The sequence below is a fragment of a genome, unplaced genomic scaffold (genome assembly GCF_019419815.1).
Source record: "Pyrus x bretschneideri cultivar Hongxiangsu unplaced genomic scaffold, Pyrus_bretschneideri_v1 Contig38, whole genome shotgun sequence".
NCBI lineage: Eukaryota > Viridiplantae > Streptophyta > Magnoliopsida > Rosales > Rosaceae > Pyrus > Pyrus x bretschneideri.
The window spans coordinates 2829395-2901483 of record NW_025999701.1 but is presented as its reverse complement, the minus strand read 5'-3'; the positions used below and the strand labels follow the sequence as shown (position 1 = coordinate 2901483).

Sequence of the window (72089 nt, the reverse complement as noted above, 5' to 3'; positions counted from 1 at the left end):
ATTTTCGTGTGTGTATATATATATATATATATCAACTTTATAGTTTCCATAAATGTTTTTGAATTGATTTATGTATATCATGTCATGATTAAATAACGTTATAAGGAATGATGTATTGTGGTGAAATGCTAAAATAATCCTACGGGATGCGAAGGTAAGTTTAAAGTCAGGTAAGTTTATTATGTTGACTAGAATTATTGAATTGTTATGGCATGCTTATATTTATGTAATCTACTCATCATTGTTGCTCCCTGGTGTTAGTGCTCGCCCCGGGCCAGGGCTAGTCTTTCACGTGTATGTTCACCTTCGCACTGCACCCTCACCTTGGATCCAAGTAGATGCCAATCCTGTTGTACAGGTTGCATTAGGCAACTCCGACCCATAGGTGACCGTAATTAGCGCCAGTCTTCATGTGATTGTAGCACTAGAGCGTATATTATGATTACAACCAGTCATGTCGTACATGTCGCATTAGGCGACTTCGACTCATGTGCTAGCATAGATTAATGAGAATTAGTTCAGTCGTACAGATCGCATTAGGCGACTCCAACTTGTGTGTTAGTATAGATTAATCGAACCCCTGATTATACTTATATTACTGTTGAGATATTATGATGTGGCATACTTCTAGATTTACTGTTGATTTGCATTTGATTTCATACATATACGTAGTATGATTTTCTGGAAACTATACATGTTTTACGGCGAAGGGTTAGTTTGTTTTGAAAATAAATGGTTTTTATAAACTTTTGTTTTTGTCACTCACCCTTCTGAATTACTCGGTGGTGTACAAGGATTAGGCGACAATTCTAACATATCGTTGTTTAAGTGTAGGAACTTATCCTGTTGTGTCTTAAGTACTTAAACTAGTTTCGATTGCATCCTTTTGTCATCTATGCTCTGAATATTTGTATTTTATGGGTTCCACCCACTACTGCGCACTCACTTTATTAGTTTAAATAAGTTCTAGTTTCACTTTTAATTTGTTCACATTTTTACATCACTTACACTTTTGGTTACGTCACATTCGGGTGACGGCCAGCATGTCTCGACTCCGGTCGGGGTGTGTCAATTGACATATTAAAAATAAAATTACATATGAATAGTAGTGATCAAATTACCTAATATAGATAATATATTTAAAATGTACACATAAATTAACAAAGTACAATAATAAAATCCTAATACAAGTCTATTGTGGTGGTAGTGGCGGGGGTTATGGTTCGATAGCCTAATCCTCAACTTTAGCCATCACTTTATTAGTTTCAACTGCATCCTTTTATCATCTATGCTCTGAATATTTGTATTTTATGGGTTCTACCCACTACTGCACACTCACTTTCTTAGTTTAAATAAGTTCTAGTTTCGCTTTTAATTTGTTCACATTTTTACATCACTTACACTTTTGGTTACGTCACCTTCGGGTGATGGTCAGCATGCCATGACTCCGGTCGGGGTGTGTCAATTGACATATTCAAAATAAAATTACATATGAAAAGTAGTGATCAAATTACCCAATATAGATAATATATTCAAAATGTACACATAAATGAACAAAGTACAATAATAAAATCCTAATACAAGTCTATTATGGTGGTAGTGGCGGGGATATGGTTCAATAGCATCTTAATTCTCAACTTTAGCCGTCAAAATCTCGACGATTCCCTACAAAAAAAAAAAAAAAAAAAAAAAAAAAACAAACAAACATGGTCAAATAACCAAAAAATAACATAAAATAAAACCAAAAAATTGGCATAATCTCCCCTAAAATTGGTATATCCCAAACTCCACCCCTCACCCTATACTCGACCCCAAACCCCGCACCAAACTCAAAATTAACTCCAAAAACACATATTAATGGAAAAAAATTTGGTGAGAATATACCTTTTGGCAAGATTGAGAGTAAGTGAGAATGAGAGGGAGGAGTGAGTGTGAAAGAATTAGAGGAGATAGTGAGAGAGAGATGAGAGAGTGAGTGAGAGTGAGAGTGAGAGATAGTGAAGAGAGAGAGAGAGAGAGAGAGAAGAGAGATTAAGTGATTGTGAGAGAGAGAGGGTTGGATTTGGGGAGAGGGAAAGAGAAAGGAGAGGTAAGACATTAAGAAAATTGTGGAGGAGTTATTTTAGTTTTAAAAACCATATCACTTTGCACAATGAAATATTGGTCGCACAAAGTCTTAAAATTTTTCTTTTTTTTTTTAAATTCCCACATCCCATGTTTTGCTACCGCCCAAATTTAAGGATTTTGCGCAACGAAATATTGGTTCACCGTGCAAAATTTATAAAAAAGAAAATAATTTTATTTTACAATTTAAAATATAAATAAATAAGGTTTAGGCAACCAAATGTGTATTCGTCGCGCAAAGAAAATAATAAAAAAAATAAAGAAATAATTTAGTTTAACAATATCTCTACTAATTAATAAAACACTCATTGTCAACCAAAACTCTATAAAATTACCAGTTTAACCCTCTAAATTAAAACAGAACATGAATAAGAAATATCGAGCAGAAATGTAATTTCACACAACTAAATTGTGCTGTTTTTTTTTCAAAGCCTTACCTACATGTAATCCTATATTATCTCTAATTTAAAATAATAATTTTAAAAAAAAAAATTTCCACTCCCACATTCTCTATCACTCTGTTCCTCTCTCCTTCTATTTCAAAAACAAAAATAAAAAATGTGCTCACACACTTTGTGTGTGCCCATATGTTATTAAAATATAAAAATAAGTAAATAAGGTTTAGGCAACAAAATATTAATATTCGTTGCGCAAAAGTTTTTAAAAAATAATAACAACTTATGAAAATAACTATATTTTAAAATTTATAATATAAAATTAAATAAAAACGAAAAAAAAATTGGTTTAGGCGACGAAATATTTGGATTACGTCACGCAAAGATTTAAAAAATACTTTTTTATTTTATTAATTTTTGTAAAGACTTTGCGCTACGATGTGTGTTTCGTCATGCAAGGGTTTTTTTTTTACTAGTGAATACAATAAAAAAAAGACTATATTCATATATTATGTGGTAATTCAATAAAGACCATATTTTCATTAATTATGTGGTAATTCAACACTAATACTCAATTTCTTCCTCTCTGCTTTCATATATTCATACAACTCTTTTATCTGCAAGTTATTCTATATAATTTCATATTAAAATACATTATTCACTTAGCAATCCAAAAAACAATACATATGATCTCCTTTTTATTGTCTGTTATCCTAGGATATCCCTTGATAATGATTCTTGTATAATTTTCACATGTATTTGTGGTAAATAAACACAAGCCAACCATTATTTATGGTTATATTTTTATATTTAGCAAACAGACCTTGTCACGATATATTATAAGGAGCACAAATGAAAACAAATTATTTAGAACGTTACCTATGGCAAAGTTCACAATGTACACAATTACACAGATTGGATATATGTGTGTGTATATATGGCAGGGGAGTCGAGTTACTCAAAAGCACCACAATTTTTTATTACTAAATTTCAAGTCTGCAACCAGAAAATAAAGCGAAAAGAATAAAAAGAATGGCAATAATGGTGCTCATCGTGAAGTTCATTTTTAAACTGAAAATCACTGCTTGTCGTTCGTCAATGTCATTGACGACTGCAAGCAAAATGAAGTTCAGTAATTATATGTTAAAAATAAACTTCATGAAGAGCATTTTTATTGGCCATTTTGTGATTTTAAGTTATATTTATCTTTTCACTTTGTTTTCAGGTTGCAAAATTGAAGTTTAGTAATAAGAGGTTCTGGTACTTCTGAGTAATAAGGTCGACATTTGAGGAATTTGGTATAAAGCTAGTTGTTGAGGTTTACTAAGCTGACCTCGTGGTTGGAGTAAACAATGATATTATTGGTAAAACAATCACTAAGAAATTTCCTGAGGGTCCACACGAATTCCCTCGGTGGAAATAGCAAGCCCGAGGAAACTGATTCGGTTTACCCCACCGATACCTGCTAACTTTGCCTACAACTGGTGCTTCCTTAATTTTCTCTAACACAAATTTCGAATGTTTTGGGCGATCTCCCAACAAGTATGCCTTTGCTCACCTTTCCTAAGGAATACATGATGCAGAGTATCAATCCATTGTTGAAAGTTGTCCATTAATCAATTACGTCTAACTTAAGGCACAATCCCAACACGAATTTCTTATGTTTCAAATAGGATGTAACTATTCAGGCAGAATGAGGATTGCATAATTGTGTCAGAGGACATCAATTAACAGAAGTCGTGACGTCCAAATGATATCAAGGCCGACACATTACTAGAATAAAAGAAGATCCTAAGTATGCTCTGAACAAACCATGCTCTAATAACAAATAGACACGCCCCGACCCCGATCTCACCATATACCGAGATAGGCATGTGCTGGCCATCACCCGAGGGTGACGAAACCATTTTAAAACGCATGCAAATTAAAATATGTGATTAGAAAGAAATATACTGAGGTAGAATCGTGTTTAGAGCGTACAACTAATCAAGAATAATGTGAAAGAGTTATATAAAAAGGTACGAATAGAGGAATAGGTCCTACACAATGAAGGATCGAAGATACCTAAGCGGAAGTGCCTTAACGCCAGGATTGTATGCCTCGATTCTAACTCTTGAGAGACCGCAAAACAAAGGGTGAATGGACAAAAGTTTATAATATTGATAATAATAATAATAAGAAAACCATTTTATTTCTGAACATACTAACCCCCTGTTTTGAAAACACATATATAGTACTACATAGTAGGTTTTCTAAAAACTTTAGCATTCCATGAAAAACGTTAGTAAAACCAGTACATATAAACCAGTGATTAGAAATGGTAATATAGCCGCCCAAAGGCAAATTTGTAAAACCTCCGTAAATCTCATATATGACGTACTCAACTGTAGTCGCTCGAAGCCAGTACCTGTCCATCACCCGAAGGTGAAGCTGTACGACATTGGGTTACACCAGTGAAGAAACATGGTAGGCTTCATCACCCAAAGGTGAAGCTGTATGACTCTAGGTTACGCCAGAGAAGAAACATATAACATCACACACCAACATTAACCATGGCTAGTGAAGCTGTTCAACATTGGTTTTGCCAGTGAAGTTGGGGGTATGGCATAAATATCCTCAACTATGTCTTATGGCCATAGATGTCTACATACCCGTGTTGCGTAGATGTGTTGTATGACAACCCACTAAATAAACATCGAAAACATATCTCAAAATCTCATATCTAATCACCGAAGCTCAAAAGCTCAAAGCATAATCTCATAAATCCGTAATAAAACATATTCGCAAATTTGTAGAATTTCATATACAAAAATCCAATAATTCATAACCTTTCGTAAAACGTAAATTCGATAAATCATATATAATGCATAAAATGTTAAATCATGAAATCATGAAATCATGTTTTTCATGAATGCAAGCCTAGTATTTTATAAAAACATGCAAGTTAAGAAAGGGTTCACTTACAGTATTCCAATGTCGGGGAATTGCTTAAATTAGGGACGCACCTAAGCACAAACAGAGGCCATTTAAGAAAACTCTACTAAAACAATAGAATTTGGGAAAGCAAACAGCGGATTCAGATTTGGCACGTCAAAAAACCTAAGTAGAGACCTCGGGTTCCCCCACTCGCCGTCGCCACGGGATAGTAGCCTGGAAGGCCACGCGCCACCGTATGTGCCGCCACATGTTGAGATGAGTCATCAAAAAAGTGGTCGCTCCACCATGGAAGGTGGCGGAGCACAGTACCTCCGGCTCTATATGCCGGCCATGGCAGCGCCCATGCGCTGACCTGAAATCTAGAAATCAGGTTCGGGTCAGGTCGGATCTTAGGTTTTGGGTTGTTGGGTTGGGTTTGGGCTAAGGTTAATAGGCCTAAGGTTTGGGTCGGGTTAGTGGATTGGGCTTTGGGTTTGCTAGTCGAGTCGACCCGATTTTAGGTTGTGGGTCAGTCGGTTTCCACAAAGTAGAAAATCGGAGCTTCCCAAGCTTCAATCATCCCCAAAACTTAACCAAAACTACTCATTCAAAATACCAAATTGAAACCCAAAGAACAAGGAGTCGGAATATACCTTTGGTTTGCTCGACCATGGTCGAAGTCATCGAAAATTGGTAAAGTTTCCCTTGAGGGTTTCCTGCATCCAAAACTATACCACGCAGGTAAAAACTATCCTAATCATGCCCTAAGACATAATCTAGGAAGTTTGGGATGGTTTTAGAAGCTCACCAACGTCGAAGACGACAAGGATTCACCGGAGAAACTGTGAACAGTGGCAATGCCACTATGTAGTGAGAAAGAAAGAGAAGGAGGAGCCTCAGCCGATCTGGGGTCATGATGAGGAGGTCTAGATGGTGGTGAGGTCATCGAAGTGTAAGCTACGGTAGTGGGGAAGAAGGTTTTGTCGATGTTTATTTGTGTGTATGCTCGGAGAGTGGGAAAGAGGTGAAAGAAAGAGAGTTAAGGAAAGAGAAAGGGAAAAGGAGAAAGAGTTCTAGAGAGAGAGATAATCTGGGAGGGAGGACACGGGACAGAATGAGAAGTGGGGTGTGGGCCCCACGACTCACAAAACAACACACACACAAAAATATCTTTCGAGATGTAAAATTATTATAATGCCCATACATTTCGAATTCCGTAAAATCTTCATTTTAGCTCCAAATTCAATTTTGCTTACGTCCATGATTTCGTATCGATGAGTACTACAAGGATGCACCAAGGCCAAGGAAGTAAAACTTACGTGACACGGTAAGACAGTCAACAAAAGTCAAACTTTTTGCCTCAAATGGCATTTTTGTAAATTCACGCTTTAAATTATAAAAACCATAATATTTAGGGACGGTTCATTACAAATGCACTTCTGGGATATAACTACAGGGAGAAAAACCTTGAGTCAATTCGCCATTACCTTAGATAATATTCTAAAGAACAAGTTACAGAGGCTGATTGGCCTTATCTAACTCATATGCTTAGGGCGTTTTGATTTGGGGATAAGTGTTACATGGGTGAAATTGACTTGTCTCAACAACCTACCCGAAGCAAAAAAATTCCTAATTGCATTTGTGACATCCAACCCCACAATATGCCAATACCGTTGGTAGAAAAATGGATTCATTCTGTCAAGCCTCGGTGCTTTCTCTGGTTGCATCTGGAAAACTGTTTTCCTCACTTCTTCTTCAGATATATTCATATCCATACATATGTTCATTTCCGTGGTTATCTTGACTCTATGGCCCCGATAATCTCAGAGTCCTCTAAATTCCCTATAGAAGCAAAGATGTTTTGGAACTAGTTGATCACCACCTTTTTTGTCCCTGCCTCATTACAAACTCAATCCCCGTTTGTGTTTTTGATCTTCCTGATTGAGTTTTTTGCATTTCTGTTTTTTGCCCTTTGATCGAAGAACCGCGTATTGCGGTCTCCAACCTTGATCGATAGGGCCCATGACCTTTGTCTCTAATACTTTTCCTCATGCCCAAGTAATTAGTTCATTCTCTGTAATAAAGATTCACATTCGACGATCGCCCATTCCATCAGTGGCTGGGCCAAGATGAAACCCAATTTTCTTCTAATCATGGTGATTTCATCTTGTCATCCCCTAAATACATTTTTTTGCCATTTAATTAGAGCCACCCTTGTAGCTTTATCTTGTTTCCCACTTGGTACATTGGCACCCTTAGCACCTGTAAGTTCCATGCCTCATGAATGATTTCCTCACATTCCTCGTGATATGCCCAGAAGTTTTCAAAACAGAAGCTTCTATGGCGTTGTTTTTTGTGGGTAGTGGTACCATCAATCTCTATTAATAAGGGGACATGATCTAACTTACTTGGATCAAGGTGAGTCACCCTTGCCTTGTTGAACATGTCCTTCTAATTCATCGTTGCCAGTGCCCGATCTAGGGGATTCTTGATACCCCATGCCCGAGTAGTGATCCAAGTATATGGTGTACCATTAAAACCTAGATCATTGAGGTGACAATTGCTGATTGATCTTCTAAATTCAAGGATTTGATTTACTGGTCATCCTGGTCCCCCTTCTTTTCCGTGAATACCAATAACTCGTTAAAGTCCCTCGCCCTCTCCCACGATTAGTCAAGGAAGAGAGCATGTTGTCAATAGTTACACATGATGTCCCAGGATTGAGTTTGTTCTACCATAGCCAGGTGTCCATAAAACTTCGTAAACCTCCAGCAACTTGTATCCCCAATGCCCCCAACTTCTATATCAATATAACATTCCAAGCTTGATAGAATCCACAAATTGACTTCATCAGCCCATAAGATTCTCCGAGGCTTCTTGCATTCTTCATAGTGCAGAAATTTCTTGGTATCTCATGTGCTTGAATCCAGAAAACTGCCATATCTGCTTCAATATCGTCAAGTGAATGGTAGGTCAGCCATAGTTTTACGGAGAAGGTATAGTCCTTGATGAACCAAGGGTTTCCTTCCAGTATCCATCTAGCCATAGCCTCTTCTCCTACAGTGATGGCATAAACATTCAATTTCGCCCTTTGGACCCTAACTACTCCCATATTGTTCCATGTTGATATAATGATCTCATTTACCATTGTTTGTGAGGGTTCATTATCTGTAATCAAGCTTCCCACCAGATGAATGTTGTTTTCAAAATCATTCCTCCAAATTTAGACTGTTCTCAAAAGTTATGTTAAGGCAGTCCATAACCTCCTCTTCGATTTCCATTCTGCAAAACCAGCTTAAAAAAATGATAGCACAAACACCAAAAAATGTGTAGGTGACTATGGAACTCACGGATGTATATACTTCGGAGCTAGTAAACAAACTCACAACTTTTCATGCTAGAGCAATGGACTACATTAGAATAGTTAAGAGCAGGGATGTTGGTATTCTAAGAACATGGAAGAGCAGTTGAGCCCTGGCCTTCATAACTTTTTTTAATGTTGTTATTATGGTGTGATTATGTAATTCATTGTAGAGCGGTTACGAAACTACAATCCCAACGGCCGTATACTTATTTTCTCTTTTAAATTTGTGTATTCTTAATTGCACAAACTCATTTTCCATATATTTTTATTGCATGGTAAATTCATATCGTGCGAAACCTATATTTATCCAAGAGATATCTAGTTTTTCCATAATAAATGGTCCATTTATTAATAGACAAACAGCTGGGGTTGAACTTGCGGGTGGTTGATTCACAACCCACTGCCTTAATCCACTTAGTTATATATGCCCCTAACCCCACACAGCCAGTTCAATATCCGATGTGAGGAAAAGAATCCTAGGTCAAGGCAGTACCACAATACGGGCCATATTCTCAGTGCTTAGTGTGAAATAACTTACTTAAGAGATCGCAGGATACCGGCAAAGGAAGAAGGTGGATATTAGTTTTAGTTTGATTCGGAAAAAAAGATGGATAATCTCAATAGTCAAGGTTGGTTTGAAAGAAAAAAAAATAAAGGTGCGCAACGAAAGCGCTTGGTAACAAATAAGAACAGTCCATGTTGAGCAGTTTTCAATAGTGTGACATGTATCATATGTTCGGATGTCCTTTTAGAAGTCTTTTAGGTGTCTAAATATACTTCTTACAATGATTGAAAGAAAAAAGTTAGAGGTGTTTCAGAAGAAAGTTGAGGTTCTACCATAAAATAAAGGGTAAATTACAATTTACCCCCTCAAGTTTGTGCCTAATTGCAACCTTATACAACATCTTTAAAACGTTTCAATTACATACATTTACTTATTATTTATTTCAGTTTTATACAACCGTTAGTTTTTCAATCAGTTTTTCCGTTATATGCCTAGTTGACACTCCACTTCAGCCCCAGCTAGACTGCCATGTGGTATTAAAAAATCTAACGGACTGCCACGTTGAATTTAATAATAATAAAACTATATTAAATGGAGCATCTGAATGATCTTTCTCCCCTTTCGACCCCTAAGGTCTCCAATGGCGAGCAGGATAGCCACAACAAGGGCAACTTCGACCGTGTCCACGAGACCAAGTCCCTGATTTGCGCCCTCAACCTCCTCTGGAACCTTTCCGTCCTTCCCGACTTATTCATCGTCGTTTCCAACATCTACGATGCCGCCTCGAAGCCTCTTTCACCGATGACGATGGTTTGGTACAATTTCCTCCAACTCCCTTTTGGCTTTTCAAAGTTTTGGGTTTAGGATCAGTTTTGATTCATGGGTTCTTGTCAATTTGGCGTCTTAGGTTATTCTTTCCCTCTGAAGGTAAAAGCCATTCCCCTGTTTTTCTCAAATCTCTAATCCAATTCCTCTATTCTACTACTCATTTTTATGAAATTGCTTTTGCAAAATGCAAAGGCATTGACTATGTCGTTGCAAATAATGAGGTTCCAGAGATTACGCAAGATTTACTCAAATCCTAGTTGTCTCCTCTTAGCTTACATGGGTTTTTGTTGAAATTTGCAGGTGCGCTAGAGCTTGGGTCCCCTAAAATATGGCCACAACTCCTTTCTGTGACCAATCCCTTCAAAAATGTGAAATTTCCCATTCGACTTTTGTGGGGGAAAAGGAAGAAGAAAGCGAAATTTTCCATCTGAATTCAAAATTTCTTCAGCATCTCCTTCTACTTTGGGGATTATGTCATCGTTGATTGCGATATGGCGGCAGCAATTGGGCAATGATTTGAGTGAAGAAAGAAAAGAACGGGAACACCTAACTGGAATTTGGCAAAGCAGGCTCAGTGGTATTGAAATTTGCAGAGCTAGATGGTTGGAGAAGACGACCGAGTGAGTGGAGGTAGAGGGTGAGGGAGAGTGATGTGGGTTTTAGTTTAGTTTTGATTTGTTTTAATTTAATTTTGTTTTTAAATTGATTTTAAATATTTAATTATTATTATTTTCTGAGTCATCAAAACATGTGGGGCCTTAGATATGCTACGTCATGACTTGACGGTGGGTTTAACAACTTATGTAATGGATGTATGATATTGCAATAAATCATAAGTAAATGTATAAAATTGAAATGTTTTGAAGATGTTGTATGCAGTTGTAATTGCATCCAAACTTGAGGATGCAAATTGTAATTTATCCTAAAATAAATTAGTAATATGAGGAATAGCTTGACTTACTTATAAGCTCATGCAAGATCCTTTATCTCATCAATGTGGAATTCATTCTCAATAATTTCTAAGTTACAAAACAATTAGATTAGATTGTGGTGCTTTTCCAGGAAAGTAGTTACAAGTCATTTTCTTCAATTTTTAATAAAAGTTTCACCATTCTTTAACAAAAATGCTTCGTTTGAAAGTACTATTGTTAAAATCACTTATGAGTATAGTTTTCATAAAAAACAAACATTATAGACAAACTTAAAATGTCTTTGTGAGTCTTCTCGGCCTCTAAAAGGGATGGATAACCGTGACTTGCCACCAGTTGTTCCCCTTTTTAAAAAGAAAAAAATATATGTATAGTAAAGACATGTCTATATATGGTGTAAGATTCTATATTAATAAAAGAGATTAATCACTTATATAAGTACAGAGGAAACAAAGTCTCATCTCATTGAGGGAAATCTACTATCGGAAAATCGTATTTTGTGTAGCAAGTCCATGTCTTATCATCAATATGTATATAGTAAAGACGTGTCTATATATGGTGTAAGATTCTATATTAATAAAAGAGATTAATCTACTTATATAAGTACAAAGGAAACAAAGTCTCATCTCATTGAGGGAAATCTACTATCGGAAAACCGTATTTTGTGTAGCAAGTCCATGTCTTATCATCAATATGTATATGCTTCCAATAAAATAAAATATAAAAAAAAAAACAAAAATCATCAATATGTATATTATTATTTGTACAGCAATGAGTGGTGTAAACCCAATGCACCCAGATAATGACTCAGCAGATTTTCTAATTCCCCGAACGGGACCATGATCGATGCGTCCTCTGCAATTTCCATCCCAAATGTAAGTATTATCCTATCCCACACCAAGAGCAAATAATTCAAAGCTTTTCGACTTTGAGATGGTTATCCAAAAATTTCAAAATGTGGTAGTAACATTCCGTATTCTTCATATTGATAAAATTGTACCTACAAAACAAATTAAACACATTTGGTTAAAGATAAAGCTACTTGCTCGCTCAAAGATGGGGATTTGATGAATGAACCTCCAATGCCTAAGTCAATTTATCAAAAAGTGAGAGATATTTAGGGTCGAGTTGTATAGAGTTAACTTCAACTTATTTGAGAAGTATGTAAAATGAGGTAGTTATAGCGAGCCCGAGCCGATCACATGAGTAGGGATTCACATGCCATGTGTCAGCATCTAATTGACCAGAGTTTATCATCCATTGGAGGCAGTAGAAAAGTATCTTTAGATGTTTGAATATTTTAAAGATGCTTGGGGATATTATTAAATAATAACAATATCTAAGAATTATTTTTGAATGTGAAATAAAAGAATATGTCTTCAATGAGAAAAGTTTTAAGGTAAGAATTAGTTATTAATTTTATTTTTAATTTCTTTACCTTATCTCCTTGTCATGTGCATCGGAGCTTGAAGAAATTGTAGTCAACAACTTAGGTCTTCTTGATGGTTTAACAATGTGGGGAACGGATGTGGGCCTCGCCAATTTAATGAGGGCATTTTTGTCAATTGTGAATAAACATTCATGTGTCAACTCCAAAATTTTATGAATTATTTTTTGCTCCAAAAATATGAAGAGGGTGTTATCTTCATACGTGATGCAAGCATCCAGACGCACACTAGTTGTGTGATTCTTTTGTTTTCAGAAATTTGGAATTTTCAAAATCTCTATAAGCATTCTAATTTTCATCCAATCACTTTGAAAAGGGAGTGGTTTTCACATGCCCCATTTAGCCTCTTATATATCCCTATTTAATCTGAACCGTTGATTCCGTTTGATTTATTCAATCGGATAACCATAAATAAAAAAGAACGTGTGAAAAGCTAAAAAGATGTGAAAATCATTTTCCTTCGAAAATTCTCAGACAAAAACTTTAATGACACAATCAGAAATTCCGATCCACCTTGCATTCTAAGCACATCCAAGATGAGGCTTCATTTGGAACACTCAATCTTGATCTGCCAAGAGGTTTTCACATATTAAAGAGTAATGAGCCGATTTGATAATTGAAATATTATCCGGCTGAAAATTAAATATGTTTACTATAATGAGTTTAAGGGCTTATTTAAATAAAATAATAAAATATATATATATATATATAATTTAGGAACTAAATAATAATGAGTTTAAGGACTTATTTTCAAAAAAAAATATAATTTAAGAACTTAATTTTCACGGGCAGGATTTGCATATTAAAAAGTTGACTTGTTTCCCAAGGTTTACACTACAAGGCTTTTGATCACGTTCATTGACTGCAAACTTCTGAATAGGCAGATGGAATCCACTATTCAGCTCCAAAAGGATGGTTTTACAAAAGATAACACCTGTCTTTTTATTCAGCGAAACATGCGGCAGAGATCGACGAAACGATTGACCTTACCACCGTATTTACACTGCATGCCTACTCTGCCTAAGATAAGTACACCATCAACACTTCCATTGATATTCCGATAAGACTGCCTAACTTTGTCTAAGACTAACACGAACAGTTACTTGTGCTGGTGCTTTCCCGTAACAGTTACAGGTGCATTGAGTTCTCACCGGAGGGCATTCACATGGGCCAACAACGATGCTACATCCCTCTTCTCCGATGGATACTTGACGGGCTTTGAGGAGTGTTTGGGGAAGAAGAGTATTGTTGGGAAGCTCCCCAACTTCAGTTCTCGCTGTGCATATTCCTTGTGTTCCCCGTCAGAGTAAGCCAACTTTTGGCTTAACCCATGGCAACAAATTACGAATAGTATTCACCCACCAGAAACGGCACCATGGTGCATAAAGAACAAGCCGCCAAGGTTCACTTCGGTTTTCCAATCTAGCCAGGTTCTCTATCCCAGTCCTGCTCAAGGAAACCAAGTTCTTGCTGTTAAAGATGTCTGGGATATTGGCACTCCCATTTGTTGTCGACATCCCATTTCCATAGCCGTTGAGGTGCAGCGCCGCTTTTTGTTCGATATTTCCATTATGGAAGCCACATTCCTTTGCCTTAGCATCCTCCTACCACCATCTTCCCTCCCTTTCATGCTGCCCTGGCAGCACCGGCCTTGTGCATGACTCACGCCCGATTGAAATGTAACCTTGCGAGTGCAAAGGATTGACAGGAACATCCATGACTTGGAGGAAGTTCCATATGTCATGGCCTTCCACATTGGCAACAGGATTCCATTTTACCAAGCTTCCAATTCCACCATCAATTCCTTCAAAGGATGGGTCCACCTGGACGACCGGGATTTCAGCTCTTGTGCCACGAGACTGGTCTTTTCTCTGCCCAGTGATCCAGGCACGGAGACCTTTAAGGGCTCGCCTTAAAGGCCTAACCTTCCTTACCCTGCAGCACTCCTGATGGCCGTCTTCAGAGAATGAGAACAGTCCTTTGGCTCGCACTAGTGCTTGAACTTCAACAGCATCAGGGAACATGTATTCAATGTGAATGCCATAGTGCTTCTCAACAGTGTCGAAAAACTGCTATGTCTCAGGTTAAGCCTCCCAGCTTCCAGGCTGAATACCCTGAAGGGCCGACCTGTTATTGTGGCATACTCGACCAAGGCGAAATTCTCAGCTCCACTGCACAAATGAACATTAACTACATTTAAGTTTTCATTGTAAATGATTATAAACCCCGGTAAAAGTAAAACTGTCTAAATTGAAACATTTTACTTGAGAGAATAGGTTCGATAAACACTATGTAGAAGAGACTGAATAGTATTACAAATAACAAGCCCATCTAGCTCAGTTGGTGGGTTCGAGCCCATTGTGGACACATTTCAGTTTTTAGTAATTTAATTTATTTACCAAATCAAGAAATTAGCACTACAAAAGGTGAAATTACCTGTAAGCGATGGCAATGTCATTCCCAAATTTGTCAAGAGCCTTCTCCATGATTTGAAGTGGGGAAGCAGTTTCCAACTCTTTTGCCAGTTTTTCGTAATCCTCTCCTACTATGTTGTTGCCAACCTCTACAATAACCCCAACAATTCCTTCACGTCGATGAATAAACGAAAAGATTAATTTCAAGCTTCTCACATTAATTTCAAGATTAATTTCAATACCTGGAGATGCCACTTTTGCAGCAAGGGGAACAACTGATTTGCTCCTTTCCGATTCTGCGGAAAGGGGTTTTGCCAATGATGGTCTCCGGCAAGCGGCCCTAGCCGTCGATTGAAACGAGAATTGATCTGACGGATTCAAAGAAGATGTCCATTGAGCTAATGTGTTTGAAATAACAAATCAAAAATTGCATTAAATCCCATTCAAATTCAATTAAACAAATTAAAGAACAAGGCAGAAAACTACACAAAACCCACAAATTTTAAACTCAATTTCTCAGAATTCAATCCCAAAGAATCAAAACTTAAATAAAAAATTAAGCAAATTAATCATTTGGGTATTCACATTTCACATTGCATGATCATGAGCACCAATTCCATTCAAATTTCATAACCAACAAGTGAAGTCGATGAGATCAGAGTCAGCTCAGACAGGCAAATGATAACGAACCCCGTACATTTCAACAACAATGATAAATAAATACAAAAAGTTTGCAAAAAAAAAAAATTAAAAGAGGGGGAGAGTGTTACGAGATTAACTTTGGGTTTGTGGGAAGAGAGCGAAGAGCGAAGAGCGAAGCAAAGATTGGGTGGAAGGAGGCGGAGCTAAGAAAGCCATGAGAGAAATCTGAATGCTTAGAGAGAGAGAGAGAGAGAGAGAGAGAGAGAGAGAGAGCGAGCCTGTGTAATGTGTTAGCGTGGAGAGCACAGGGGAAAAGCGTTAAAATGCGGTAACGGAAGCAGTTGACGAATGTCACGATTCATTGAACCTGGACGCAATCTCGTTCCTGAAGTCTCCACTACTTTATTTTCAGAGGGACGCGATTTCGTTCATGAAGCCTTTACTATTTTATTTTTAAAACGTAACGCTAAAAGGGTTAAAATTTTAAATTAAATTTTATAGATTAAATAATGTGGTTATTGATGATTATTTAATTATTGATTAATGTGTTTATTTTATATTTATGACATATCATTTAGTTTAAAATTTTAGTGTCCACAATATTACCCTATTTCAAACAACAACAAAGTTTTAGCTGTATGAATCCTAGAACGTCACGGTGCTCGACTTTGTGTCACGTCTTCCGTTAGACCTAAGTACTCCAAGTCTTTTTATAGAGTCTATTTCCAAATCTTTTTAGGTCTTCCTTTATCCATTTTGCCCTAAATTTTTGTCTCGTAATATCATCTTCTAACATGAGCGTTTACAATAATGATAAAACTAAATTAAACTTGTTATTATGACGGGCCAAGCCCAAACCAAACAAAGGTTATACTACAAAGTCCATGGGACTACCATTAGCAAGGCCCAAAAACATTAGAAGTCATTAGCCGATAAAGTATTCTTTTATATAAAAATTTAGAAGTGTGTATAAAGTAAAAAAAAATGTCTAGATAGCATATTATAAAATTTAAATTACATATTAATAAAATTTTAGTTGTCAACCAAAAAAACGAATAAAATTATTATACCTTTTTATATATAAAAAAAATAAATTAGGAAAGTCAAAATATGGGCATTAAAGTAATTTTCCACAAACAAGTTTTTGTTTTTTTGTTTTTCAACCTCACAACCATGTCACTTTATTAATACCGTAAATTCATTATCTCTCACATTTACATCCTAAATCTACTTTTCTTTTCCACATTTTCAAACTTCTCCGATGATGCACTAATTTATTTGACATAATTTAACATTGATAAATTAAAATTCCTTTTAAAATTTTAGATCACACAGTGTGTACTGAATCTAGTATTCAATTATGATGAATACTATGACTAGGCAACGGCTGACAATGGGGTAGGTCGGGAACCATCAACCTTCATTGAAATGCTTTTTCTTGTTAGAATAATTAAAAAAATTACTTTAATTACATGATATTGTATTTAAACAAAATGAAACACATCATATAATAATATAAGCAACATTAAATACTACAAAAATGACTCTTTAAGTTTGAACAAAGAAAAAGAAAATCTCTAGATCATAAAAAATCATATATGTTTGATATAATATAACCATTACAGTACGGTTTCGAGATGGAGGGTTCTCTTACCATATCCGTCACATTTGATTTAAAAAGTGCAAATTCCCGAGGTTATTCACACCTATAGGTATTTTTGCCATCCCTAATCGAGGACATACTTTGGAGGTGTATTCAATTCTTATGTTGAGGTATTTTAATGCATTTATAAATTTATGAATTTTGATGGAGTTTAATTGACTTCTAGAGATTCTATGTAAAGTTTTGAGTGAATTCCATCATTTTCTTTTCTCAAAAAAAAAATAATAATAATAATCCCTCATATTCTGAGGGAGAGCGGTAAGATTTGAGAATGCTTAAAATACATTATAAAATCTCTCCAACTCCCTCGAATTCTCCAACTTTTTAAAATCCTTTAAAAATAATTTCTAATTGAATGCACCTAGAATGTTATAAACTCATTTAAAATCCTGATTGAATACACCCAGATTGTCGATGCAAATTTCCACCATCTTCAATTTTGACGAAAAATGCACCTATAAAACAATCAACACCCTTGATCAAAGACCAAAAGCCTCACAAGCCCACAATGAGTGTGGGTGTTGGGGGGGGGTTTAGTCATTGGATCTCCGATTCCTAAGTTAGTCTCTCTGAAAAGAATGAGTGTTTAAGGTTTTCTATATGTAGAAAAGCTTACGAATTTTGGTGGAGAAATAGTATATTTATAGAGAGGCTGGCCCTATAGTTGCATTTTTGTGAGAATATTCCCAAGATATTGTGTAAATAATATCTTGGGATAATGGTGAAAATATAACAGATTGAATGTGATTGGGATTATTTACTTGAAATAGTTTGTCTTCAATTAGGAATGTATTAAAGATAGGATTAGGTAATTAATCATATCTTTAATGCCTTTAACTTTCCTTACCACGAGCAGGGGAGCTTTGAGCAGTCGTAGTTAGCTGCTAGAACTTACAAGGACATTGAGATGCACGTGGGGACGCTTGAGAGCCTTGCCCATTTAATGAAGGCAATCTTGTCTTTCTTGAGTAAAAGGTCCGCGTGTTGCCTTATGAATTTTTGGGATTTTTTTTTGGCTCTATAAATGCCCTCACACCTACTAGGCTGTTGGCAAAAAAGAGACGTCACAGTATGCTCTCTTTGCTACTACCACATTTGTGCTGCTTGCTAAGAAGGGGGAACTGCTTGAGTTTGATTTCTCAACTACCATAGATGAAGCAGTCGAGGATGGAGCTGCTGAAGATGAAGTGTTGGATGAACAAACTGTTCAGTGCAAAGTGGCTAATGAAGGCATGATGGTTACTGGAGAGCCCAAGGTCATCCAAACTGCTAAATGAGTAGTCATGCTTTGTTTTTCTTGTTTCGGATTTTGGCAACCTTTGTGCAAGTTTATCAATTTGCTAGAAATTTAATAAACTGCTTTCTTCGCTTTACTTTATCTTTGTTTTTCTTGAAACTTTGCTTGCTTGAAGCGTTTTGTGAAGCTTTTATCCATAAAACTGTTGGTTGGGTATACTGCTTAGACAAAAGCAGATGATCCCACGGAGTCACTATGGTCTTGAGTTCTGGCTTCTTGGGGCATTAAGCTATTGCGTTCGCCATAAGCTACTGAACCATAACCATTTTCTGCTTAGTTGGTCTTTGAGAATTCGATCATTTGAGCTACATGGCCTACATAACATGATAAATATAGGTGGGATATGAAAATCATTAACTAATCACATAAAAAAATGATTAGTGTGAAAATTCATGGGCAGTTTTCCTCATTCCGCTAAAAAGTAAACCCAAATGGGTGTCGGAGAATTAGTATACCCTTTCGCACTGGAGAGCATACCTAGATGGATGTCGGGGAATTAGTTTACCCTCTTGCATTAGAGAGCTTACCAAGATGGGTGTTGAGGAATAAATATACCTTCTCACACTAGAGAGCAAACCCAAATGAGTGTCAGAGAATTAGTTTACCTTCTTGCACTGGAGCGTACCCAGATGGATATCAAGGAATTTGTTTACCTTCTTGTATTGGAGAGTAGACCCAGATGGGTGTCGAGTAATTAGTTTACCCTCTCGCACTTGAGAGTTTACCCAAATGGTGTCGATGAATTAGTTTACCCTTTTGCACTAGAGAGCTTACCCAGATGGGTGTCAGGGAATTAGTTTACTTTCTTGCACTTGAAAACTTACCCATATGGGTGTCGGAGAATTCATTTACCATCTCGCACTGAAGAGCTTACCTAAATAAGTGTCAGGGGATTGGTTTACCCTCTCGCACTAAAGAGCATGGAACAGCATACCCAGATGGGTGTCGGGGGATCAATTTACCCTCTCATATTAGAGAGCATGAAAGTCATTGTTGTGAGTACAGTTGAGGAAATATGGATTGCTGGACAACTGAATCAATCATTAATTGTGAGGTCTTATTCGACTAACCATTAGTGGAACCTGCATAAGGGTGTAAGTAGGGAACGTCGTGCACTACTCCCAAACTTGATCCAAGTGTTATGCCATCCTTGAATGTTTTGCCTTGTGTTCCCTAGATGTTTGATTGGTGATTAGCTAAGAATATGAATGGATTGCAAGCTTCTTCACCCCCTAAGTTTTTCGCTAGCAGAGGGCTGCTAATAAAACCTTGTATTTTGCTCTGTTGCTAGATGCTTTGAAGTTAGTAATGTTGTTGGCCTAATCAGCGCAGCTGGGAGCCAGAGAGCATGAATCGGCGCTGCAGAGAGTCGCAGGACAAGTTTGGCATGAATAGGAATCGTTGTGCATGATAGGCGCAGCTGGAGCTACATAGCTAAGGCTAACTTGATCAATTGGTAGTATTGGGTCGTTGAAGGGCTGAGTTGCACATAGCGGGAGGCAATGCTCAACTGTTAGCGATGGGTTGCTCCGTGTATGGAACCGTCTAGGTAATGAGAACAATGCATGCTTCTGATCCCTGGTAGTTGGAGGAACTCTCCTGCAGGTTGGGCTACTGCACCCTTTTAGTGCTCATTTGCCCCCAACGTGCCTTCGGGCTAAGTTGCTGCGTTCGTTGAAATATCCGTTAATTTCTATGCCTTTATTGTCACGCGTTTGGATTGGGTGACTAAAGGTACAATTTGAGCTTCTGGGTTGCAATAATTAGTGCCAAAATCAAAGTTTTAATTTTTGGGTATCTCGTTTCCTCATCGATGAGAGCTTTTGAAATGTGGAATACAAATAATTGGGTCCCTAACTCATCTCGTATAAGGGTAGGGCTCACTACTAGTTAAGATACCACAAAATAGATGTATAAGTCTTCCATTGCTTCCAAGTTGGATAGTAAAAGAGACCGTGTCAAGTACTTCTTCAAGTCCTGTAATGTTTTCTCACACTTCGTCATTACATTTGTTTTGTCGTGCCTTCCTGATTGCCTTGAAAAAGAGCTTGCATCGGTAGGTAAATCGCGAGAAAAAACGGTTAAGTGTTGATGTTCGCCTAATCAGACCTTGTATCTCCTTTAGAGTACTAGGGAACTTCATATCTAGAATCGTGCGGATCTTCTTTGGATGTGCGTTTAGCGGGGTTGAGCTTCGTCGATGGTTTCAATGCGCTGGATAATACGGAGCTACTCTGCTATAAGCCTTTGTACTTCCTCCTAGATTTCCCTCTGCTAAGGCAGCGAAGCATTCGGCTACCCCCGGTGTTAACCTGCTGGTATATGTTACTCTTATGCATGTTCTGTCCGTCTGTGTCGCAGCTGTGGTGCATGTGGTTTGTTTGTAGCTGGTGAGCGAATTGCTGGCTGTCACGTTTGGCGTGGGCTGCCAGTTAAACTCGAGACGAACTGCTCTCATGCTTCCCTTGGTCCATCGTGTAGTTGCTTACTCCAGTGCCTCATAGGAAGATATCCTCTTAGGCCAGAGTGTGGACCCAACCTATAGTGCACACTAACTTATGGGTTGAGTCGTGAATGAACGTTTTTCTGTGTATTAAGGCAGGAGATAAAGTTTTCATGAGGGCCAAGACAAGAGTATACATTGCCTGAACGCTCGGTTCGTGGCAGGTAGAAAGACTGCTTACAAGAACGTCGCTAGAAAAAGTCACGATCATCTGCCCTTGTTCTGTTTCTGAACACCTCATCTAAGACGCACTGCATCTCGATGTGCTCAAATAGCTTATTCACCAAGGTTGTCTCATGCGGGAAGGCACTGGTTCGGTCAGCAACCTGCTGGGACAAGTGATGTTCGTCATTTGGGGTGGAAAGGTTTAAATAACAGACATCTCCATATATGGTTGAAGTGTAATGAGCTGTAGGTACAAAACTTGGGCCTTGAACGGGTATACCTGCGAAAATATAGGGTGAAAATATCCCTGAGTCAATCGTCGATCCGGTGGTCGAAATCCAAATCGCCTGAAGTGGTCTCGGTCTTGGGATGGGTAGTCATAACAGGTCACAAGGTGGGCCAGCCTATTTGGCTAGCTAGGCCATGCGTAGGGCTTGCGCGTGGGTCATCTACCCCTTAGCTTGCACTGCACGCGTCGTGGCTTGGCTTAAGCTTGCGTTGTCTGGCCTACGTGGCCTGCTGCTGCAGTTACTGCAATGGGTTGGCCTTCTTGCCCTAGGTGTGATGTGGCAGCTGCTCTAGTTTAGGCCTCTTACCAGTGGCTTGTAGGTATTAAGGCAGCGAGGTGGGGTGCTGTTTGGTGGCCCAGTGATGGCTGCTAGGCAGTGGTCCTTGTCGTGGGCTGCTAAGCAGTGGCTACAGCAGTGGTATGGCTTCGCAAAGGTAGTGTTCCTCTTCACTCCTCTGTCTAAATCCTTGAATGTAAGAAGTTTCATTCGTTATAGTTTCTGAATTTCCCGTCATCGTATTTCTTCCTAAGGCTATTCAAAAAATAAGAGTAGGAACGTGTGGGAAAATCTACAGATGAAGGAAAAATTAGAAACATTGAATGCGAGGGTCTTCTTCAAGCGTTTGAATCAAACTCTCAATGAAAGCACTAATTTGTTGATGCAAGTTTCTGCCTTCTTCAGTCTTGACGAAAATTCACATGCAAAACAATCAACAATTTTGATCAAAGACCAAAAGCCTCACGCGCCCACGATAGTGGGGGGTTTTGGCCAATGGATCTCTGATGCCTAAGTTAGTCTCTCTGAAAAGAGTGAGTGTTTAGGGTTTTCTATATGTAGAAAAGCTTATCGAATTTTGGTGTAGAAATATGGTATTTATAGATAGGGCGACCGACCTAGGGTTGGATTTTTATGACAATATTCTCAATATATTATGTAAATAATATCTTGGGATAATGGTGAAAATATCTCAGATTAAATTTGATTAGGATTAGTTACTTGAAATAGTCTGTCTTCAATTGGGAATGTGTTAAAGACAGGATGTGGTAATTAATCTTATCTTTAAAGCCTTTGACTTTTCTTTGTCACGAGTAGGGGAGTTTTAAGCAGTCGTAGTCAGCTGCTAGAACTTATAGGCATGTTGAGCTACGTGTGGGGACGCTTAACAGCCTTGTCCATTTAATTAAGGCAATCTTGTCTTTCTAAAGTAAAAGGTCCACATGTTGCCTTGTGAATTTTTGGAATTATTTTCAACTCCACATAAATTTTCAGAGAATCACATAAAATCCTGATTGAATACTCTAAATTTGTAAAAAATATTAAGATCGCTCCAAATCCCATTTATTATTATTTTGTTTTATTGAGAAAAAATCCCAATTGAATTGTCATTTTTTAATTTTTTTGAATGATTCAATAAATATATTCAGATGATAATGGTCAAAATAGTTATGAACATTCATTAGTCAATGAATCTCAATCTACTACTATTTCTCTTCCTAAAGTTGGAAAAGGTCTACTACTCCCATTTCCTCTCTTTTTGATAAGCAACGCGGTAGACGACAACCAGAAGCATGACGATATGGTAAACATCAAGAATGCGGTGTCGGCAATTAGCCAGTGTAATATGTTGCCCTTTTGCACTTATTGAATCACCCTCCTTGCAAATAAAAGTATTTAGAGTGTCGTACTATTAAGAAACAATGTGGAGAGGCTCTCATTTATTCAAATGAATAGGATTCTCTCTTCTCCAAATTCCCTTCTTCTATAGTTCCTTTTATTTGAACGGCCACAATTAAACCATGTCAACTTCTAGTATTGACTTCTTTATAGATAGAAAGAAAAAGTGGAAAGTGAAAGGAGAATGAACAGGAGGGAAGGTGAGTTGGAGGAAAGAGAATCATACTCCTTACTAATAAGAATAATTAAGGATTTAGGCATAGACATTTGGAGTATGGTGAATTCATCAAATGCTTGGGCCATATAAATCTCTATTGTTCAGTACTACTCATTAAAAATTTCAAAGTTATATGTACAAAATCAAATTTCATAATAACCAAGTGAGATTGTTAAAAATCTGCCCTAAAAAGCAATCATAAGATGAACTTTATGGGCATTTCCAAGATTAAACTTGTTTAATAAGGGGAAACTTGATATAAGTCTAATTTTTTGAGCCAATAGTAGGGATAGTCAAGTTTATTAAAATAAGTCCAATATGTTATATTTAATTATCAATTGTTATCTGTTCAATGATAAGATTTATTATAAAAATCAAATTTCTTCCCAATTATCTCTTTGCTTATTTCTTTTTATTTATCTTTTTGTTATTTCTCGTTCTTCCTCTTGCTTTAAACCTCATTTATAGATTTTATTTTTAATTTTTATAATCAACCTATATAACAGGTTAATTATATTTATCTACTTATATGACAGATTCTTTTTTTTATAATCAACCTGTCACAGATTAATGTGTCTTACTTGTAGGTATGTTATGTTTTTTCTATCTTTTAATTAGGTTTCATATCTCATGTATAGGTATTATATACATTCATATATTTGTTACCTGAGTTAGGGTAGAATGTTTTGCAGATAAATTTATGTTAGTATATTAGTTTTTTTTGTTAAAAGATATTAAATATATTTTTTTGGAGTTGGAAAATGCATAATATTAGCATATTTTAATTGATTTTTAATATTTTTAGAAAATATAAAATGAGTATAAAAGAAATAAAAACATATAATTAGATAACTGGACTGACTCCTAAAAACACTCTAGGTTTTTAGACCTGGATCTAAAAGCCCCTAAAATAATTAAAGAACAAAAGATTTTATATATATAGTTGTCTTGTTAAAAGTTATATGCTTAAGCAATGAGTCCATATGAATATGTAATAGAGAGTGTAATCTAAAGAAGATAGATTCATGAGAGTTTTCTCTCTCATACTGATTTCCTAAAAGTTCATGATCATAGGATTTCCAATTAGGCATTGGCAATCCACAAAGGTCACATGCTATGTCTTTTAGAAGAAGTAACTAGTGTTGAGTCGCTGATATAAAAGACATTACGACAAGTATGTAGGTACTCTATATAAGTAAGGGTTTCATTCAATATTGTGACGTACTGGTTAAAAACCAATAGAAGAGTTTTGTCTAAGAGTGCTTGAAGAACCTAAGATGAATCAAGAAGATCTCCATCGATCTTGTGATCAGGGTTATGTGGCAATACCCACAAAAAATTAAGGGACTATTCACTATTCGCTCTCGTGGGGGTCTTTCGTACTCAAAGAAGAATTATTGAGCATACTAAAATCTAGTGATTGGGTTCAATATTCATGAAAAATCGGGTTTGAAATTATCCATGTTATGAAACCAAAATAGCCTCATAAAAAAAGGGTTAAGGACCTCCAACACCTATAAATAAAAGCTTCTTTCGGTCTCTCTTTGGCAAAATGGAACGTAGAAGTCTGCAAGAAAGAACTTGAGTAGCCATGGATATCGCTTGCAAACTTGCTATAATTGAGCACAAAAAATACATTATGTGGAAAACCAGAAGCTGCAACCGTAGCAGACACTGGGTTCGTTTTGGGAACACCTGCCTACTATCGATCCAATTATCATACGAGATCGTAAGCTTAGTACTCTTCGGGCGAATAGGTGAGTTGCAACACAGTACTCCTTAGTATAACCTTCAAATAATAGCAATTGGACCTTAGAAAGAATCCCCTCGATGCTACTAAGATCTTCTAAAATCTTTTGCCACTGTAGTGGCTTAAGTTAGAGTACAACATCAAATAACCGTGTCATGATACAATGATTATTTGCAGAGTTTTGTAGACATGCAAGAATGAAAAATTCTTTTTTTTTTTTTTTTTTATGAAGTTCTCACTGTAAGAGAGTTACCAAACTCATCTCGTGTTACATGTCGCGGGGTTTGCTCCATGCCCGACATTGTTGTAGATAGCAACATGTCATCCGATGGTACAAGAAAAACAATACGACAGACTCATCCACGGTGTACTTCATCAGGCGAGATCCTAGTGAGTCTACCAAACCCACGACAACCTCCGGTTGCCAATGGAACATATAGATTTTCTCCATATCTATAAACCACCAATGGCACCACATGCACATACTAACCACAACTATATCCAGAAGACACGTAGTGTAAAGTAGCTTTTTCAATTTAAGTGATTAGACCCGTTATATTCTATTGTAGTGATTCGCTAGTTATCTATGTCATTTTTTTCGAAAGAAAGTGTACTAAAGCCATCGCAACTTATCATAAAATGCTAAGACAAACCCCTTTCCACGACAAAATCAAGGAGCATCTCGATACGCACAAGAATTTTAATAAAATTAGCTCATATGTATCTTCTGTGGACCTAGTTTAGTACAATTGTGTGTTTTTATTATATATACTACAGATTAACAAGATCATCTTGCACTCTTCCATGTATATTTGTCCTTTTGTGTTTTAATAAAAAAATAAGTGCACGATAACCTTTTTGAAGCGTCAATAACAACTTTTTTTATATAAAGGTTATTCTTTTAGTAGTTTTCATGCCTTCCACAATGAGCTAGAAAATTGAGTTTATTCCAATTTTATAGGAATCAAACCACAATCCACCCAGACACGATCATCATAAATGGTTCGTGTGACGGGAATAGAGGTGGGGCTCGGAATAATCTAAGTCTACAATAGGCTAGAAAATTTTAGTTCTATGAGAGTGATTCTAATTGAGCTCAATATTTTGAACTCATTGTAATACATATCATACTCATTACTCATATTACTACAGCAATATTGTTATAATTACTAACTCTTTTTAACACGTCGGCCAACCCAAATAAAAATATTGTCTTTTACCTTGAGAGTTGCTAGCTATTAATACCGTAAAGGATCAATCATGCACTTATCTTTAGTGTAAAAAATCAAATGTATGGCCTCCTTTTCGCCTTATGTAAAATTAATTTTTCCATAGTGAATGAACATCATCAGATTCTTTTAATACAACTAATTATCTAGATCGTGCATGCCTAGCCAAGTCAAACGATGGACGAAAGAACTTCTCAACTTCATATAGAGGTCCAAAATTTGACCAAAATCATGAAAATACTTGGCATGGGAGAGGATTATTCAATGCAGTAATTTTCAATCGAAGAAAAGTCAGAAAAACCCAAGAGTTATAAATAGGCGACAACCGATCTGAATATATACAAGTTTTGGAAGTTTGGAATTATCACATACTTTCATTCGAACCTTTTCCTTATAGTCCAAGAAAATATATGTACATTTATACAACAATGGTGATCAAGTCCGAGCAATTGGTGTGTGGTATTCTTCTGTTCCTCTCTTTGGTAAGCTGTCTGTGTAACCTAGCTAATATGCCATCAGGATCATCTTTTTAGATTTTTCAAGTTTTTATAACTAGTTAAGCAACTTATTTATCCAGATTATTCGTATTTAGAATCGTTAATGGCATACTTTTGGACGAATATCGATACTATTAGTTGTTCTGGTTTTCCTCATTCTATAAAAATACTGATATCTCAATAAGTCAATATTCAATAATTAAATTATTTGAGGTGATTAATGAACATCATCTGTATATGTTAATGATCAGATGGGATCAAGTATGGCAGCTCGGGCAGTACCCCATGACGATGTGTTAGAATGGGTACAGAAAGATAGTCGTCGTTTCCTGCGTGCTAATATCAGAGTTAGTGATCTTGATCGCACCATTAAGTATGTATTTAATTTGGCAAAGTATTCTTGCATGCATGCATGCAAATTCGTTTCAGGTTAAGCTTGTTGTAATACATAATTAATTAATTTTTTTCTCAAAATATTATTTCTCAGGTTTTACACAGAACTTTTTGGATTGAAAGTATTGAGTAGAAAAGATTTCCCAGAAGAAAAATACTCAAATGCAATCGTTGGGTTTGGACCTGAAGAATCTCACTTTGTGATAGGGCTCACATGGCATCGTATGTTAATCTTCACTCCAAAACTTTGTCTAAATTGATCAAAACATATATGTATTCATATATATACACATAGGAGGCAATTGAACTCTTAAAGAAACCCTAATATTTTATGCGTGTATGTACTAGCAAATACTGATTTATTACTCATACGATCTTAATTCGCAGACAACGCAACGGACAAGCTAGACATCGGAACAGCCTTTAGTCACTTTGGAATTGCAACTCAAGATGTATGTATCATATTGTTCATTAACTCTCGCTGAATAGTAAGTTTGAAACTTTGAGGAGTAGTGACCGTTTGGTTAACATCTTCGTTTCTGTGTGTTTGTATCAACCTTCAGATTTATAACACGGTTGAAAAAGTTCGAGCCAGTGGCGGTGTGATCACTCATGAACCCGGGTCCCTCGTAGAAGGGGGTACCGTTTACGCCTTCATGAACGATCCTGACGGCTACAGTTTCGAGCTCCTCCAGAGGCCGCCAACTCCAGAACCACTTTCTCATATATGTCTTAATGTTATTGATATAAATCGGTCTATTGAGTTCTACAACAAGGTTGATTTTGCGTACTCTCTCATAAACCCCCTTATTCCCTCTTAGCTATGATTATCAGAATGCTTACACAATTGCATTTTTTGCTGAAACGCCATGTGCAGTCCTTGGGCATGAACCTACTACTAAAGTTTGACGTCCCTCAAGAGCAGGTATATATGTGTGCGTGTAAATATACATTTTTTTCTTTTACCTTCTAGGTCAGTTTTATACTTTCTTTTATATGACGACATTGGTGGTGAGAGTTTGGACTAAACTAGATAATAAGCCAACTATAAATTGATATAGAGTACTGTCATTCACTCAAATAATCATAAATTCGTGCCAAACTCATCACGGAGAGTTAAAACATGTCTCACTTACAAGTTGAGAGAAAAACCACTAAATTGTAGTGCTGATAACGGGATTCATTTTACTTTGTAATATATGCACAACAAATGTTATATTAATTATTATTTTGTGTTGCAGTATACCGTAGGTATGGTGGGGTATGGATCCAATCTCACTCAAACAGTTGTGATCGAGTTGAAATACAATTATAATGTGACGGCATATAGGAGAGGAAATGGTTACGCACAGGTGAGCTACACCCATGCATATTTATGCATTTCATTCAGTCAAACACACAAATGAAAGAAATTGCAAAGCGCGTTGAGTCGTTGCCTTTGATTTGGCCAAAAATTTGAATCCAAAATCTGTTGACCTTGTTTCATCAAGATGTCTATTGACTTTCTTGACTCATTCTCTACTTTACAAACCAAAAATACACACTTGCCTCGCCTCCTAACCATTGATTAAGGATAAATTCTAGCGTCTAAAAACCGAATCACGTCAACCCTACAGCCGAAACACCAAAAAAACACATTTACCTCAACACCCCCTCAACACCCCCTCAACCCCCAAAAAAAACAAATTATCGAACCCACCAAAACCCCTAGTCCCGAATGAGGATTCTCCGGATCCTCTTTGTGAGGATCCTAGGAAGAATTTCAAATCGTATCCGTTCATCGTACATCGTGCAAACAGAAATCATTTTAAATATTTTTATTTAAAATTAAATATAAATAGTACCTAACGAAAACTAGTTGCACGATATAAGATGAACAGACACGATTTGAGGATCCGGAAAGAATCCTCATCACCTAGTCCCACCTCCCTCTCTGTTTGGCCCCTTCGTGTCTAGGGTTTTGTTGAGTGACTGCAATTAAAAATTAATCCTTAGGGATTTCTATGTTCTAATTTTATTTTTGTCCAACATTGTATTTGAAGGTTGCTATTGGCACTGATGACGTGTACAAGAGCGCAGCAGCTGCAAAACTGGTTATCCAGGAAGTTGGAGGGAAAATAATAAGACCACCAGGTCCAATCCCAAAAATTCACACCAAGATCACAGCATTCCTTGATACAGATGGCTTTGAAACGGTAAGGAACTAGAAAACCACATGAAAACTATATTCTTTGATTCTTTCATGCTTTTATGTTGGAAAGATTCGAAACCTGGACATATCCTAGTCCTAACTCATTGCGTCACTCTCTTTCACACTGCTTGAGTTAACCGGCAAAGGCAACATGAACCTCCTTTCATTGCATAACTCAAAGATATATTATTTTTTATGGGCGCAAGCTTACAGAAACATTTCTTGTTAACCCTCTAGGTGTTGGTAGACAATGAAGACTACCTGAAAAGAATCGAAGAAAGAGCGGTAAAGCAAAATCCATAGCATTTGGTACTGCTCATGTATTTCTAGTTGAATAAAGAAGCCCTGATTCGAATATGTTTTCGTTCTACTTATGTCCCTTTCTCCAATTGTTTCTCTGCATCCTTGTTAGGTTTTCTTTTATTCGTTCTTTTCTGTTTCTAGGTTAACGATTCATTTTGCCTTACTGTAACTAAGCAAACTTTATTTGTCCAAATAAAAAATAATAAAAATGAGCAAGCCTGTATTCTGTTTGTACCTTGTAAGTTTTCCCTCCTTCAACAGCTTTTTGAAGCTATCTTCAGTGCATTCGCCGCAAGGTATGATCTTCAATTCAGAACAGAGTGCCAAGATTTCATAATGATCCAGATGCTTAAAAATCCCCGGGTCTCGATCATAATCCTGATAGCATGAATTTTAAATTCAGAAAGAAGAAAAATGAAATGATGTAGTCAGCAATCTTGATTAAACAATCCATATTTTCAACACCTCGCCACCCTACATCAATTGAAAGGGAAGACATGCCTCCCACAATTCTCACCAATATACATAACATTATCGTATGATAAAGGAAACGACTAAGCAAGAAAAAGAGAATGCTGTGCTTATGCCACCTGCCAGTATTAATGTTTATTTTACCTTTTCTGTGACTATAACAACTGGCTTGGAACCAAATGCATCCTCCAGTTGTCTTAGTTTCTTCCTGATCATTTCAATATCCTAGATTCACAACAAAAAGACGAAGTCACCACATTAGCGTCCAAATCAACATTTGACCAACCCTGCGGGCTATATTCTGTTTTAATGTAGCATTACCTGCCATCTACTTGTGTCTGACCAGAAGATTAAAATTAGATTATATTGACGAGACTGGATGGTAATGACAAAGAATAACATATTTTACATTTTTTGGAGGGGCAAAGGCAGCACGGACTCTAAAAAGCCCACAACAATTTTACATTTTACTTATGCAGTAAGCATATAAGGTATAAAGGTGTCTCTCCATCATTTGGTTGAACAAAAACTGTACAGGACAATAATCTCATGTCGAAGAAGAGGAAGATTGTACCTTGGGCTGAAATATGTGGTGGTCACTGAATTCAAGTCGATCGACATAGAATGCTCCTATCTGCAGCAAGTTATCCACATTAGAGATACAATCACAGATAATAGAAACAAACCAAAGGGTAAAGAAATAAATTGTACCCACAGAAATTGTCGCAAGACCAAAAAAAGAAGACCTTTAAGCTTCTTGGAATCTCCTCCAAGAAGGAAATTTGAAACTTAATTGACCATCAGTAGAACACACAAAAATATGTTTATATATGTACAGGAGAGATGGGCAAAAGTATAATACCTTCTCCATTCCCTTCACAAATGCATCCGCAGAACCAATGGCAGAAACACATAATACAATGCTGTTAGACAAAGCTGTAAGAGGTTTTCTGGAGTTGACATTTCCCACGTCGGAGAAAAAGCAGGGATCCATTTTAGTGAAGAATATTGGAACAGATTTATTAACTTCTCTTAGCATTAATTCTATATCTATGAGCTTTTGTCCTGAAACCTGCGAGATTTACAAGCATAAAATTGTCAATTAATGACTTTCCCTGGCTAACATACACAAAGTTACCAAGGGCACCCAAGGCATATAATCTTTAAGCCACTTTTTTAACCTTGAAATAAAAGGTCAGTTTATATACCAAATCTGCATGATGGAGCACAGCAGCATCTGCCCGTCTAAGTGCATTCAAAGGTTCCCTTAACGGTCCACGTGGTGTTAAGTGACAGTTGCCCCATAGTGTTAATCCATTAATCATTAGAATCTCCAGATTACGCTGCAGGCTCCAGTGCTGTCTTCCAAATTTTTATAGCATAAAGCAAGAGCATAGCACTTCAATGAGCATAAGACAACTATAAGAAAAAGTAACAAAAAGTAGCAACTAGGAGTTGGATTACAGATTCATGGACTTAGCATCCAGAACACATATTTACAAAATTAAAAATAGTAGCAGAGCAAAAGAAGCTCTACATGTTAAAATGTAAATATGTTAAACAGTTAAAGTCTGATTTAGGCCAATTTGGCATGCCCCTCAAACTTCTCTATGAACAGCCATAAAAAGCCCCCCTTCCTTTGCCATTCGGCACATCCCATATCAAGGATAGAGATAAAATATATAACTATACCTGCATTCCGTCATCCAGAACTACAGCACCAATTTTTTGTGAACTAGGATGATTTCCCACTTTCTGTCCTAGGTTAAGTCCATCAGCGTATTTACTTGTAGAGTAAGGATCAACATAACCATATTTTTCAAAGAAATGAGCAGCGATAGCTGCCCGATTTGCACCCACACCTATCTTCACAGGCTTTCCAAGCAAATGCCTACGAAGCATTTTAGCTTCATCCCCACCAGCATAACCCTACCAGAGGCGTTTCACAAAATCTCGGGTCAGACTACAGAAATATCACTTGAAAATTCATTGACACTTTAAATAACACCTAAAAATTCATAGACAGAAAAACCAAAATAAAGTACCCTGGTAAGAATGAGAGGAGAAATTCCCGAATCAGCTAAAAACCGCGCAATGAACTCCACCATTGGAGTTTTCCCGTTGCCTCCCCATGTCAAATTCCCAACACTTATCACTGGCACCGGTAACCTTCAAATCAGTAACTCCCTTTTAATTATCGCTAAAATCAACAATTGACTAAATATATAATTATATCAAACAAGGGCCCTGCATTGATTCCATCTAAATTCTACAGTGTTTGATTTCGGAGAAATTCGCAAAAAGCCCAAATAAAAGTTGGAAATAAACAGAAATTCAAGCTTGAATTTGGTTGCAATAGCTGCCCTAAGTGAAACGAATCATTAGGGTTTCAACCAGACAATCTAATTATTTGAGCTTCTAAACAACACCAACAGACAAACACTTTATGGACCGTTTGGTTGCTGAGAAACTGTGAGAAAATGTAGCACAATTGGAGCACGCACTTTTGAATGTGATACAAATTGATATTGTATTTCAATTTTCCGAGCATCCAAACAAGAGATAAATAATGAACCGGGGATTGGAAGAGTACCGGTGCTTTGTGCAGAGGCCATAGTGGTAGAAGGAGCGGCGGAGGGAGAGGGCGAGCCTGCAGAGAGAGGAGGCGAAGGAGAGGACAGGGATAAGAGAGCGGTGAAGATGAGTAAGCTTAGTGTGGTCCTGAGTGTAGGCGATCTCGCTCACCGCTTTCCTCAGTTTCTCCATTGAAGACGACCAAGCCAAGCAAGCACTGATGCACTGTCCATGAAAGAGAGGGAAAGAAGGAGGAGTTGTTTTTTTAGGCGAATTTTCATCAAAATGTTTGTGCTAAGTTTATTTTAATCAATAATTATATTATAATTTTATTTAATAAAAAACTAAATATTAATGAAAAATTCTTAAATTTAATAAAAATTACAAAATAACTTAAATTTTAATGAAAATAATACAATTTTAATAATAATAATAAATTGATGCAAGGGACTTGTGCGTCCATCACAAACATTGTTTGTGAAACTAAACACTATTTATGAAATTGAACGGTACTACAATATTTATTGGTTCAAATTCATAAACAGTGTCTAGTTCTTGGTCCACTTTCATAAATAGTGCCTAGTTCTTGGTCATGCTTCATAAATAGTGCATAATTATTAGATCCAGTTTTATAAATAATGTATAGTAATTGATACAGTTTCATAAACAGTGTCTCTTTCTTGGTCCGGTTTCATAAATCATGTCTAATTATTGGTCATCTTTCATAAATATTGTCTTATTCTTAGTCATGTTTCACAAATATTGTCTAATTCTTAATCCAGTTTCATAAATAGTTTCCACGTATTGATTTAGCTTTGGAAATAGTGACTAGTTCTTGTTTTCGTTTCATAAATAGTCTATACTTATTGAATCAATTTCATAAATAGTATCTACTTATTGGTCTAGTTTCATGAATAGTGTCTACTTATGGATCAAGGTTTATAAATAGTATTTAATTCTTGGTTCAGTTTCATAAGGCTTGAAACTTAGACCTTTTAGTCCTATAAAAGCACCCATTGTGCAGAAAACAATGAACCCAAAAATGATCCTTTAGACCAAAACCTTGAAAAGATTATGTTCTCAGTAATTATATTTAAAAAGGGTTTTTATCACAAATGGTCCAAGAAATTGACCTTCACCATCAAGATGGTCCCTGAAATTAAAAATCAATCAATATAGATCCTGAAAATAGGTGTCACAAATCAATGTGGTCCTTCCGTCACAATTCTATTAAAAATTTCATGAAGTGCTGATGTGGCACATAAATGAGTCCTACAAGATTTACGGGTTTTAATCACAACTGGTCCCTGAAATTGACCCACACCATCAAGATGGTCCATGAAATTGACCCACACCATCAAGATGGTCCATGAAATTGACCCACACCATCAATATGGTCCCTGAAATTGAAAATCAATCAATGTAGTCCTTGAAAATAGGTGTCGCAAATACATATGCTCATTCCTCAACTATTCTCTAAAAAAATTTGTTATGTGCTAATGTGAGTTTAATAATTAATTAAAAAAGTTATCTAAATACCTTTTTGCACAATGGAATTTTTTTCTTATAGTAGGGCCTACTCCGAAGAGAGATCTCTTCCATAAATTCTCAAAGACACAAGGTTTAACCAAGGCCTAAGAGGGGGTGTGGACATATTTTTCCTACCAACAATAGACGCACATCAGTTATAATCTCATTATCTCAAGGCAGACTTCGTCGTTCTTTGCATCACCAAACCACCAGGGAAGCACCGAACAAGCTCTTCAAGATTAAGATTATGAGGATGTTGATCACCTAAATGTTAATGGTGATGTCTCAGAAGTCGTTGCCAATTGACCAAGCCGTCACCAAAGCTAATCTCGATCAAGTTCGATTCGGTGAAGGATGTCAAAGTGTGTAAAGATGAGTGTATTGATTTTTTTTTTTTTTTTAGGCAATAGAGAGTGAATGAGGTAGAGAAATGTGGACTGAGATTGGAGGTGATTGCAGGACTAGGTTTTTGAGTTGACAATTTTTTTATTAACTATTAAATTATTAATCCTATTTTGTAATTTTTTTTTAATTTAATTAGACTTGTATAACCCATTTATGTGTCATATCAGCATATAATAGAATTTTTAACTGAATTGTGACGAAATGACTACATTGATTTGAGACACTTATTTGCGGGACTACATTGATCAATTTTCAATTTCAATGACTATTTTGATGTCGCAGATCAATTTCAGAGACCATTTTGATGTTGTGAGTCAATTTCAAAAACCATTTGTGAAAAGAAAAAAAATGACTTATGGGGCTCATTTATGTGCCACATCAGCACTTAACAAAAGTTTTAACAGAATTATAACGGAATGACCACATTGATTTGCGACACATATTTTTAGGGACTACATTGATTGATTTTCAATTTCAGGGATTATCTTGATGGTGAAGGTCATTTTCATGAACCACTTATGATAAAACCCCTATTTAAAAAATTGTTTTCAATTACCAAATTAAAATTTCCTCACATTTTTAACATACCTGCAATAATCAATGTGGCTCCCCATCCAATTTCTTGAGCTTGGGTGTCATTTTGAAGAAATTTTTCCTTGTGCCCGTAACACAAGTAGTACACCACGAGTTATTATATAAGCGGTGGGAAAATTTATTTTTTATGTTATTAATTTTTTAATACAAGAATCTCACAACTTGTATAGAGACGTAGTGTACCACCCTGTGTTCTGATCACATTGAAAAATCTTTCCTTATCTTGACTACAATTGAAAAACAACACGACAAAAATAAAATTGGGGAATGTAATTCAATTTGAAGTCTTTTTCTTATTCTAAGCAAAAAATAAAATAAAATAAATCTATTAATGTAGCTGACAATGGGAGAAAAAAAGTGGAGTGTGGAAAGGGGGACGCGCCCAACACAAGTTGGGTTTTTTAATTTTTTTTATTGTGTTGTCTTTATCATTAAATAAAATTAGTGGATAATTTTTATTAATATGTAAAAATTTGAAGCTATTTTCATTAATTTCTCTTTTTTGTATATAAGGAAAAAAAAAAAAGAGGTTGACGTCCAATTCACGGATGTTCCATTCTTTATAGGCTCAGATGAATAAAAGTGAGCCCAAATGATCTCAAATAAAAACTTCCCAAATTTAGCAATAACTCTTTATTTTGATTCTAAGATTTGAAATATATGGATGTGAAGCTGGGAATGAAGAGAATCAATATATACCTACATGGAGATCAATTCGTGGCCGAATATGGCCGGAAATCACGTCTGAAAGTGACCAAATGGTCACGGACTTCGCTAGAATATAGGGAACTTTTTCCTCCTAGTCACGCTTCTGTACCAGACCTCACTAAATTAGACGTCCAACATCTAGACATTGTTTCTAAAACACAAATGAGGAAGGGCGAAGGTGACCCAAGGCTTACCTAAGCCGTGAACGGTGAGATTTGTTGAAGATGAGGGTGCTTACGATGTCACTGCACAGTGAGGCAAGGGAAGAGATTTAGAAGCGTTTTCTTTCATTTTTGAGCTCATAGAACTCACAAAGGGGGGTGCGTGACCAAGGTGATGTGATTGGGAGAACTCGCTGGAGAAAATGGCAAAGGGTGGTGGCTCAAGTTCGATGGAAATAGTGGCAACACCGCCTGTGTTTCGTTTGGTCTATGTCTGAGACAACAAGAGAAGAAGGAAGTGATAGTAGAGGGTCAATGAGGAGGATGGTGTGTCCTAGTCTCAACACTGGTGGAAGTAAAAGGAGGTGAGAATTTGAGTGAAAGATGCAGGAAAAGATAGATAGATGAATGATGGAAAGAAGAGGAGAGAGAGAGAGAGAAGAACGACTGAGAGATATGGAAGACACGGGATAGGGGAAAAAGAGAGGGGTGTGGGCCCCATTGGCTCACAAAACAAACCCACAAAAAGAAAGTTAGAAAATATCTCTCGTGCAACGTGACATTACCAAATTGCCCATCACATTCGTAGTTCCGTAAAATTTTAACGGTAACTCTAATTTTGATTCCGCATGCGCCTACGGGTTCGTGCCGTTGAGTACAATAAGGATACACTAAAATAATGTTTGTACATCTCACTATACGTTGGTCAATGAAGGTCAAACAATCTCTCCTAAAAGGGCATTTTCACACTTTTAAAATTAATAAAGCCGTAAAATTAGGAACGAGTTGTTACAAATTTGGACCATTTGATCAACCAACAGTCTAATAATTTAAATCGTCGGATTGAAAAAGATTCATTGGGCTCGTTTTGGGTGGCCGATATTCTTGTCAAGGGTGGGCCCCTACTTCCAACTTCGTGCCTTGGGCGCATCGCCTTGCTGCAGCTTCTACTTTTCTGGGCGTGTCCACACACATTAGATGGCCTAACCTTTTAACCTTGGCTTGAATTCTCGGTTAAATTTGCCAAAATTTTAGGTTTTAATCCAAAACTTATTTTAGACTCATCCATTAGAGAAGGATTGGGTTACTTTAAAACCTAAATTTTGGAGGGCTAGCCTTTTAACCCTGGCCTAAATTCTAGATTAAATTGCCCAAATTTTAGGTTTTAACCCAAAACTTTATGCCCAACCATTGGAGAATGATTTGGTTATTTCAAAACTTAAATTTTAAGTCTTAACCCAAAGGTTGGAGATGGTTAACCAAACTATAAATAGTAGACCCTCATTTTTTATGGTTAAAGCTAACATTCATTACTTACTAACATAAAATACAAAACGAATGCCCAATCACAAGGAAAGTACCAAGGAAAATATAGACCTCCAAAACATTATAAGGAAAAAGCCCAACCCATCACCAGGATTAGAGCCCAAAACAACAAAACACACAGTAAAAAAACCTCGAACTAATAACAGTTTCGAGATCAACAAATGCCGACACGAAACCAAGAAAGCTCTCACGAGCAATATCGCTAACAAATACAATCAAAGGGAAGGGCCATTAAAGGTGGTGATGCGAACATTGGAGCCGAAGATCTACACACTCACCCGTAGATCCGTGACAAAATACGGTGCATGTGGGTCAAGAGGTGATGAATCTAATGAAAGAAGGGGAAATGATGTAGGATGGAGGAAACAGAGGGATGGGTAGGCCATAAGGGAAATGAAGAAAATGGATTGTTTTGAGACAAGTGAACAAACATTGTGGAGAATATGAGAAGGAAAGTCGGAAGTGGGGGCTTTCCGATCTATGACAAAGGAGTTAAGGTTTTGGGTTGGAGAAAATATGGTAGAAGAACAGGAGGAAAAGTAGGCTGACAAACACACAAAGAAAGGAAACCAAAAGGGAATCGGGGTTGCCACTGACCTTAGCCGAGACAAGGGCCAGTGGCTAACTGATTTTTCTGTTCTGTAAACTCATACAGGTGGTGAGAATAACTCTCAGTATGAGAGAATTTACTATAATAAGGAGGTAGATTATCTGCCCTCCCACTTCCCGTGCCCTCCTGTTTGTGTGGTCACGGTTAAGTCACGTCAACATTTTATATTACTATTCCTTTTTGTCTTATTATCTCTATAAAAAAAATATAAAATGTTGACTTAGCTTAATCGTGATCACACAAAACAGGAGGGCACGGGAGGGTACGGGAAGTGGGAGGGCAGAGAATCTGCCTCCCTATAATAAATCCGACTTTTGGTAACCTAATTCAAATTCAACCCTTTTGACTATTAAAAGTTCAATTATTTTTAATACATGATTCTATGTTATCGCCACGGTCCCAACAATCCAATGACTATGCTTTGTGACTTTAGAATTCAAGTTATACTTTTCCTCGTCACCTCGAGTATTAATTTGTAAATTATTATAATTAATGATGGGGAAACTATTCATTTAAACTATATTTTGTGAATTATATGACTCAGTTGTTGATGATTGGACTATTACTTAACTACTGATTAACATGCTCATTTCTTATTAGTAACATATCACATAATTTACAAATTTAATCTAAAAAAGTCTACCTAGCATTACCGAATCACTATATTATTTGTTGTTGGCTAAGTGATTAGTCTATATTTACACAATTATTTTGAGTAGATCGATTAAATAGTCAATTGTCACAAGGGAAGAGAACCGAACCCACTCTAAAATGAATAGATATAAGTACATAAATTTTGGATTTAATCTCATCCAACGATAATTAACAGTATCTAATGATCACATATCACCATAGTGGTGAACAATTGAACAAACCACGCATTGAGATTCTTAACCAAAAAAAATTATCCAACAACTTGTGATAGCGGAAATTAGCTTCATAATTTGTCGATTATGTGGGACCATGTTACATGTGTGGAAGAGATTTTTTTTTTACATTTTGGGAACACGGAGAGTACGTCATATGTTATTATATAAGCGAAATTTGTTTTTTTTTCAAGTGTCTCTTCACTTGTATAAAGACATATAACGTGTGTGTCTGTCTTAAAAAACATTAAAAAAATTTCCTACGTGAATGCAGCGGTAACCGGTTGAATTTCAGGCGGCCTATGACCACCAAATTTGTTAGGATTTGCTTTCGGAAGGTTTCAGCTCCAAATCCCAATCAATTGCTTGGTATTTTCGTCTATACCCGTGGCCCCCACCTAATATCCTCATCACCGTCTGATCAATCATAGCAGATACATAATTTGTTATAAAATTGTATCGCAGCCGTTGATCAAATCAAGCGGAAAGAGTGGAACTGTAAAATGAAAACCAGACCGAAATGACCAATGAATCCACACCCATAGGCCACAACTTACAAGAAGAGTGGGAAAAGTAAAAGGCATTTTCCAGTCGCTGTTTTAGTCCAAGGGTAAAATGGACAATGGATATCACATTACGGCATGGCCTATTTTTCCACGTGGGTCATGTTGGGGCTTTGTTTCTTTTTGGAAAATATGGTTCACCCCATATGTTTCATTATTTTGGTTGGAGTCTTCACGTGTAATGTCAATTTGTTTGGTCTACGTTTTTGACATTGTATTCCTTCCAATTACGCGGTCATGAAGGGAAAAGGAAAATAATCCTATGATGTTTCATCTCGGAATTTTCAGGACATAATTCAAATCTTGTATATTTTGTAGAACTTTGAAAACTTTCAAATTGTTATTTATCCACCATACAATATTTTTTTCTAAATTAGTGCAATCTTTGTAGGCATAGTTGGCCGATTTCATATTTTTATTAGGCTTTGTGTCAGAACCTTGTTAATGCGTGACGTGAATATTGATTGAGTGTCACGTGTCATTGTAGTCCCAAATGAATATTAAAAATTAGAAAATTTTTAAAAAAAAAATAAAAATTAGAAAAAAAAAAAAAAAAAACTAAAAAACACAATCTCTCTCTGCTGATTTCTCCAATGGCAGGATTTTCCAGCTCCGAGACTTCCTTTTTTTTCTTCTCTATCTTCTTCTTTTATTTATTTATTTATTTATTTTTTTCTGTCTGAAGAAGAACCGAACTCTTGTTGGTAAAAGTCATCGATGATGGCATGATTTTCCAACTCCAGTATCGACGATGATTAAGTAGACAGGATCGTCATCTACTCTCTGCTTCTCTCCTCACCCGTTCTTTCTTCCCAGGTAATTAACTCTAAATTCAAATTCTCTCTCCGGTCCACTTCATAATTTTCCATGAAAGTCAAAACCCAATTCTCAAAATTTCATTTTTTCTTGAAAATTTTTGTTTTTTTTGTAGAAGTGAACTCAGCTTCTTTCAAGCTAGTCAACAAGTGCAAGTGCCGCTACGAAGTACGCCGCGGAATACTTTACGGTGCCAATTCTGTCCCCTCACCCCCACCAGAGTCTCGCTCAAGCCCGACAAGTCTCGGGCCCTCTGTACCAAATCTTGGTCGGGTTGGATCTGGCTTGGACTCTTTGAACCGAATGCTCGCCTGGCGTCCCTTCGATTTAGGGTTTGTGCGACGGCGTTCGAGCGACAACGCTACTTCGACGGCAAGGAAGAAGGCAAAAGGCGTTTTGGTTTTAAATTGATTTTTAGGGTTTCTTGTTTTTTTTTGAAGGAAGAAGACCTCAAATTTTTGGGATTCTGCCTGCCCTCATCCCAAGACCAAAATTAATTTTTAATTTTGCTAAAAAAATATTTTGCACAATCATCGTCCATGTACAGCAACAGTGTCATGTCATTATACAGTCATCGTCCGTACGGCGTCACCTCACGTATTAATCATTGTTTTAAAAATCTCTGTCTAAACCATAAGCAGTTGGTCATCATCCTGAATAATTCATAGGCATTCAAAAATTAAGTAAGTATACCTAAACCTGGTTAGGAGTTTGCCTAGCCTGCTTAAACCCTCCTAGACACTCACCTAGGTCACAACTCTTACTCAGACAGAAAATAGATAAATTTCATTTTGCATTTTAATTTAAAAAATGTAAAAGACTTATTGAATACTAGGATAAATGCTCATTATATGCTTGTTCCTCGTATTTTCAATATGTTTTAATACTTTATAACCTATATAACATTTTATTTTGTAATTTATGTATCTCAATACAATTATGTATGTTTTTTTTTAATTATAAATAGACAATTGTTTATATGTTAATATAATAAATATACTTAAATCTGCCTAAGCCCTGCCTAGGCGTTAGGCCCTAACCCGTCGCCTTACTACCTCCTAACGTCTTTTAGAACCTTGGTTTTAACAGAGTCTTTGAGGGAAAGACTAATTGTAGTAACAAAGTGTCACAAAATTCAAACTTTATATATGAGATTGGAATAACAAAACTTGATCTATGCAGGTTTAAAGACCACAATACTTCAGGAAAACTGAGAGTTACTCTAAAAGTATATTAGATAAGATAGCGTATGATAATACTTTTATGTTTATATATAATACTATGATTGAATATAAAAATATAAAAGAAAGTGGATCCTGTACTATAGTGGTGAAAGGTGTGTTGTCCTTACACTACGGCGTATGTTTGAAACCTATCGGCTTTCTAATCTAACAAATTTATCGTTTGAAAAATAAATATACAAATATAAAATAAAGCAAATTTATATAGGCACATTCAAATTGCCATCCAACTCTATATAATACATGATAAAATATCAATTTACATGGTTTTTTTTTTTTTTTTTGTAATATTAAAGTTTGAGAAAATTCGGATCAAATAAGTACATTCTAATTGTCATCCAAATCTTTTAGAAATTTTCGAAATCGAAATGAAGATTTTCAAATTCAAATTAGAATTTCCAATCCAACTTACGCTCCCAGAAATATTACAACACAAAGACAGAAGAACACTAAAATTAATTTTTAAGAACAAAGCCATTAATATGGGGTGAATCAAGAAGACAAAGAAAATCAATAAGTATAAAAGAAGCTTAATTTTGAGTGTTATTCAGAGTTCCTTATTAGTTGTATCATGTGTAGACTAATTGCTTGGAGACTTAATACACTTACTCAAGATATTTTATATTAAAAACTTTGGAATTAATTTTAGTCATGTTCGACGGGCGACTAATTTTGTTACAGATACTCTAGTCAGTAATAATCACACCCCACTTTTTGATGTATTTTGAATTTGTACCTGCCCTCCCACATGGGCAGGCATTGTATGATAGAAGCTTAATTGAATAAGCAAGAAGTAAAGCTTTAAGTGTAGTTCGCGGATATTAAATATTTGTGCTTGCTCAAAATAAATTCATCCTACAAATTAGATCACGCAATTTATGTTCATTAACGTCTTAGATTTAAATTTATATCTAAACTATTTATTAATGTGACTTTTTTTGTCAATCAAAACTTTATAATATTATCGTTATAACTCTTTCTCCAAAACTAAACCCACAAACAAAGGCAATTTAGTAATTATATTCAACATAAATTTTACTGTTTTTTCGTCAATTTTACAACCATGTAAACATAGGACATGATTGTCTACCATCTCACTTCCGGTACCCTCTCGTGCCCTCCTGTTTATGTGATCATGGTTAAACCATGTCAACATTTTATATCACTATTCATTTTTGTTTTATTATCTGTATAAAAAAATAATATAAAATGTTGACATAGTTTAACCATGATCACACAAAACAGGAGGACACTGAAAATAGAAGGACAGACAATCCTTATATGTAAACATAACGTCCTCGGTATAAAAATAAGAAATATACCAAAGAAATCGCCGTATTACTGTCTTAACCAATAATTTCAAAAACTAATCACATTACTTAATAAAAAATATTATTCACTCATAATGTGTGGTGCATCCACTAATAATTATTGATCACATACTTCTTTCAATTTTTGCGCTTTTAATCATTTCGCTTGTGAGAATGTAAATCAATTCTTTGTCTCCATAATTCAAGTTGGAAACACACGTTAAATTCACGTCTGATAAGTTCGAGGGGCGTGGAATCACGCGCCAAAGACATGGAAAAGTGACAATTGACTAAAAGCATCGCGGGCAGCACCGAACGCCGTTTTGGCTGAAACACTAGCCAAAAAAAATCAACTATATATTGACCTGCTCGCACCCGAACCTGAGCCTCGGAGTCAGGCTCGGACCTCACATTTCGAAAAGGCCAAGCCACGGGCATCGAAAATAATGCAACCAAAGCAAAAGATAGAGAGAGAAACAGAGCGTGTTCTTAGAGAGAGAGAGAGACAGACAGAGATAGAGTGAGGGTTTTAGAGAGAGAGAGGAAGAGTAAGAGAGAGAAAAAGCGGGGATGGGTCAGATCGTGAGGAGGAAGAAGAAGGGGAGGCCATCGAAGGCAGATCTGGCTCGCCGTGCCGGCGAGCTGCCGGAAAAACCGACAAAGAAAGAGTCGGACGTCCGGCGGAGCCTCCGACGGAGAAATGCGAAGTACAATATCGACTACGACGACTACGTGGACGAGGAAGACGAGGAAGACGAAGAAGAAGACGAGAGGAGGAGGGAGAAGAAGGTGAAGCTGGTGATGAAACTCGACCAGAGGGGCAATGGCTCGGCGCGTGACTCCCACGCGCATGAGTCTGGCGGCGAGGAGGATGAGGAGGACGGCCAGAGTGAGAGGAAGCAGCTGAAGAGGCGCCGGATTAACGGCGGCGATGATTCCGATAGAGATGATGACGGAAATGAAGACGACGATGAGGGGGATGATGATTGCGAGGTATGTGATTGTGGTTAGGGTTTTAGCATCAATGCACGGATCTGATGATGAAGAAGGAGAGCTCTTTTGAAATGGGGAGATAGAGATTGTGAGTGTACTAGTCCAGCTCAGAATAGTGTTCTGATTGGTCCAGACTTCTATATTGCACTCCCTCCCTATCTCTCTCTTTCTCTCTCTGCCTTCTCTCTCACTCTTACACACACACTCTCTCTCTGTTGATAATAACGGTTGGAGTCAACTGTCAAAAACCAACACAGAATCTGATCACGCTATCCCCACCTTTCTCTTTCTACCCACCTCACTTTCTCTCTCTCTGGGTACGCATTGTCTGCTATGCCTTATCTGTCTCTGTCTCTCGTTGTCACATTAAACCGCAGCGTGTGTTGCTTTTACATTTTGTTTCGTTGGACTGTTTATTTGTTTCTTGCTGGTTTTCATGGGGCCTATGGATTTTGACAGGAACGGGGTCGGAAAGCTGACTCGAAGCGGCCTGATTCCCCTCCAGGTTTGTTTTTGGTTCATTGCATTTCGATATTTTTGGGTTTCTGGGTCAACTGGATATATGGGATTTGGTGTATTTTTTGTTTTTGTGAGTTTATGATGAGTGAATTTGATATGGGGTTGTTTGAATTTTCCTTGGATTTGTTTCAGGAACGCCGTATGATCCTCATGCCGCGATTCCGTTGCCGGATAAGAAGACGTTGGAGTTGATTCTTGACAAGCTTCAAAAGTATGGATTTGCCTTGTGTTGTTACATGTTACTAATTTCAAAGCTAAAGGCTTCGTTTTCTGACGCTCACATCTCATTGTGGCAGGAAAGACACTTACGGTGTATATGCAGAACCAGTTGATCCTGAAGAGGTGCGGTTATTTTTCGCCATGACATGGTTCTGTGTTTGTTCAGAGCTTTTCGCTATTCTGGGGGGTTAGAGTTTGATAAGGTGTTTTAATGTTTCAGCTTCCTGATTATCATGAGGTCATTGAGCGTCCAATGGACTTTGCCACGGTGAGAAAGCAGTTAGCAAACGGATCGTATTCTACACTGGAACAATTTGAGGTGGGTGCTCATATGTTACTAACCACGTACTCTAAATCTTCAGGGGATTAAATAGGCTTTGTTGTAGAAGCCCTGCAGGACTTGCCTCAATATCTGACAACATTATAGGATCTTTTTATAGTTAAGGGTGGGGGCTGGGTGCTGAGGGCTGAGGGCGCAGACTAATTTTTCCTTTTCTCCAACTTTTTCCTCCCTTTTAGTTTTTTCAGTGAACACCTCTTTATGTACTATTGTGTTGTTCGTTAATTAGTTCAGGGAATTTGGGTGGCAAAGTTAAAGAGGGAATACTGAAAAAGTAATGTGGATACTTGTTGAAAACAAGTTTGGCAAACTGTGTTGTGTGTATGTTGGAAGGAGGGCGAGAAAGATAGGATATTGAGAGAGTATCTCTGGGATTTTGGCTTGCATGTTTTGAGTGAGAAGTCATGACTCTTTGTAGTATTTATAATACTACGGGTTCCACATCTATTTTTGCAAGTGGAATTGTCAGAGTTGGATTGTTAATTTAAAGCTCCTAAGGGGTGCAGGATGCGGATTCTCTGCAAATTGTTAGTGATAAAATTTCAGAATTGATTGGGGAAGTGGGAATATACTAGTGTTGATCGGGAATAAGTTTGCCTATGATTTTACAGTATCTTCAATTGAATCTAGGATTGCATTTTACTATTTTTGTCGTGGATGTGCAAATGGGGATGGAAACGTTGATATTCTTTTTTTTTTTTCTAAAATATCTCACATTTAGCTCTCTCAGGGTTTAGAGCCAAATGTAATAGCTGATGTTTGCTTTGATGTTTGTTAGAATTCAATGAAAAATTAGGATGATGCCTTCTCTTTTTCTTTCCATTGTGGATTCAGGCACATCATGCTTTTTCTTTATGTTAATCACTAGGTCAATTCTATTTGGGTGATGCTAGAGGTACAAAGAGTTGTACAAAATCATTCTTACAGTCTAAGATGACACTTCTCACTCTCTCCCTTACAAACTATGCTGACAACTCTCTCTCAAGAGAACTATAGAAATTTGTGGAAGGGTTTAATATGCTTAGTTAAAAGGGGGTGAGGAAGAGAAAAGTGCATAAATTCACCCTTGAAATTGACTATTCTTGTTATTTAATAATTTTCTTACTCTACTCCTTGTCTCTCTCCAAAAACACACATTTTCTCTTCTCTAAAATAAAATTTAAAATAATTTTCATACTCAAATTGCCTTCGATGAAATTATGTTAAAAGAGTAAAAGTAGTATTTTGTCGGTAATATGTTCCTCTTGGTTGCAGGGTGATGTCTTTTTAATATGTTCAAATGCAATGGAATACAATTCCTCAGATACAATATACTATAAACAGGTAATTAGCTTTTTCTGTTGTATTATTTAAAATCTTCTTCTTGTTCTTACCACTGTTGGGATATTTTTGAAAGGCATGTTCAATACAAGAGCTGGCAAAGAGAAAATTTGATAGGTTGCGAAGTGACTATGAACGCTCGGAAAAGGAGCTCAAATTAGTGCAGAAAACAAAGTCCAATTCCTTGGTCAAGAAACAGACAAAGAAGCCTTTGTCCAGAACATTACAGGAACCCATTGGCTCTGATTTCTCCTCAGGTGCCACTCTTGCTACTGCTGTAGATGTCCAGAATGTTTCCCTTCCAGTTCCAACGCAGGGTGGTGGTTGTGAGAGACCTAGCAACATTGACGGACCTGTAGAGGGTAATTCCTCTTTGAATGAAGCTAATGTGGAGAAGGCAGAAGATATGTCATCAGGTGCACTGAACTGTTTGTTTTCCTTTTTGATAATGTAGATTTACAATAGTTGATGAAAAAATGAGCACGTGGGTCTCAATATTCTTGTTCCTGTAGTGTATTAAATAGCAATGTTGGTGTCTTTCCCCTCACTTTTGTTAAAACACAGATTATCTTAGCTAAAAAAAGGATCGGAAGTAACTTGTTCATCGTAATGTTGTAACGTAGGAGCGGATTCACCTCTAATTGCTTTATTCTTGTACTTTTTGTAGGGAAGGGTCTCCTATCGAAAGTTGGGAGGAAGCCATCTGTGGTTGATGAGAACCGCCGTGCAACCTACAATATTTCCACTCAGCCAGTGGTCAGATCAGAATCAGTATTTACTACCTTTGACGGTGAAATCAAGCAATTTGTTGCAGTATGTAACAAGGAATCTAGTTTTCTCAATGAATCTTTTATTTGCCCTGTAGCTCCTGTAGCTGGCTTTTGTACTTATTTTAATAATATTTTTCAATATTGAATCAGGTTGGGCTTCATGCAGAATATTCATATGCTAGGAGCCTTGCTCGTTTTTCTGGAGGTCTTGGATCCCTTGCTTGGAAAATTGCATCAAAGAGGATTGAACAAGCACTACCCGATGGGTGTAAATTTGGTCGTGGTTGGGTTGGAGAATATGAGCCACTTCCAACCCCTGTATTACTGGTCGAAAATAGTACCCAAAATCAATCAGCTTTGGCTTCAAAGTTTTATTCATGCCCGGAATTGAGAAAGGATGACAGAACTCTTAGGACTTCAGTTCCTGCTAAGGAGCATCCTGTTACTAGGCCTGTTACAGAAGAGAGACAACACTCTGTTGTGCCTACTTCAGGAGGGAGACCACCATTTCTTGATTCTCCTAAGGGGCTTTACTCAGAAGGGAAACCGACTGTGATCCGTCCTGTTGGAGCAAAACCTAATTCCACAGTCAATCCACAAAAAAACCTGCAATCCCGGTTTATCGAGCGTGAGAAAAAGGTTCAAAAGGAAGTTGAGTTGAACTCCATACCCTCAGTTCATCCACAGAAAAAACTGCAATCCCGGTTTATCGAGCCTGAGAAGAAGGTGCAAGAAGCAGTTGAGTTGAACTCTATACCCTCAGTTCATCCACAGAAAAACCTGCAATCTCCGTTTATTGAGCCTGAAAAGAAGGTTCAAAAGGAAGTTGAGTTGAACTCTGTACCGTCAGTCAATCAAAATAATGCCAATCTTATTGCAGAAAAGCAATCATCAAGACGATCGGAGGCAGAAGCTTCCAGGCCCAGAGATATAGTATCAAGGAACATAAATCTTCCACAACCTGTACCTTGTAAGATGCCGGATTCTAATGGAACTGTTAACCGAGGGTTGCCTAATGGGAAATATGTGAATGCGTGCCTGGACAACCGGATGATTAGTCCATCTGACAGTGATCATAGTCAAATGGATAGAACAGCAGCTTTCTTTCCTCATAAACAGGTGCAGGGTCTTAGTGACCCAGTACAGTTAATGAAAAAGTTGGCGGAAAGTAATCAAAAGCAACAGAAATCGTCAAGTCAATCATCAATTGATACTCAACCCGTTGGGTCATCGGTTCCATCAATAAGAAGAGATGATTCAGGCAATGCTGCAGCAGCTGCTGCTCGGGCTTGGATGTCTATAGGCGCTGGAACATTTAATCAGCCTACTGAGGATCTCACTACACCCAAAAGTCAGATATCTGCAGATTCATTATACAACCCAGCTCGGGACTTTCAGTCACAAATTTCACGAGTTCGGGGCGAGTTTCCAATGCAATTTCAGAATCAGAACAGCTTTTCATTTCCAACCTTTTTACAACAACCTGTTCGTATGGCGAATGAATCACAGTTTCAAGGCCGACCTACAATTTTTCCTCAGTCGGCAGCAGCTGACTTGTCCAGATTTCAAGCGCAGTCACCTTGGCGAGGTCTCAGTCAACATGCTCAGCCAAGACCAAGACAGAAACAGGAAAGCCTTCCTCCAGACTTGAATATCGGTTTCCAGTCCCCAGGGTCTCCAGTGAAACAGTCCTCGAGTCTTCTGGTCGACTCTCAGCAGCCGGACCTGGCGTTGCAACTCTGAGTGTAAGTGCGTATTCAGATGAGTTAAAACAAAGCGTACAAAGATGAGATGCTTCTGGCTTCCGTCTAAAGGGATTCACATGTGCCTGGTGCCATAGTTGCATCCAGTGTGAGAATGCCGACGATCTCGTTATGACAGAATGATTGTGGAGGTGATGTTTATCCATTTTTGACTTGAACTAAGAGTTGCTCGACCTGGTATGATCTGCTCGGAACTTGAAAAGCTATAGGTTTAAGAAGTTCATTTTGTGGCCCAGATAAGGATTACGGGCTTGCAGACGAAGATTTTCGTGTCGTAAAATTGGGTAGAAGGATGGTGATTGATTTGACGATTTACGTGAAATCGCTTAGGAGCTGTTAGAATGATATAAAAATGCAGAAATCTTGTTGAGGGGCTTGTACATTGTTACAGGTCGATGGGAGGAATTACTTGTCTAGATTATGTATGTACTACTGCTACGCTTATAATTTACACGTGGACTATTGTCTCTGAAATTCAATGTTTCTGCTTTGTGTTCACGGGTTCGGTCAATAATCTCTCTCTACAACCACCAATTTAATGAAATTTGGTCTTCCAATTATGCCCTTGCATGAACTGGCAATAATGGGCACTCTTTAGACCATTTTTCATGTAAGATGTCAAATCTTAATCGGAATGTATTGTAATCAAATTTGAAGGTAAGAAGTTCCAATCCAATATGTTACTCTTATGTGGATTGATATATGAATTTTTATATGCCAAATTTGAAATATGAGAAAATGTGCTGTCAAATAATTTTTTAATTATTTTATTATGTGGATTCTATTAATGTACTAGTTATAGATTTTGAAAATTCATTTTATTTAATTTCTTTTTAAAAATGGGTCCCATAAATATTATTTATAACAAAAAAAAAGAACATATCGATTGGATGAAGAGAAAATCTATCAAATTAACATTTGATGACGATCATACCTACAAGAGAAGAGACACTCTCTTGCAATTGAAGACGATCATTTACTGCCATCTATTATGCCACTGGGATAATATTTTAGAGTTTCAAGAGTCTTCTTTAGTACACTTTCATCCTATTATTATTATTATTAGTATCATTATTAAGACGAGGGAGAGAATTTAAAACTATTATAATGACCGAGAAGAGATAGGATTTTTACGGGATCCAATTTGTGAGGATCCTAGGAATTCTTTAATCATGTCCGTTCATCGTACATCATGCAGTTAGTTTTCGTTAGGTACTGTTTGTATTCAATTTTAGATAATATAATTTAAAATAATTTCTGATCGCACGATGTACTATGAAAGGACAAGATTAAAGAATCCACGGGATCTTCACAAGGAGGATCCAGCGAGGATCCTCTCTCCAATTAGGGGAGATGAGAGTTTCGAATTCGGGATGCATGTGTGGAAACTCAGTAGTCTATCCACTAAGATGCCAAGGGTGGAGCTAGGAATTTTTTACCGGATGAGCTAGCTTAAAGATTTAAATTTTTATGAACAAAGAAATTTTATAATGTATTTTTCATAGTATCAATTAGCTTATGAAAACTTTCCCAAGGTGAGCCAAGATTTTTTCGTTATTAAACAAGTAAATGTTAAAATTCAAACAAATCCAAACTTGAAATATATGTACAAGAAATGATGAAAAAAGTGAGGTAAGGAAAAGAAATTGATTATAAATTGTATTATATAATTAAATTAAGAGAATTAGGACTACATTTGGAAATCATAAAAACTACACGTAAAATTTTATCTTTCACCGAAAATTACCTAAGCTATAACCCATGGTATCCTTTAACCTGGCTCCGCCAGTGATGCTAGACCACATGATGCAAGTACGCCTTCATCCTCTTAATACAAAATTTTGAGGAAGGAAAGACCAATAAGTCGTTTGGGGAGCTCCAAATGAGGTATGGCAACGATTTTTCAAGTATTACACGTCTTTTCACATTTGTAATTTTTTTGGCTTTTTAGCTAAAATGGTCTCTGAGATTTGCATAGCACATCACTTTGGTCATTGAGATTGAAAATCAATAGAAATGGTCCCTGAGATTGTCTACCATTCATTATTTTGGTTCTTCCTTTAAAAACTCTTTTAAGTGTGCCGCAGCTCTTGATTGGAAGTTCGGACAATTTTCAAAGCTTCATAACTCAATCGTTTCTTAACCAAATTCGACCCATAATTTATCAAAATGAAGATAGGAAAGTGTAGAATAAGATTATACCTATTAAGCAGACCATGGACGAACATTTGTGTTACAAGCCCTTGGTTTTCTCATCAAAAACTCAAAACTTTAGTTTTTTTTTTCCCTACTTCAAATGTTACATAATAATTCAAATATTTAATTAGTCACTGATGAGTCGATTTCATATTATATATTTTACCCTGTTCTTAGTATATTTTGATAATTATTTTGGTAGAATTTTGATACTTTGTTTTATATTTTCAACATAGGACATTCAACTTTCTCTAGAGCAAAACATGACCAAACGGATAAATTTTGGAGTGATTCCAATTGAAGGATGTTCGTGAGTCTTTCAAGATGATTGTATCAAAATTCTAGATTTTTCTACCAAGTTGTTTGACCGTGGCAATGAAATAAAGGTCCAGCGCACAACTTTTCCAGATTGGTGTTTCTGGACGTTTTGGGTATTTTGACGGTGAAGATGGCATATTTGGAGGAAGATTCCTTCTGAGGATTTGTAGGGGACATCTTGATGAAGTCCTTTTAGCTTAAATAGGAAACCTTTTATTCTCTGTTTTATTGTTTTATTATGTTTCCTAGTTTTATTCTAAGACCCTTTAGGGTTTTATTTTGTAGTAGTATAAATAGGGCTTTTTAGCCATTAGAGAGAAAAAGGGAGAGAACGCAACATTAGGAGAGAACGCACGCATTGTTTGGAGAATTGTTTTTGACAATTCAAGTTTATTTACAAGGTGTTTTCTATTCATGTTTTTAATAATATTTTGGCTTATGGTTGTTCGTAGCTAATTTTCGTTTGTTAGGGCGATACCTTGAACCTTAGCATGAATATGTAGTCTTTATTTAATTGCTTATGATATTATGCATGTTTACTTTGAATTATTAATCATTGTGCTTTAAATTGTCTCTATATCTTAATGCTTAGCTACCATTAAGATGTTTAGATAAGTAGTCAGATGCAATTCAGTCGGAATACCACCCGGGAAATGAGTATTGCTTCTTGTGATTGATAGTTGTAATTTCACATAGGATGAATACCATGTCTTAGGGGTTGCATGGTTTTTCAAAAGGTTTTCACAAAGTGTAATGAGTCATGCATGTTTATATTTGATCTGAATACCATAGATGGATTGCATGTTTGATATACGTTCTAGCTTGAATACCACGAGTAGAATATGCATTAGGAAAACCTAACCTTCAAAGTTGCATGGGTAATTTATAAGTAATTAATAAATCTACATAGGATTATTAAAGGGACGGTGGAACCCTAGGCTTTTACAATTTGGTTTTCGAAATTAATTTTGACACACCCCGACCCGAAAAGTCCACTAGGATTCCGAATCGAGCTGTGCTGGCCGACACCTGGAAGGCGACGAAGCCATAGAATGTGATAATGTGTAAAATGTGAATAAATTTAAAATTAAAAGTGCCTATATACACAAATACGCGGTGAGCGAGTATGGACCCATTTTACGCGTGATACAAAGCATAAGTAAGCACAGTAAGGTAAGATAATGATTATACCATCATAAGGAGCCACCTGAACTGGGAGTGCCACAAGTCCTCGTCGATACGGAACTTTGCTATTAGAACCTGAAGGGGTGCAAAAATAGAAAGAGTGAGTGGTCGAAACAAAGATTTTCAAAATCATTTCCATTATCAAAGGTAGTAACCCCTCGTCGTAAGACCTGTATAGTTTCCAACAAATCATACTACATAAAAGTATGAAATCAAAAGTATACTAATAGTAAACCCGGAAGTAAACCGTTATCCAACATCTCATTAGCAATACAAATAATCACGTGCTTAATAAACCATACTAGCATGCAAGTCAAAATCACTTATGGTGACCTATACAACTGTACACATATCACATCAATCAATGCTAGCACATAAGTCGGAGGTAAGTCGGAGTCACCTATAGTGAGCTGTACAACTTATCCATATCTCATCACATATCTCATCAATCATAGCTAGCATATAAGTCGGAGTCACCTATAGTGACCTATACGACTTATCCATGTCTTATCACATATCATCATTTAGCTTATTTACCAATTCTTGCACACGAGTCGGAACCACCTAAAGTGGTCTATAAGACAGGCTGGATGTAAATAAATACGCTCAAGTGCTATGATCACGTGAAGGCTGTGCGAAGTATCGCAAGTCACCTATGAGTCGGAACCACCAAAAGTGGTCTGTACGATAGGTTGACACCTACCTTGGATCCAAGGTGAGCATATGGTGTGGGAGGTGAACGATCACGTGAAGGCTAGGCCATGGCCACGGGCGGAGCACTAACATCGAAGTGCAGGTTTATGTGCTCAAACATATCTCAACACAATCATACTCACTACTATCACTATCATCAACATGTACTCACCTAAAGCTTACTTGGACGTCCGCAACGTCATTTGGCACTTCAAAGCATTCACAATAATTAGGTTTAGGTAATATACATATGAATATGCCATGATGTAAATCTGAAATTCAACCATATCATTATATTTCCAGATATATAAACATATATACAAATGGCATGAAATACATAGCTGTAACACCCCACTGCTGAACTATTTACTTTCGAGAGTAATCATCGGTGATAAGTCCAATTAGACACTAATCAAATTAACTATCATTACTTACCTTTCCTTCAATTTCTTGATTCTTTACATCTTGATTTATGACCAACATTTAACAACCAAAACCTAAGGTTATATCTCTTATTTTCTACCAATCTCCTTCACACTACTCAATTCCTCAAACAAGGCTATTGTCTCAATTATTTAGTCTCGTTTATTGTATGGCTACATCTAACGTCTCGTTAGACTGCCTAAGTACCCTAAATAGGGATCAAACCATTCGTAGTTCACATCCATTATTTGTAGGTGACAAGCATATGGATATACCATAACATAATCTAAAGTCAATCATCTCATAGTACTTTAGAACACATATATATATATATATATATATATATGTAAACAATAAAAAGAATAAATCCACTCACCTGAAGCCTGCGCTACGATTCTCTAGCTCGAAAATCAAGGCGTCACGAACCATCGTCGCCTAAAACAATTACCAAATAACGTCTTAGAATTTGTATCGATAGAACATGTAACTTACGTAAAACATATCCCCAAGGACGTTCTAGAATGATTTAAGACCCATTGATCAAAAGTCAACCGTCGGTCAAAGATTGACGATAGGGTCCACAACCCTACGTAACTCAATCCGAAATATTTGCATCTCGAATTTCCAATCCGTAGCTTCTAAAAAATCACATTGTGCTTCTAAAACATCATACTAAAGTTATATTACGATCCAACGGTTGGATCTTCGCCAATTGCCAATTCAAATGGCGGTCAACATTTTACCTTACGAACTTACAAATCTAATTCAGGAAGATCCGTACATCAGATTCCCAATTCTTAAGTTTCTACGTTCTTAAAATATTATGTACTATAACATATTCAAGTTTGGTGACGATCCAACTGTCGGATCGTCGATTCATATTTTGACCTATTCACGTATCGAAATGAAACTAAGTCCAAACAATCAAATTACGTCATACAGATATGAAATATGAACCAAGGGCATCTAATAGTACTTAAAAGAGATGATCGGCCCACAGGCCATGTGTCGCCGCGGGTGGCGGTTGGTCGTCCCGACTCGCCGAAAAAATTTAACTATTTTTAAAAATTCTCAAAAATTACAAAATTGAAGATCTCAAAGCATAGAGTAAACTTTATACCTGTGGCCAAGTCCAATTTGGCCTAGAAAGGCTACAATTTTACTAAAACCGTACGAAACCCTATAATTTGGTGTGATTCGATTCGACCTCCAAACTTGCTTCGACGCCTCCATCACTGCTTGGGCTTTGTTCCTGGTTTCTAGGGGAGTCTAATGGTGGTGGTGGTTGACAGGATTTACTTCGAAAATGGCGAATCACTGCCACACCACCTCCAGTGCACCCCCGTGAATTTACCTTCAAATACCCTTAAATCCCTTCCAAATTTGAGTGATAATGGAAGAAGGAAGGGTTAGGAAATAATTGGGAGTGGTGGCTTGCATGAGAAATCCGGTGGAAAACCACCGAAATATATGGTGAAAAAGGGTCGAGGTCGCGGGTCAAGGGATCCAGCTGATCCCTTGTTCTTTTTCCTCTCTCCTTTCCCTTCTTTCTCCTCCTACTAATTGGTCCCCTCACCTTCCCTTAAAATCTGGTTAGCTTCCTTCCCACCAAAATGGGAGCTCCAATTATTTAACTAACTTTAAATAAAAATTTTCAAATGTCTATGACTATATCGTTATAATTCAGACTCGTAAGCGGTTTCGCCTATGCGTTTGTATCAACGAGTACTGCACAACTACGCTGAAAGAATAAGTTTAAATACAAATTAAGCTATTCACAACTTTGTTTTCAAATAATTAATTAAGAATTAGTTTAAATACAAATTATTCATTCAATTCCTGTGGAAAATGACCTTACTTAAGCCGTTTATACTACAACTTCCTTGTTCTCTTGCAAGTATTTTTAAGTGTTTTTATCCCTACTTTTGCAGGTGGTAGAAATCCCTATCAGTCACAATCCAATCTCAAAACAAAAGAGTATGAACTTAAGTCATTTATATCTTGATGTGCTTAATTTTGATGACTGTTGAAATTTTTAGATCAGACATCCATAGTTTTTAGACTTTTGATCAAACATTCTTATTCTATTTTTTAATAACAAAAATTACATATATTTGGTTTACCAATCAAATGAAAAATTAATATCACCTAAATCCTAAAATCTAGGAGATATATTATACCATAATTCATTTCAAACGACACTTTTCATTACTCAAATAGAATATTTCATCAAAATTCTAAAAATACAACTAACATCCTATTAACTATAACGTACCAATTATGGACATGATATATGAATGCACACATGTATTAAACATAACGTACCATAATTAGTACATTATACAATCTTAATTTTGGTACGTATTAGTGACACACCCCGATCGAGATCAGGGCATGCTGGCCGTCACGTGAAAGTGACGTAACCATGTGCACAATGCGGAAGCTAAATAAATAATAATATGAATAAATAAAAAAAAACTAGTTTACACAAGGTAATAACGAACAAGTGCAAGCGTAAGTGTGAACCCTAAGTTCGGAGCATGAAAGCCTACTGCAGTCCAGAAGGAAACGACACAACAAAAGCACACCTGAAGGTGGTCCTACACTGGTGGTGGTCTGTTAGATATGCTGGGAAAATCCTCAGGGAAGCCACCAAACGTGCTAGCCAACTAGAACCTGGAGGGGCACAAAACAAAAGCGTGAGTGGGCAAAAGCAAAGCTTTTTGAAAACCATTTTAATAAATAAGTTCTAACCCCTCGCCGTAAAACCTGTATACTTCCAAGAAAATAGAATATATAAATATATAAGTCATGTTCAGGAATATGCTATGCCAAAACCTCAAAGTAAAATGTAAGTGCTCAGGTAATGTCATATCAATATCATATAATCTGTCAGCCAGAGTCACCTAACGTGACCTGTACAGCTGAATCTAGAACTCAAATCTCTATCTCACTAGCTAGACCTGCACATGAGTCGGAACCACCTAAAGTGGTCTGTACGACAAGTCTGGGTGTAATATATAAATACGCTCAAGTGCTACGATCACGTGAAGGCTGGGCGAATAATTGCGGGTCGCCTACGAGTCGGAACCACCTAAAGTGGTCTGTACGACAAGCCTGTGCACCTAACTTGGATCCAAGATGAGCGTGTGGTGTGGGAGGTAAACATCACGTGAAGGACTGTGCCCGACTATGGGCGGGAGCACTAACACCGGGGGTGCAGGTTATGAGCTCTCTAAGCATCTCGAAACACTACTAAACATAACATAAGTCATACTCACCTGGCACTTACCTGTGCGTTCGCAGCACCAACATACATTTATATATATGCAACTAACAATGTATAAACGAACGGCAATATAATATATGGCATATAAACGAATAAACGTTTCAAATCAATTTCTGGGAAAAGTATAAGTATATGGGTATATACGGAAAACCAAAAGCCCATTCACTGGTAAGTAGAAGGGTCGTAACCCTCTTGCCTCGAGTGACCACGCTCGTCCTCGGGATAGGTCTCACCTATATGCGAAACAACTACAAAAATGTTAATTTTAAAGCACATAACCAACTTTAAGAAATAACTTCTCATACAATGCTCAAATGGGGTGTATGAATACACCAACGTGATCTACTCAACCTCAGGAACATCCCCATATTTTTAGAAAAAAATTTCACCGTCGCACGCGCCCCCACGCGCCGGCCAAGGCATGGCCACACGCGCCGGCCAAGGCATGGCCACACGCGCCGGCCACGTGCAGGCACGTGCCTAGCATGCTGACGGCGTCAGTTAACGCCTTCAGGAATATTCCGTTAACTTTAACGGATTCGGTCAACGGCGTTAGGAATATTCCGTCCAAACTGACGGAATATTCCGTTGTCTTCTCCGGCACGGCTCTGGCGCCGTCGCCGGCGCCGGAAAATCGGGAAAAATTCAAATCGTCCTATCTTCTTCGTTTTTCAACCAAATTTCACAAAATTAGTACCAAATTGAAGCTTACAACGAGAGGAACAAGTTCATACCACTTTCAAGTGCTAAAATCCACGAAATCTCGCCGGGAAAACACCCCCAACTCCGGCCAACCTTGAAACTCGCGATCCCGACGTCCAAAACCTTCAAACGAACCACCCCAAGCCTCCTAGGGACCTCACCAAGCTTCTTACAAGCTTGAAATTCCCAGAAACATAAGAAATTACGTGTGCATGAACAGTGCCAAAAATCGGGTATCCCGAGTTCGACGTGAAAACGAAGGTAACCTTACCTGAAATGGGTATGGTTGGACTTCTACGGACCTCACGAGCATGGATATGTACTTTTTTTCTTCGATATGTGATGATTTGGTGTGTTTGTGTGTGTGTCCGTACAATGGAGGGGGAAATGGGAAGGGAAATGGCACGGGACAGGTGCAAGGATAGAGGAAAGGGTGAGGGAAAATATGGGAGAGTGTGTGTGGTCCATAACCAGCCACACCAAGCCCAAAACAACCATACAACGTAAAAAAAATCACACTAGGGGCAAAATCGTCTTTTCACGCGTACGTTGTAAAATTTCTGGAACGGGCTGTCACAACCTACCCACCTTATAAGAATTTCATCCCGAAATTCAAAAAAACCATACAACAACCCCTAGTGATCAAAGAACAATCGAGGATACAAATCTCTCATCCGATCTTCAATTTCCCATGTAGCTTCCTCCACGGAATGATTCCTCCACAAAACTTTCACCAAATTTACTGTCTTGTTCCTCAGAACTTTTTCCTTCCAATCTAGAATCGTCATTGGTTCCTCATCATAAGTCAAATCCGGATTGATTTCCAAGGGTTGAGGAGGTATCACATGAGACGGATCAGCAACATAATGTCGAAGCATGGACACGTGAAAAACGTTATGTACTCTAGCCAACTTCGGAGGCAATTTCAGCCTGTAAGCTACCTCGCCAACTCACTCAGTGACCATGTATGGTCCGATGTACCTGGGACTCAACTTGCCTTTCTTTCCAAACCGTACAACGCCTCTCCATGGTGAAAGCTTCAGAAATACCCAATCGCCAACTTCATACACTCTATCAGTAGCATGTCGATTCGCTAAACTCTTTTGCCTATCCTGGGCTGCCTTCAAGTTAGACTTGATTACCTGAACATTTTGAGTAGTCTCCTCAACAATCTCTGGGCCTACCAAAACTCTTTCTCCGACCTCTGACCAACACAACGATGTGCGACAAGATCTGCCATACAATGCCTCAAATAGTGCCATGCCGATACTCAAATGAACGCTGTTGTTGTAGGCAAATTCCATTAAATCCAACCGTGTGTGCCAAACATCACCAAACTGTAATACCGAAGCTTGCAACATATCCTCCAAAGTCTGAATGGTTCTTTCTAACTGCCCGTCTGTCTGAGGATGATGTGCCGTACTATAAAGTAGTCTCGTACCCAAAGCTTCCTGAAAAGCTACCAAAAACTTACATGTAAATCTTGGATCACGATCTGAGACAATAATCACAGGGACACCATGGTATTTCACAATCTTCGAAATGAACAACTCAGCTAATCGGCCCAAAGCATACGTCTCCCTTACTGGAATGAAATGTGCTGACTTAGTAAGCCGATCAACGATCACCCAAATGCCGTCAAAACCATTATGTGTACGCGGAAGCTTGTACACAAAATCCATAGTAATATTTTCCCATTTCCACTCTGGAACGGGAAGCGGCTGCAACAATCCAAACGACTTCTTCCTTTTCGCCTTAACTTGTTGACAAGCAGCACACTTACTCACATACTCAGCTATCTCCCTCTTCATACCCGGCCAATAATAAAATGGTCAAATGGTATGATACATTTTAGTAACTCCTGGATGCAAAGCATAAGCCGAGATATGTGCTTCATCGAGAATTGCTTTCTTTAATTCCAAATTATTAGGCACAAACATCCTACCCTCCTGCATCAGCATGCCATTCGAATCACGAACTCTGAGGTCTCTTTTCCTCCCTTGATTTCGAGCTTGAATTAGTTCTTGAGTTTCCCTATCAATTGCCTGAGCTTCAAGCACCCGATCAACTAAAATTGGTCTGACTTGAAAATTAGCAAGTAAAGCCACTTCTCGATCTTCTGCCTCCAACCTTACTCCTGTAGATCTTAAGTCTGCTAGAAGAGGAATGCGACTAGCGTACAACGCATTGATACGGCCCTGAGACTTCCTGCTAAGTGCATCATCCACAACATTTGCACAACCAGGGTGATAATCAATCGTGCAATCATAATCACTGAGCAGCTCCATCCACCTCCGCTGACGAAGATTAAGTTCCTTCTTCGTAAAAAGATACTGAAGACTCTTGTGATTTGTAAAGATCTTACATTTCTCTCCATAAAGGCAGTGTCTCCACAACTTCAACGCGATGATAATAGCGGCTAACTCCAAATCATGCGTAGGGTAATTCAACTCATGAGGTTTCAGTTGTCGTGAAGCATAAGCAATTACCCTACCATGCTGCATCAATACACAACCCAGACCATTCAAAGAAGCATCACTGTAAACCTCGAAATCACCACTATCGTCCAGGAGTGCCAAAACAGGTGCATGAGTGAGACAATATTTCAACTGCTGGAAACTCTGCTCACACTTATCATCCCACTCAAATTTGACGTCTTTCCTAGTTAATCTCGTCAGTGGTAAGACAATCATAGAAAAGTCCTTAATAAACCATCGATAGTACCCTGCTAAACCAAGAAAACTCCTCACCTCAGTGACGGTTCGCGGTTGTTCCCATTTCTCTACAGCTGCCACCTTTTGAGGATCCACCAAGATACCTTGAGCTGAAATGACGTGCCCCAAAAACGTAACTTGGTCTAACCAAAACTGACACTTGCTAAACTTAGCATACAATTGGTGTTCCCTCAACCTTTTCAACACCAAAGTAAGATGTCGAACATGCTCCGCTTTAGACTTAGAGTACACCAGAATGTCATCGATGAAAACAATAACAAACCTATCCAAATATGGCTGGAACACCCGGTTCATCAAATTCATAAAAGCAGCTGGTGCATTCGTCAATCCAAATGGCATAACCAGAAACTCGTAATGACCATAACGAGTCCTGAACGCCGTCTTAGGAACATCATCCCTACTAATCTTCAACTGATAATATCCAGACCTTATGTCAATCTTGGAGAATACACAAGCACCTCGAAGTTGATCAAATAAATCATCAATACGCGGCAACGGATAACGGTTTTTAATCGTCACTCGATTCAGTTGCCGATAATTAATACATAGCCTCAAAGTTCCGTCTTTCTTCCTCACAAACAATACTTGAGCTCCCCAAGGTGAAGTACTAGGCTGAATAAAACCCTTATCCACTAATTCCTGCAACTGAACTTTCAATTCTCTTAACTCAGCGGGAGCCATACGATAAGGAGTCAAGGAAATAGGATTAGTACCTGAAAGCAACTCAATGGTGAACTCCATGTCTCGGTCTGGCGGTAAACCAGGTAAATCCTCAGGAAAAACGTCAGGAAAATGTCTGACTACCCTCACATCCTCTATTCTACTAGGAGCAGCCTCATCCAACACTACGTGAGCTAAGTACCCCTGGCAACCTTTAGATAACAACCTTTTCGCTCGTATAGCAGAAATAACGCCATGTCTCACCCCACTCTGCTAACCCACGAAAGTAACCATAGGTAATCCAGGACGATGGAATGTAACTATTTTCCCGTAACAATCAATATTGGCACGATAGAAATGCAACCAATCTATGCCCAGAATCACATCAAAATCAACAATATCCAACGGGATAAGATCAGCTGGCATAACAACATTCTCCACTATCACTGGACAACCTGGGTACACACGATCTACAATACATCTATCCCCTCTAGGCATAGCGAACTCTAAATCATACCCTAGAGGTGTGGGGCGAGGTTGCGTCACTTGAGCAAATGTATGAGAAATCACAGAATGCGTAGCACCACAATCAATTAATACTCTAGCAAAATAACCAAGGATATTTAACGTACCCATGATCAAATCCGGATTGTTCGGAGCGTCCTGCAGGGAAATATTATGAATACGCCCCTGGGCCTGCTGTACCTCGACTTCTGCTCGTCTGAACACCACGACTCTGAGTGCCACGCCCCTGACTGGGCTGACCAGACTGCCTTGAAGACCCTGCGCTACTCGAAGCAATCTCTCTTTGCTGTGTCTGTCCTCCCTGAAACCACTGAGACCCACCTGCTGGGCCTGGAAGATACGGCATATAACCGCTAGAATACTGAGGATAGCCACCCTAAGAATATGGATCCTGGGAATATTGATACTGTCCCGGAGCATAAGGAACAACATCACCCTGATAGTAAAAAGCACCACCTCGGCCCGTCTGCCCATAACTACCAGGGCTAGAAATCTGCTGGATCGGTGCAGGTGGCGGCAAGAAAGTCTGCTGCGGCTTTTACTGTTGACTCTGGGGACAATTTGCAGCACGATGTCCCACCTGCCCACAAGTAAAACAACCACTGCTGCCACGCTTACACTCACCAAAGTGCCGATTATTACACCTGCGGCAAAGTGGGACCCTACCTCTACCACCATCACTCTGCCTCTGGCCTTTAGCACCACCAGCAAACCTACCTCCACGTCCTTGACCAGTGGCGCTGAAACCACCGCTAGAAGAGCTAGAACTAGTGCCACCCCTTTTGAAGTTCTGTGTCCTACGAGGCCCGAGCGACGCCTGACCTTTACCCTTATCATCCTTCCTCTGGTTACCGTTTTTCTCTTCTTCCTCACTCTCGCTCGGCATATTTTCTGAATCCTCAATTCGCAGTAGAATCTCATAAAACTCCTGGTAGGTATCACAGTGGGTAGTGGTCGCCATCGAACGCCACTTCTTCTTAGTGCCCAAATGGAAACGACGAAGCATCTCCGCCGGATTACCAGCAACCTCAGGATGATAGCGAGACAAATCAGTGAACCTCCGGTAATACTCATTCGCTGTCAGCTTCCCCTGTCTCAACTCAGTAAATTCTTGCTTCTTACGGTCAATATACTCAGGAGGCACAAACCTTCTCTTGAACAATTCACTAAAAACATCCCAATCAGTCTTCTCAGCTGGAGTCAAACGACAAAGTTCCTGCTCCCACCAGGATGCAGAATCCTTACCCAAAAACCACGATGTCGTCTCTACCCACTTCTCGACAGGGAGATTTCCCTGACTATGCAAAACACGAAAGGTCTTCTTAATATGCTCTAGCCACCGCTCTGCACCCTCATAACCCTCGTTGCCTTCGAACTTATCCAACTTCAAATTATACATAGTCTCCAGAGGAGTCCTCTGGGGAGGGCGGATCGCCGAATGAATAGCTGTAGCAATAGTTTCCCCCAGCTGAGCAATATTGGGGAAACTAGGCTCAGCAGAGCGACGTGGTTCCCGACGAGGTGGCATAATTCTGACAGAAGACACCAAAGTCATTAGAATACTCACAAAAATACAGGATTGCTAAACCTAGGCTCTGATACCAAATTGACACATCCCGATCGAGATCAGGGCATGCTGGCCATCACGTGAAAGTGACGTAACCACGTGCACAGTACGGAAGCTAAATAAATAATAATACGAATAATTAAAAAAAACTAGTTTACACAAGGTAATAACAAACAAGTGCAAGTGTAAGTGTAAACCCTAAGTTCAGAGCATGAAAGCCTAATGGAGTCCAGAAGGAAATGACACAACAAAAGCACATCCGAAGGTGGTCCTACACTAGTGGTGGTCTGTCAGATATGCCGGGGAAATCCTCAGGGAAGCCACCAAACGTGCTAGCCAATTAGAACCTGGAGGGGCGCAAAACAAAAGTGTGAGTGGGCAAAAATAAAGCTTTTTGAAAACCATTTTAATAAATAAGTTCTAACCCCTCGCCGTAAAACCTGTATACTTCCCAGAAAATAGAATATATAAATATATAAGTCATGTTCAGGAATATGCTATGCCAAAACCTCAAAGTAAAATGTAAGTGCTCAGGTAATGTCATATCAATATCATATAATCTATCAGCCGGAGTCACCTAACGTGACCTGTACAGCTGAATCTAGAGCTCAAATCTCTATCTCACTAGCTAGACCTGCACATGAGTCAGAACCACCTAAAGTGGTCTGTACGACAAGTCTGGGTGTAATATATAAATACGCTCAAGTGCTACGATCACGTGAAGGCTGGGCGAATAATCGCAGGTCACCTATGAGTCGGAACCACCTAAAGTGGTCTGTACGACAAGCCTATGCACCTAACTTGGATCCAAGATGAACGTGTGGTGCAGGAGGTGAACATCACGTGAAGGACTGTGCCTGACTATGGGCGGGAGCACTAACACCGGGGGTGCAGTTTATGAGCTCTCTAAGCATCTCGAAACACTTATATATATGCAACTAACACTTGGCACTTACCTGTGCGTCCACAGCACCAACATACATTTATATATATGCAACTAACAATGTATAAACGAACGGCAATATAATGTATGGCATATAAACGAATAAACGTTTCAAATCAATTTCTGGGAAAAGTATAAGTATATAGGTATATGCGGAAAACCAAAAGCCCACTCACTGGTAAGTAGAAGGGTCGTAACCCCCTTGCCTCGAGTGACCACGCTTGTCCTCGGGATAGGTCTCACCTATATGCGAAACAACTACAAAAACATTAATTTTAAAGCACATAACCAACTTTAAGAAATAACTTCTCATTCAATGCTCAAATGGGGTGTATGAATACACCAACATGATCTACCAACCTCAAGAACATCCCCATATTTTTAGAAAAAATTTTCACCGTCGCACGCGCCGGCCACGCGCAGGCACGTGCCTGGCACGCTGATGGCGTCAGTTAACGCCTTCAGGAATATTCCGTTAACTTTAACGGATTCCATCAACGGCGTTAGGAATATTCCGTCCAAACTGACGGAATATTCCGTCGTCTTCTCCTGTGAGGCTCCGGCGCCGGAAAATCGAGAAAAATTCAAATCGTCCTATCTTCTTCGTTTTTCAACCAAATTTCACAAAATTAGTACCAAATTGAAGCTTACAACGAGAGGAACAAGTTCATACCACTTTCAAGTGCTAAAATCCACGAAATCTCGTCGGGAAAACACACCCAACTCCTGCCAACCTCGAAACTCACGATCCCGACGTCCAAAACCTTCAAACGAACCACCCCGAGCCTCCTAGGGACCTCACCAAGCTTCCTACAAGCTTGAAATTCCCAGAAACATAAGAAATTACGTGTGCATGAACAGTGCCAAAAATCGGGTATCCCGTGTTCGACGTGAAAACGAAGGTAACCTTACCTGAAATGGGTATGGTTGGACTCCTACGGACCTCACGAGCATGGATATGTACTTTTTTTCTTCGATATGTGATGATTTGGTGTGTTTGTGTGTGTGTCCGTACAATGGAGGGGGAAATGGGAAGGGAAATGGCACGTGACATGTGCAGGGATAGGGGAAAGGGTGAGGGAAAATATGGGAGAGTGTGTGTGGTCCACAACCAGCCACACCAAGCCTAAAACAACCATACAACGTAAAAAAAATCACACTAGGGGCAAAATCGTCTTGTCACGCGTACGTTTTAAAATTTCCGGAACGGGCTGTCACAATTAGTATTTTGGTACATTAGAGATTAACATAACATACCATAATTGGTACATTATACAATCTTAATTTTGGTACGTATTAGTATTTTGGTACATTAGAGATTACTCAGTTTGGTACGTTATGTAATTCTTGTTTTGGTATGTACCAAGCTACTGGTACAATGTATTAACCTAACTTTGGTACTTACAAGCTAATGGTACGTTATGGCCCTTTAAAAAAGATAAATTTTTATATTAAAACTTTGAACTAAAAATTTGATATGATAAATTCATAACAATTAATTATTGGGATAATGACTCAATTAAAATTTCCAACTTATTTTCTTCCACGAATTTAGGGATTTTAGATCTGATCAGTTTCAATATAAAAAAACTCTTATTTTCATTTTTTTATTTTCTTAAAATGATGAGTTGGAAATTAGAAAATGACATGGATAAAGATGGAAGCATCCTAATCAAAATTCAAAGCGTTTTAATAGAGATTTTAAAACCCACAAATGTTTAATTAACAAGATGTAGAATGGGGGCACTTTTATCTAATTAATCCTTTTAAATAAACCAATTTCTTTCAGTGGTAGATAACACTCGCCAGTAGGGAAAATGAATTACTGAGTATAAAAATAAAAAATTTAATGGTTGTAAAAATTAAATATAACAGCTAAAACACTCGTAGTACTCATAGCATTAAAGTCACATCCTAAATAAACATGCTGAGAATTCTGCAGCACTACAAGTCAGGATGTTCACACACATTCACATGAAAACTCTGACATTCCATTTCCTACTGCCTGACCTTAAATCTGAACCCTAAACACGCCATGAACGATTTCACGCAGTAATATATGGATAATACGTGCAGAATGGCCAGAGCATGGAATAATAAAATTAGTTATACAAGAAATTTGAAAATTAGCCAAGTTATTATATTTTAGAATTTTGATCACTGGAAGGAGTTCGAGCGTTGCTCAAGGGAGTCTAATGAGAAGCCGAAAACAGAAAAATAGAAGGAAAAAAAAAAGGATTCATACAGTTTGGATAAAATTATAAATTAGATTCGTACAATTCTTTTACAAGTTAAAAAGAAGCCAAAATTACTTAATTGAGTTTTACCACAAACCCTTTTGCCATTACAGGCTCTTGGCACTGTACATAAATACGATTCCATGCTCATTAGCTCGTGTTGTTGTGCCTAAAAGTTCTTAGAGCTTCTGAACGAAAGGCGGGCGAAAGAAATCCTCATGTTCGGTTTTCGCTTGTTCTTCATCGATCTATTGTTTCTGAGAACACAGACATCGCCATTGCAGATGTAACGTTTGTTTCGGTGGGAGGCTTCTGAAAAGCAGCTGAAGATGTTTGGGAGGTAATGCAAAGCCATCGATCATACAGATGAGACTGCGAACTTTAAACAAAAGACTGCTAAAATTTCCTCTCTATTTTCTGAATGAATATTCAGACTGCAGGCTTATATACATGAAAACATTATAGCTGTTGGTCCCCCTGTTCACATATTACATGTGCTAATATATATTAGGTTTTGAAAAAAATATTATAATTAGCTAGGTCAATGTTGGGCGGCTCTTTATTTAGTTTTGGCAACACCACACCGCCACACGTCACACGGTTTATTGCCATCTTCAAAATTCAAACAAATTGTTTGCCACAGACGTGTTGGCCTCATCTCCTCTCAAACTCCCTCAAGAATATTGTGGGATATTAGCTGACTGAGCTACACAAGGCAGGATTTGGCCCCAAATATTGTGTCACACCACGATAAACGTTGAGTGTTATCTCACATCGAAAAAAGTTATGCTTTGATTGTTTAGATAATTTTAGGTCTTTTTTACCTATTGTTAATTTTTGTTTATACAACGATACACTTCACACAAATGAGAGGAACCTCAATGCTTTGAGGAAGTAATTTTATTCATGAATTAGAAAAAGTAAATGGGGAACATAAGATTTGATCCCGACTACAATCATTTATAACAAGAGTCTTAAATAAAATCAACGAATTTTGTTCATGAACCACTAAAACTTTTTATTGCAACAAAATTAGTAACAAGTTCTCCTTTATGAGTTGATTTTATACATCATCTATGTATGATGGACATTTTTTCGAAGGGTAAATTTAGCAGTTATTCATATATTTATCACTTATGATTTGTCTGCGATCGAGACTTTAATTTGATCTCTTTCAAGACATGCCATTTTCTTCATCTGTCAAATATTTTAACTACCTCATTGGTTCAACCTCATAAATCATTTGTGATGAAGGATATTTTTTTATTCATCACATTGTTTCCTAATTAATTCTCTTTTGTAGTAAGTTGAAAGTGTCAAATGTCAATTGCTTAAGAGTATCAACATAGTCGGCTCTTGGACTTCCAAGTTTTATACCCACAAACCCTTTCAAAACAAGCAACAAATTATGAAGTCAAATTGGTATCATTGCTGCGTTCAAACACTCATAAAGCCCTTCTCTTTTACTTTGACTGGAAACCTCTCTCATCTAAATCTTTCGTATAATTAGAAAAATGTTGTGGATGAAAATTTCTTCCTCTTTGTTCTTGGACAAAATTGTACCTACAAAACAAATAATACCTTAGGTCGAGGCCAAGAGCCTCACATGCCCACGATGATTTTTTTTTGGGGGGGGGGCACAGGCTTTAGCCGAAGAACCTCCGATGCCAAAGTTAGAATTGAGAGAGAAAAGTGTTTGGAGAGTTTTTGGGAGTTTTGCAAGAGTGTGGAACTAGCTTTTTAGAGAAAAATGGGGTTCAATATATAGTGCATGGCAGGTCCCCTTTGGAGAAAAGGTGGCCAGCCCTTTGGGGTAATTTTGGTGTGTAATGGGTGATTTATTAGTATAATGAGTGATTAATCCATTAATTAGTGTAATTAATTTAATTTATATGGAAGGTTTTGAAGGTTTATGGAATGATTTCCTTGTAGAGGATATGGAGTAAAGATGGATGAGATAAATTTGAACTTGTTACCTATTTTGGGCACTCTTGACTCGGTTGATGGATGATTCTCCATTGCTTAGTGTAGGAAACCCGGTGTGTCTCGTGGGTAATTTTGTCCTCTTCACCTAAAAATCCACGTGTCACATCTTGATTATTTTTGGCTCCACAAATGCCCCCACACCTATTGAGCTACTCGCAGGAAAGGACAGCAGGTGTAGAGATCTTCTTGCTTTAGGAAACTTAAGATTGCTTTCTATTTTGATGTAGATTCCATCTTTAATAGGAAATAAGGTCCTTTTAGGAAAGGGAAATAAATTTCTCTCAAAGCCTATTTAAGTCTACCTTAAGTGGGTTATTAAATCAACTTTGAAGAGCAATTTATTCTACCCTACAAGAGAGAGAGAGAGAGCTTAGAAGATATTTGTTCCCCCTTCTCTAGAAATCTTCTACATCTTGCCCGTGCAAATGACCGTTTTTCGTTGCTTTCTTCGTCTTCTTCGTGTCGCACCGATGTAAGAAAAATTAAAATTTTCTTGTCTTCTTCTTGGATAGTGTTGTCGTGGGGCAGCCATCGGGGTGGTGCAGCACATTGGCTGACAGGGGCCAGGAGTCGGCTCGGCATGGGCCGATGAGGTGTTGTGGCAGGGACCATTGTTTTAGGTTGCTCGGCTTGGCTAGAGCCAAAGGCAACTTGTGCGGCTAGGGTCACGGATTGTGGCGCTGTGGCGCAGTGATAGACGAAGCGCATGGCTCATGTCATTTGGGCTCTTGGACCTGATATGGGCCAGGTCGGTGATCGGGAGAAATGAGGAGGTCGCGGGCCTCATGGTTTGCTGGAATGCTGGGCATGCAGGCCTCCTGTCTGCTAGTCCGAGATAAAAAAATGAGAGTAAAGCTAGTATGGGTTGAGCTCCTTTGCTGAGTACAATGAATGGCGTTGGCTGCTTAATCCTCTTCGCTGAGAAAAATGTAGGGTGCTTCTGAGAGAAGAGATGAATATGATCAACGAAGATGCATTAGCTTGTCCAATTGCTGTTGTGGATCCCGCTGCAAGTAAATATGGGAAAATAGATCTTCCCTGCCTGCTTAAGAGATGACGGTTGAGAAAAAACCAAAAACTTTTTCTGCTGCTCGTGAGGGTCCATATGTTGTCGAGAGGCCTGTGATTGACATGACTTCTTCCAATGGGAAGAAAAATGAGGCTGCTAGATCTGAGCCTGTGGCGTTTGCTATGTTGAGAATGGCTAATTCGATTGTTGATAGTATTACTTAGTGTAGAGGTCTTGTTATGCCCCTAGTGTCGAAGTATGTGCCAAGACGTCCGTTGGGAGTTAAGTTCGGTTCTTCTTCAGAAAGACTTGCTATTATGAAGAGCGATAAGGTGGAATCTGCTGCTAAAGTGGCGCTAAGGCATACTCCTTCTGTTGCTGAGACTGATTTGCTTGCTGGGAAGGAGGAGACTGTTTGCGTAGGCAGCTGTGAGAAATCCATAAAGCCTTCTTCTGGGGAGACTGCTGAGATCCGTGTGCTTTTGAAACCAGATCTGCTTGAAGACATAGACGATTGTGCCAAGTTTGTTGATGACGTTAAAAATGTTGTTTGCCCAAGTTTCTTTGCGAAGCATACGGCTAAGTATAGAAAGACTGCTCTATTTGCAATGATGCAGAAAGAGGACTATTCTGGTAATCGAGCTTATGCTTGACCAAGAGGATACCAAGGCTGCCAAGGAGGAGGCAAAGGTTGTGGTAGCCGAAGCTTATTCTTCTCATATTCAAGATTTTGATTGTGCCATTTCTGAGCTTCGTTCCCCTGCTTATGCAAAGGATGAAGAGTTGATTGTTGCATATAACCAAGTGATTCACTTCAAGAAGGTTGTTGATAGGCTTGAATCCCAAGTGTTGGAACTCTAAGGCGCACTGAAGATCAATGAAAGTTTGAAGAAAGAAGTGGATGAGTTGCAGAGCGTCTGTGTTGGTTTGCTCGATGAGAATGAATAGCTGAAGAGTGAGAAGGATGGGCTCGAGGTTTAGAGACCTTTTCTATTTCTCAGGAAGACTTGCATGCCTTTACTTTTGAGACCTTCATTGGTGAAGTAGCCAGAGATGCTGATGCCCAGGCTAGAGCAGCCGGGGGTGAAGTGCTGGATGATGTTGTTGCTAAAAGCGTTGCGGTTGCTGAAGGTATGGTGACCGAGTAGTCGTGGGATGTCCAAGCTGTTGAAGTGTAATATTCTAGGTAGCCTTTAAGATTTTCTATGTTTTTCCGTGTAGCTCCTTTTTTGCTTGAACTCCTTTGACCTTTGCTAGTTGTTTATAAACATGCTACCTTCACTTTTCTTTATCTTTGCTTCTTTTGTTCATACCTTAACCTTTAAACTTTATAGACCTGTGGCAGACGTGCTACTTTTCTATAAGCAGACAGGCCCGCGTAGCCTATGTAGCCGTAGGTGTTGGTGTAGAACTTTGCAAAGTTGTTAGCTATAGGGTTGGCAGTCGGATGCCTTACTTACAGAAGTAGACAAGTCTGCGTAACCACTAGGCTGTTAACCTTGGCTTTCTCCAATTCTGTAGGTTGCGTAACAAGTATCACAACACTTTAGGAATTGGTGTAAGTTGTTCCGCGCTTGACAGAGGTGAAGCTTATCGACTACGTAGCATGTCGGCAGTGGATAAAGCTTTGTATATGCACGCTAGCTCGTTTAACCTTTCACAAGAATGTGTGGTTGTATAAGTCTAGCGTGGCTTTATTACTTGGAGGGCAAGCCGTAGGCAATCTTTCAGAAACCGTAGGCTACCTTAGTGCACTCGATAGCAGCTTTAAGGTTCTAGAGGCAGCCATCCATAAGGCGTACTACGTAATGTGCCCCCTCCATCTCTAGGGCCCGGTTCCCCACGGATTAGGCCAAGAGACCCGAAATCCTTCAGTTAGCCAAGCCTTGAAAAAGACCATCGTGGCTACTTCTAGGAATCCTGGCGCAAGCCATCGTGCATCTAGTTATACTAGGGTAGCCAGGCTCATCCATGTCTGGATATTCGGAGTGTAGAGTTTATCTTTCCGTCTTGGAGAGCTGACCCATGTGGGTGTCAGGGAATCGATTTACCCTCTCGTACTGGAAAGCATGATTGGTACTTTAGGGGGCGCAATTCCTGCGATGAGTCCTTAAGAATAGCGTAGTCTTCTTTTGAAGTGCAGGAGTGATCAGTTGTTGTAAACATGCAACCGAGCCAAGTTGTGATTACTTTTGAATTCCTCATTGAAAACCAGTGACACGACGAGAACTTAATTGTAAGATAGGAATTGCATAACAATCGAATAATCCTCGGCTTGTGAGGTGGTGCCTATCGAGCTGCTTGAGTTTTCGGGCTTTGATGTAGTAGGAGGTCACACATAGTACTTCCTTAAATTATAGGCGGTCCACTGCTTTTCGATCTTTTTATCATTTCATGGTGGCGAATGTGTAATTACTCTTGCCGTCTACTCTGCTGATCTTGTACGGACCTTCCTAGATAGGATCCATCTTTTTGGAGCCTTCTCTGTAGGCAGTGATGAAGGATTTTTTTAGGACTAGATCTTTGGGCTGGAAATGTCGGATCTTGGCCTTTTTGTTGTAGCTGAAGATGAGCTGCTGCTGGTAGGCTGCGATGTGGGTGATGGTTTGCTCGCGTTTCTCCTCTGCTAGATCTAAGCTTGTAGCCATCTCCTTACTGTTCTGCTCAATGCTTGGTAGTAGAGCGATGAAACTTGACTTGATGACATTAGGATGAATGATTACTTCTGAGCCAAATACCAAAGAGAAATGAGTTTCACCAGTTGCACATCTTTTGGTGATGCAATA

At 38.1% G+C, this 72089-nt stretch overlaps 3 protein-coding genes and 1 pseudogene across 4 annotated transcripts; 2 read left to right on the top strand and 2 right to left on the bottom strand.

Moving 5' to 3' along the window:
• Positions 1-13336: 13336 nt before the first annotated feature.
• LOC125468390 lies at positions 13337-15878 on the bottom strand (annotated as a pseudogene).
• A 10830-nt stretch (positions 15879-26708) lies between these two features.
• Positions 26709-29990, top strand: LOC125468392 (lactoylglutathione lyase GLX1-like). The gene is made up of 9 exons (XM_048564060.1): positions 26709-26834; positions 27101-27222; positions 27337-27464; positions 27630-27694; positions 27806-28018; positions 28120-28167; positions 28484-28594; positions 29285-29437; positions 29671-29990. Exons 1-9 carry the CDS (start codon positions 26763-26765, stop codon positions 29734-29736), a joined length of 978 nt encoding a protein of 325 aa, XP_048420017.1. The 5' UTR covers positions 26709-26762; the 3' UTR covers positions 29737-29990.
• Positions 29352-33061, bottom strand: LOC125468391 (probable tetraacyldisaccharide 4'-kinase, mitochondrial). 2 transcript variants are annotated; one of them, XM_048564057.1, is made up of 9 exons: positions 32801-33061; positions 32253-32376; positions 31900-32136; positions 31416-31565; positions 31070-31279; positions 30782-30841; positions 30352-30432; positions 29972-30114; positions 29352-29694 (listed from the first exon to the last, which is right to left on the bottom strand). In XM_048564057.1, the coding sequence occupies exons 1-9, from the start codon at positions 32971-32973 to the stop codon at positions 29691-29693; spliced, it is 1182 nt and encodes a 393-aa protein (XP_048420014.1). In that variant the 5' UTR covers positions 32974-33061; the 3' UTR covers positions 29352-29690. The 2 variants fall into 2 exon arrangements, with proteins under 2 accessions (XP_048420014.1, XP_048420015.1); XM_048564058.1 differs by having other exon boundaries at positions 32253-32362; positions 32801-32974.
• Positions 33062-43318: 10257 nt separating this feature from the next.
• LOC103951374 lies at positions 43319-49333 on the top strand. The gene is made up of 9 exons (XM_009362730.3): positions 43319-43904; positions 44364-44409; positions 44556-44634; positions 44720-44765; positions 44863-44961; positions 46237-46305; positions 46379-46718; positions 46970-47115; positions 47223-49333. The coding sequence occupies exons 1-9, from the start codon at positions 43482-43484 to the stop codon at positions 48813-48815; spliced, it is 2841 nt and encodes a 946-aa protein (XP_009361005.2). The 5' UTR covers positions 43319-43481; the 3' UTR covers positions 48816-49333.
• The last annotated feature ends 22756 nt before the right edge of the window (positions 49334-72089 follow it).

Excerpts from the sequence above, each read along its gene's own strand:
- LOC125468392 (XM_048564060.1), top strand. The coding sequence starts at position 26,763 with ATGTACATTTATACAACAATGGTGATCAAGTCCGAGCAATTGGTGTGT. Across the intron at positions 27,695-27,805 it reads TTGGAATTGCAACTCAAGAT|ATTTATAACACGGTTGAAAA; the intron begins GTATGTATCATA and ends ATCAACCTTCAG. Across the intron at positions 28,019-28,119 it reads CTATTGAGTTCTACAACAAG|TCCTTGGGCATGAACCTACT; the intron begins GTTGATTTTGCG and ends CGCCATGTGCAG.
- LOC125468391 (XM_048564057.1), bottom strand. The coding sequence starts at position 32,973 with ATGGAGAAACTGAGGAAAGCGGTGAGCGAGATCGCCTACACTCAGGAC. Across the intron at positions 31,280-31,415 it reads TGCTCCATCATGCAGATTTG|GTTTCAGGACAAAAGCTCAT; the intron begins GTATATAAACTG and ends TAAATCTCGCAG. Across the intron at positions 30,115-30,351 it reads TTGTTATAGTCACAGAAAAG|GATTATGATCGAGACCCGGG; the intron begins GTAAAATAAACA and ends TCATGCTATCAG.
- LOC103951374 (XM_009362730.3), top strand. The coding sequence starts at position 43,482 with ATGGGTCAGATCGTGAGGAGGAAGAAGAAGGGGAGGCCATCGAAGGCA. Across the intron at positions 43,905-44,363 it reads AGGGGGATGATGATTGCGAG|GAACGGGGTCGGAAAGCTGA; the intron begins GTATGTGATTGT and ends GGATTTTGACAG. Across the intron at positions 46,719-46,969 it reads GGCAGAAGATATGTCATCAG|GGAAGGGTCTCCTATCGAAA; the intron begins GTGCACTGAACT and ends TACTTTTTGTAG.